Source organism: Panicum virgatum, chromosome 9N, assembly GCF_016808335.1.
Source record: "Panicum virgatum strain AP13 chromosome 9N, P.virgatum_v5, whole genome shotgun sequence".
NCBI classification, from domain to species: Eukaryota; Viridiplantae; Streptophyta; class Magnoliopsida; order Poales; family Poaceae; genus Panicum; species Panicum virgatum.
This window is the reverse complement of record NC_053153.1, coordinates 13,695,272-13,765,704: the sequence shown is the minus strand read 5'-3', so window position 1 is coordinate 13,765,704 and position 70,433 is coordinate 13,695,272. Positions and strand designations below refer to the sequence as shown.

Here is a 70,433-nt window from a genome sequence, read left to right as displayed (position 1 = left end):
GACTGGAGGCGACCCGGACCGTGGGATCCGGATCCCTGGTGCATCCGTGGAACAAGCCGTGCCAGCGCCGCGGGGTCCGGACCCACTGCTAAGGGCAAGCAGGCCGTGGCTGGTAGCGCCACCACGAGCGGCCCCAGCCAGGCCCGGATCAGCTCTGGCGCGTCGTCGAGGGAAACGGGCCGGCACAGGTTGCACCGCGGCGACGGAACCCCTGTTATGGAGCCCGCCACGAAGCCTCGGGAGCAGCAGTAGAAGCAGTCGCCGAGCCTCCGTGGGTGCTGGAGACCCGGCGCTTCGGGGTAAGTGTTCTTCCGTTCACTCCCGTTATTCTCGGTGCTTTGCTTTGTGCTGAAGGCTTCTTTTCTTTGGTTTGCAGGGCCTGTCGCCCAAGCAGTTCTTCCACCACCGCTGGCTCGTCAGCGGGGGTCCAGGTGACTGGGGCCTCGACGGCAACGGCGGGAGCGACGGCGGGTGCGGGGAGCTCGGGTGCGGCGGCTTTCGCTAACCCGATGGCGTCCAACGCGGCGACGGCGGGTGCGCCAGCACCAGGCGAGGCAACTCCCGACGCGATGACGACGGATGCGCCAGTGCCAGGCGCAGCAACGCCCGACGTAGCGATGGTGGATGCACCAGTGCCAGGCGTAGCTGCACCCGACGCGGTGGCCCCCGAAGCCCCAGCTATAGCGGCAGCCGCGTCGACACCGGGCTTGGCGACGGCGAGCACAGCGGGAGCGGGCGCAGCAACGGCGAGCACCTCGGCAGCCGAGGTCCCGACACCTGTGCCAGACGTCCCCACCCCCAGCTCCGAACCTGTAGCAGAGGAAGAGCTGGAGGTGGTCTCTGGTAGGCGGCTTCTGCAGGGTCCCCCGGAGGAGGATGCGGTTCCCCTCCCCCAGGTGCTGGTCCGGGTCCGGCAGTCAATAGAGGAGGCGACCTCTACCGCCGAGGCGACCTTCCGGCGGGAGTGCGCTGCTCTGGAGAGCGAGCGCCAGTGCCTCGGCGACTGGCACACCCGCCTGGAGGGGCGCACGAAGGCCGAAGCCTCCCATGCTGCGCGCGTTCGGTCCGAACTCAAGGCCGACCTTGAGTCCTACCGAGCCAATCTTCGGAAGGTGTTTGACCAGGAGTTTGCGGTGGCGAGTCGGGAGAAGGCCGTGGCGCTGCGGGAGGAGGCTATTGCCAAGGAGGAGGCCAGCCTCGCGGCCCAGCAGTCGGAGTTCGAGTCTCGCAGCCAGGGACTCGAGGTCCGCAAGCTGAAGCTCGACAAGCTCTCCGAGTCCCTACACCAATGGCGTCAGGAGCTGCAGGAGGCTGCCAGCAAGGAGGCTGCTGTCGAGATGGAGCTTGAGGAGGATAGGAAGTCCCTTGCAAGGCGGGAATCCCTCACCACCAACATGGAGCTCCAGCTTGCGCGCCAGCGCGAGGCCCTCAAGTCCCTAAAGGAGTCGGCGGCGGCGAAGGAGGCCAAGCTCTAGGAGAGGACCCGCGAGGTGGAGGCGACCCAGGCAGCACTGGACACCCGGGTGCAGGAGGCGGTCCGAAAGCTGCAGGAGGACCAGCTCAGGGGGCCCAGCGGATCGTCGACTGGGCGAGCGAAGCGAGCTCAGCGCTGGTGCCACTTGGGATGAGTCCAATCCAAGTGGCGGAGCCGCCAGCTTCGATTGCTGACGCCCTCCCAGTGCTGAATTCTACTTCAGACAGGCTCCGGCGTCTGGAGCCGATCCTTGCCGGCCTGCTTGAAGCTGAGGGCCGCGAGCTGATCCGGATGGTGGCGGAGCACATTCTGACCTGCCTACGGAGCCACGACCCAGCCATCTCGCTAGCCCCGGTGGTCGATGGTCCAGTGGCGGAGACATAGGCCTCTGCTCGAGAAGGCGTGCGGGACGTCGTTGACTTCGTCGCCGTCTACTTCAAGCGGGAGCCTGCAGATCCATGAACTGGACAATGTACTTTTGTTTTTTGTATTATGTAACAAACATTGTACTTGTTGAAACTTAATAGAAGAAAATTTCAACTTAGCTATTTGTCAGTTGTTTTGGTCTGCGGTATGCAGCACCCCGGCACCCTGCCCCCCTGGTAGATAGGTTCTGTTGTTAGGACCTATCTGCCATCCGAGCCGTAGAAGACACTCCGGGCCCCCGTATGAGGTTGAGCAAGCGTCCTTGGGCATAGGTGTAGCATAGATTGCAAGTCGAACGAGCGACTTATTCCTTGTATAGTAGAAAAAACTACAGAGAGGAAAATCAAACTCGCTTGTATGGTAGTAATGATACCGCAACTTAGCTGTTTAACGCATGCAGAATCGATCCGTGGTGTGTGGTTCAAAGCGAATGCTCCGAGCCCCCTGGGAGACAGGCTCAGTTGTTCTGAGTCTGTCTACCACCAAGACTGGACCTCGATCTGCATGAAGTCTTTAAAGCGGATGCCGGGACCCCCTAGTAGGTAGGCTCAATGGTTTGAGGCTAGCTACCACCAGTCTAGGCCTAACCTGCATACCACTCAAAGTCATAGCTTAGTAGCAGGCCCGCGGGACCTATTCTGGACCGGCCCCCAGGCTAGTACGAGGTCCGGAGCTCTGGATACACAGGTTCGGGCAGTTCAATGCTTGTTACAGAGTGGTGGAGTGTGTAGGCTTAGGGTGCGGAACCAGGCTAAGGCGATACATACGGCACTGGACCACTCCAGGAAACAACACGACTTTACCGAACCTGGCTCCGACGCTCCAGACCCCTCGTAGCAGTGGGTGAGGTCATTCTGTCGTACTTGATCCTTTGAGATATGGAGCTGGACCTGCCGTGTAGGACTTAGGAAGCCAACCCTTGAGCCAGAACGAGGTCCGGGCCCCCAATTTACCCAGCTCCAGGTACTAGAGCACTCATTACAGGGTGGTGGAGCGTGTAGGCTTTGGGTACGGAACTGGCTAAGTAGCTACACGGGACTCCGGACCACCCCAGGAAACAAGCACCCCCTCTCCAGAGCAGGTCCTTAGGGGTCCGGACCCCTGTCCAAGCAGCGAAGGGGGTCCGGACCTGTACGGTAGTCCAGCAACTCAATACAGATCTTAGCTGTAGCGACAAGAGTGGAAGTCCGCGTGGGGGTTAGAAAGCAAAAAACTCGAGAATCGAAATGTGAAATAAAATTTGACACAAAGACAGAACTGGGAGGAATCTTTCCTTTGCAATTTGATATACATGGCTTGCGCAATGGATGCCAGAGGCCGGGTTTATGAGGGCAGGCCTCTACCGCTCTGGGCCGCGCATTAACGCTAGCCGACGGTATGATGGATGCCAGAGGCCGGGTTTACAGGGACAGACCCCCACCGCTCTGGGCCGCATGCTAATTCTATCTTATTACAGAGGAAAAATTCATTTCCCTGCTCTGCCTAAGTGTAAAACTTACGCAGATGTTCTATATTCCATGGGTTGGGCAGCAGCACTCCATCTTCTGTGGCAAGGCGAACGCATCCGGTCCGGCATACATCTGTAACCTTAAAGGGCCCCTCCCAGCTGGGGGAGAGTTTGTGGAGCCCTGCTCGGTTCAGAATCCGCCTCAGGACGAGGTCGCCAGCCCGGAGCTCCCTACTGTGCACGAACCGTTGATGATAGCGCCTGAGCACCTGGTTGTAGCGTGCATTTCGGATTACTGCTCACCACCTTCATTCGTCAACGAAGTCCACATCGTCACGCCGCAGCTGTTCCTGCATGGATTCATCAAAAGCCTGGACCCGTGGTGAGCCCAGGTGAATTTCCGGGGGAAGGCATGCTTCAGCCCCGTAGACCAGGAAGAATGGAGTCTCCCCGGTGGCTCGGCTGGGTGTGGTCCGGTTGCCCCATAGTACGCACGGAAGCTCATCAACCCATTTGGCACCATGCTTTTTCAAGCAGTTGTAGGTGTGGGTCTTGAGTCCCCTGAGGATCTCTGCATTCGCTCTCTCAACCTGTCCATTGCTGCGGGGATGTGCCACGGACGCAAAGCATAGCTGGATGCCGATGTCCTCACAGTACTCTTGGAAGAGTTTGCTTTTGAATTGGGTCCCGTTGTCCGCAATGATGCGGTTTGGGACGCCAAATCTGCACACAATGGACTTGAGGAATGCGACTGCTCATTTTTTGGTGATGTTCACCACAGGGGTAACCTCCGGCCATTTTGTGAATTTGTCAATGGCGACGTAGAGAAACCGGTATCTGCCGACGGCCCGGGGGAACGGCCCCAGGATATCCACGCTCCATACGGCGAATGGCCATGAGGGCGGGATCATTTGCAGAGCTTGAGCCAATGTGTGTATTTGCTTTTTCATGGAACTGGCATGCTTTGCAGGACTTTACCAGCCCAGCCGCATCCTGGAGTGCTGTCGGCCAGTAGAAGCCATGCCGAAAGGCCTTACCAACAAGCGTGCGAGATGAGGAATGACTTCCACACTCGCCTCCATGGATCTCCGCGAGCAACTCGGCCCTCTCCCTGGGAAATGCACCGCATGAGGATACCATTGGCGCCACGGTGGTAGAGATCCCCTTCTACCACCGTGTAGCGTTTAGCCAATCGTACTATGCGCTCAGCGGACACATCGTCATCAGGAAGGATATTGTCTTTCAGGTAGTCCCAGATCTCAGAGATCCATGCAACGGGAGCTCCCTGAGTAGGTGGGAGTGGCTCTATGAGGTCTCTAGGATCCTCGACAGAGCTCACAACCCAGGGCGGGCACCACAGGTGGAGTGCCGCCGGGACCGCTAGCTTCAAGGTGCTAGCTTGATCCCCTTCACCCAGTTCAGCAGGCTGGGCGGTAGGTCTCAGCAACCGTCTTTCGAAGATGCCCTCGGGCATGGATGACCAGGTAGATGCTCTCGTGGAGAGATCATCTGCTGCTGAGTTGAGTTCGCGGGGAACATGTTGCAGTTCCAAGGCGTCGAAGTCCTTCTCGAGCTTCCTCACGTGGATGAGGTATGCCGCGAGCTGGGGATTGTTGCAGCTGCAATCCCCTCGGACCTGCTTGATGATTAGCTGAGAATCTCCCTTCACCAGAAGCTGCCGGACCCCCAGATACAGGGTTTATGTCAGACCAAAGATCAGAGCTTCGTACTCCGCCATGTTGTTGGTGGCCTTGAACTCAAGGTGCACCATGTACTTCAGTTGATCTCCGCTGGGGTCGATGAGGACCACACCAGCTCCAGCCCACTGCTTGCGGATGGACCCGTCGAAGAAGAGTGTCCAGTGGGGCTCGGTGAAGACTGGTGTCCTGACTTCCGGCTCCGGGGGTCTGGCGTTGAGGTCCGGACCCCCAGAATTGCTTGGGAAAGGAGTCCATTCCGCTATGAAATCAGCTAGGATTTGGCTCTTGACTGCACGGCGAGGCTGGAAGTCCAGCTGGAACTCAGCCAACTCTGCTGCCCACTTGGCGATGTTGCCCGTGGCATTGGAGTTGTGCAGGATCACTCTTAGCAGGTAAGAGGTCACTACGACAACTCGGCGTGTCTAAAAGTAGTGGCGCAGTTTCCTGGACGCAATAAGTATGTCATAGATAAGCTTATGCGTCTCAAAATACCTGGCCTTTGCCTCGTGGAGGACTTCGCTGATGTAGTAGACTGGCTTTTGGATGGTCCGGACCCTGGCGACCGGGTCCGGCTCGCCCTTGTCCACCACGTCAGGTCCTTGGGCCCCCAGCGGTTCTCGGTTCCCACTGGGTCGAGGCTCCTCCGGACCCCCTTGTCCTGGGTCTGGACCTTCAGACAGAGGAGAGGCTGCCGGACCCCCATGTGCGGGGTCCGGCTCACCATCCGTGGCCGGGGAGACCCTAGTGTCCCCCTGGCGAGCTTGCTCCGTCCTCTCGGCCACTAGCACCATGCTGACCGCTTCTGCAGACGCAGCAAGATACAGAAACAACGTCTCACCTGGCTCTGGAGCCACCAATACTGGCAGTGAGTTGAGGTGCTGCTTCAGCTCCTGGAAGGCTTGTTCAGCCTCTTCAGTCCAAGAGAATGGACCGGACCTCCTCAATAGCTTGAAGAAGGGAAGGGCCCTCTCAGCCAGCCTCGATATGAAGCGGCTAAGAGCGGCCAGAGATCCAGTAAGCTTCTGGACGTCCTTGATGCGGCCAGGAGGCCTCATCGCCTCGATCGCCTTGATCTTGGCTGGGTTTGCCTCGATGCCTCGATGCGAGACCAGGAAACCCAGCAGCTTCCCTGCCGAGACGCCGAAGATGCACTTCTCGGGATTCAGCTTCGTGCGCGCGGCGCGCAGCCGGTCGAAGACGAGGGACAGTCCTCCACTAATGTTGACACTACCTTAGTCTTGACCACAATGTCATCAACATACACCTCAACAATATCTCTAATTAGATTACAGAAGGTTTTGTTCATAGCTCGTACAAACGTGGGTAAGGCATTCCTCAGACCATATGGCATGACAATATAGCAATAAAGTCCATCCACTGTTACAAAAGCAGTAAGCTTCCTATCCTCTCTAGACATCTGAATCTGGTGGAAACCAGAGTATGCATCTAGGAAAGACAAAAGGTCACACCTGGAGGTGGAGTCCACGATCTGATCGATACGTGGAAGAGGATAGGGGCCTCTAGGACATGCCTTGTTGAGGCTAGTATAGTCGATGCACATCCGAAGCTTCCCGTTGGCCTTTGGGATGACGACCGGGTTGGCCAACCACTCGGGGTGGTGGACCTCCTTGATGAAGGCAGCGTGTAGCAGGTTGCGGACCTCTTCACGGATGAAGTTCTGCCACTCCACGGACTGCTTCCGAGGCTTCTGGCGTACCGGCGTGGAGTCGGGGTAGATCCTCAGATGGTGCTCAATCACTTCCCTGGGGATCCCGGGCATCTGTGACGGTTCCCAGGCGAACACGTCCACATTTGCCCGGAGGAAAGTGATGAGCGCGTCTTCCTATTTCTCCTCTAGGTTTCCCGCGATGCGGGTGGTCCTGGAGAAGTCCACTCCGATCTGCACCGTCTTCACAGGAACATTGTCTGGATCAGACAGATGAACCTTAGGTGCCTTCGCAGGTGCCCTGGGTTGCGAGGTGGATGGGTCCTCCTCGGAACGTGCAGCCTCTGCCGCCAGAGCATGCAGTCTCTCAACTGCAGCGACGGCAGCGGTGCGGTCACCCCGCACGGTGAGGACACCGGCAGGGGAAGGCATCTTCAAGACCAAATACCCGTAATGGGCAATAGCCATGAAGCGGTAGAGAGCCGGCCGGCCAATGATGGCATTGAACGGGAGGTTCACTTCCGCAACATCGAACTGGACGCTCTCTGTGCGGAAGTTCTTCTCGGTCCCGAATGTGACCGGCACAGTGATGCTCCCCAGAGGGAACACCGGATGTAGGCCCACTCCGGAGAATGGGCGAGAGGGAGTCAGCTTGGACTCCGGGATTTGCAGCTGTTTGAACGCTGCATAGCTGATGACGTTGAGGCCAGCCTCACCGTCTATCAGCACGTGATAGAGCCTGATGTTGGCTATGACAGGGGCTGTGACTAGAGGTAGTACACCAGCCCCAGCCATGTTCTCCGGGCAGTCGGATGGCCCGAAAGAGATGGTGGTGTTCATCCACCTGTGGTGCGGCGCCGCCTTCGGGACCCCCGGCTTCGCCGAAAGGACCTCTCGGCGAAGGGTCTTCACGTCCCGCCGGGAGACAAGCTCCCAGCTTCCGTCGTACATTACGTACAGCTTCTTGCGGCACTCCTCGTTGTCGGAGTCGGAGTTGTCGTGGCGATAAACGCCCTTCAGCTCCTTAGCGGGGGATTGGTATCCCAGCTCCTTTTCCCCTACAGCGGTTTCGCTGTCGGAGGCTTTCTCCTTACCAGACCGCTGGCGAGGAGGGGGTGAGCCATCCTTGGAGGCCTGCTCTCGACGCCCACTGAGCCGCTTCACGAGTTTCTAGATCTCGCGGCAGTCGGCGGCGCTGTGGCGAGCGGTGGGGTGCACTGGGCATGAACCACTGCTGCCATCTTGCGGGCGCGGGCGTTTGCCATGCGCATTCTGGCCCCCAGCCGCTGCCGCAGCAGCTGGTGCCGCCGCTGCAGCGACTGGTCCGCCGGGATGTGGCTCCCCGCGACTCCGGTTTTTGTTCTTGTTTCTCTTGCCACCGCCCTGGGCAGTAGCCCCGGAGCCACCAGCCTTGGCGTCTCCGTCTTGGGGGGCTGAGTGCTATGCACGGCCCTCAGTGGCCTTGGCACACTTGTCTGCCAGGGAGAAAAGCGTGGTAACGCTTTCCACCTCGTGCGTCACCAGCTTCTCGAGCATCTTCTCATCACGTACCCCCTGTCGGAAAGCAGTGATAATAGACGCATCAGAGATATGAGGAATGGTACCACGTACCTTGGTGAAGCGCGAGATGAATGCCCGGAGCGTCTCTCCGGGTTTCTGCCTCACGGCGTGGAGGTGTGCCTCCACACCATGCTGCTGGTATGCACTGGCGAAGTTCGCTGTGAACCTCGCACAGATCTCCTCCCAGGACTGAATCGTCCCAGGAGTAAGGTTCATGAGGCAAGTCCGGGCTGGCCCGGTCTAGGCTACATGAAAGTAGCTCGCCATGACGGCGTCGTTACCACCAGCTGCTGTGATGGCGGTAACGTACACCTGCAGGAATTCCGACGAGTTAGTGGTACCGTCGTACTTCTCCGGCAGGTGCGGGCGGAACTTGGACGGCCATGCCACCGCGCGGAGGTGATCCGCCAGCGCAGCACAGCCCACCCCAGTCACCGGGGTGCCCACCTGTATCCGGGCATTCACCGGAGGCTTGGGTGTCGCCGCATCCAAGTCGGTGTTGAGGTTGCGGCCCTCAATGTTGAGGCGGCGCTCTCGCGCCCTCTCCACGGAGATGCGGGCGTCCTCACCCGCACGCCTGCGGTTGAGCTCCGCTCGTAGGTCTTCTGTTCGTGCACCCCTCACGGTGGGGGAGCGCACTGACGCTGACGCACTGCCCTGGCGCCGGTGGTAGGGTACCACCGCATTGCCAGGGGGAGGTCGTTGCCCAGTCCTTGCAGAACTGGGGGAGGCCTGAGCCAGATGGAGGAGACGGTCAACGTCATCCCGCCACTGCCTCAGGGCGTCTGGCGAGGCCGCAGCAGCCGGAGGGTTGCGAAGCAACTCCCTAGCTGCCGCCAGCGCTCCACCACTTGCAGCTTGTGAGGGGGCCCTTGACAGGCGCCCTGACTCTTGCCGACGTGCAGCGCGCGCCGCCGCCAACGGTGGCTGCTCCGCGGGCACGGTTGCCCCCGGAGCAGGAAGGCGAGAGGCATGTGGCGCGGACGACGCCACACCCTCCGTCATCTCCACATCGTCCACCCAAACCATGGAGACGAGCAGAAGGTGAACTAAAACCAGCTAATGCCCCTACCTGGCGCGCCAAATGTCGTGGTGTGGCAAACCACAGCCGGGTGGCGGAATGCACCCGCCTAAGCCCAGAGGGTGAGTACTCGGGGGTTAGCTAGGACTACTTCGATCTCGCTGGAAGAACACGATGAACACAGCAGGTTTAGAGCGGTTCGGGCCGCCGAAGCGTAATACCCTACGTCCACTGTGTGTTGTATTGCCTTAGTCTCGAGAGAGTCTTGGCGTCTCTGGTGCTGAGTCCAGCGTGAGTCTGTGTGTGCTTGTGTCTGCTTGAGTCTGAATGAGCTTGGTGTGTACAGCGAGCGCCTCCCCTTTATATCTCAAGGGAGGCGCGTACATGGCCGTTGCGTCCCCGACAGGTGGGCCCAAATGATGTAGTATAAAATAATGTACTATTCATACATTATGGCGTTGCAGGCGGATGAGATCTCATTCCTGGATTTTCTTGCCTACCCGCGGGAATCCTCCGTCCAACATACCCATGCGTTGTCTTGTCGAAACGGCGCCAGGCGTAGCTTGCGGCGTCGCCTGCAGCGTAGCTGAACGAGCCGTGTAGCTTGCGGCGTAGGCGGCATGATGCAAAAATGCCGAGCTGTCGTATCCAATTAATGCGGCAGACGTGCTCTGCGCGGCTGCGACGCGGGCGGCGGCACTATGTACCTCGGTTAATATGCGGTCTACAGTGAGGCCTGACAAAGGCTACCCCGCGTGCCGCGGCGGCAGAGCACGCCTCAACCACCCGCATTGAATGCGGTGGGTGGGCGAGTCTTCCAGCGGAAGACCCGCGCCCGCGCCTGCGGGACACGTGGCGGCTCCGGACCCGCCCGGGCAGTATGTTGGTTCTACGCGCGTGGGAGGTCCAGATGGACGCGGGAGGTCCCGGACCCCTATGGGGGGTCCGAAGCCTCGGCTGTTGGCTCGGAGCTTTCTTCTCCTCAGGGACACGTGGCGTCACCGGACCTGTCCCAGAGTGGGGAGCGGGTTTGGGGCCGTTGGCCCGGTGAGGTAAGAGCCTGACTCGTGGGGCCCGGCTGCTCCGCCCCTTATGGCGTAGTTACGAATGACTACACGAGTCCTGCCTTGTTGCAGTAGGAGTAAGTATCCCTGCTATACCGACACTGCCTGCACTCCTCCCTCGTCGAAAGGATCCAGCCCTGTAGTAGCGCACAATAATTGGCAGGTTTTTTTGCCACGCCGTACATGGCAATGCCGCTGTCCTGTGCAGAGTCATCCATCATGCATAATAAAGCTAGGTGGTTCTGGTTTGGTTTGTCAGAGTCATGCGTGATCCTTGGCACAACCTTCTGATCCTACGATCTTGATGGTACATATAATAAAATCTGAGAAGAACTTTTGTGTGTATTATCCTAGCATGGCAATTGGGACAAGAAGGCCATGGCCATGCATGTCAGGAGTGGCAACAAACACCTCACGGGACACCTCATCCCGTGTCCCATCCCAAGGGCGCCTCGATCACCCGGTTGGCGTATGGCTCTGGCCATGACCTTGAGAAGCCAACGCTTGGTCTCCTCGCAAATGCCAAGAGCCTCCCACGGCCTCGTGTCGCGCGGAGTGCTGCTGCCGAAAGAAGGGAAGGTGCAGTGGATGCCGCCGCTGTTGGCGTCGTCAGGCTCGTGGATCACAAAGCGCTCGCAGACAAGCTGCAGGGGCTCTCCATCATACGCATCATGCATGTAGATGGACCATAGATGTGTGTGCTGTGCAGTGAGCAATTGTGCACGCGTCCCTTTCCCTGGATTTATGCGGCCTCCCATGGCGCCATCGCCTCTGTAATTGCCGGGAGCATGCAGCAACGTGACAGGAGAGTAAGAAAGGAACAGCAGAGGAAAGCTCTAGAGACAGATCACAAGTACAGTACATGCCAAGATCCACTTGCACAATTGAGAAAAAATATGGAATCCAACAATTACAGAACAGAAAATAAAAAAATGGTAGAAAAACTGGTTTATGAGTTTTAGCACTTTTTTGTAATAAAAAATACTAGTAGTAAGTAAATAAATAAATGTGGAACACAGTAGTACATCTGGACAGGAGGACAAGGAAAAGGAAGGAGTGCGATGTGGTGCGAGGTGGATTGACGCTGAAGGAAGCAAAAGATACAGAGACCGAACGCTACGGAAACGTTCCTGCTGGCAGAAAGGTGCAGGCGCATGGCTTCACCCGGCAGCAGCATCCGCGGCACGGCAGCAGACACGACCAAAACCGGCCGCGGCCGGCAGCCCCACGCCACGCACGCAGCGATCCTTCCTCCACCACCACCATCATTTCATTCGGATCGGAAGCAGACACAGACAGCACAATGCAGCTCGCACAAGCCACCCCCACGGACGCATATGCCCTCGGCCCGCTGACCGCTGTTAACAGCTACAACCTACAAGACATGCGCAGGAGGAACGGTTAGACGGCCAACGGGCGATTAGGGTAGGGGCAGCGCATTAGGATGCCATCATCACCTTGTTCCACAACAAGCAGTAACAAACACCGAAAGAGCTCATTACCTGATTGTTCACTGCAACTAGATTTTCGCAGGTAGGCTGTTAGTAGACCTTGATGATTTCCCGCCAAAGTTGGCCCATCTTCTGATCCGCGAATAAAGTTGGTTTATCTTTGCCATTGCACTCCATGGTACTGCAGCCGGCACCATCTTTATAGTTTATATAACCTATGATGAATCAGATAAAGCAGCTATTGTCCCAACCAATAAGATAGGAATATGATTGCTCCAGCACCAAAGCCTGTCCCTACAAAATCTGCACGAATTAGAGGAAGGAATAAACTATGCAGCCCGGTGAGTAAGAAGCTATCTGAAATGCTTACCTCAGTGGATGGACCCGGTGGGTTTGGTGGTGAGCTGAAGATAGAATGATTCATCTGCCTCTCCAGATGCTTGGCCTGATGGACATTGGAATAAAATCGCTTTCTTCAGTAATGGGCGAGAAGAAGAATACGCTCATGTCTTTACTTGTCAACATGACGGGGATAAAGAAAGATCACGAAGCTGCCTTCCAAACACCACCAATGGGTTGGGTACAGAGCGACAGATAGACAGACAGACAGCCCGATTGTACGCCCAGATTGTGAAATATGAACCTAATAAATCACGCAAGCCTACACCAGGATGGACCCCTACTCTAAGGATAGATCAACGCACACATTACTTTCTTCAGATGAGACAAGTATAAAAATGACTTGCTGCTGGAGGAGTTGGAAGAAACCAGACTCCAGGATGACGCTGATACACAGTCCAAATTCTTCCGGAAGGACAGATGGCGATGGCTGAGCAGGCACCAATGTTCAAATCAGAGGATTGTTTCACCCGCTAGGCGCCAATTTGCTTATTCAAGCAAGCGAAAGAGAAATGGTTGCACGGCTTCAATGAGGTGCTCTCTCCTCCAAATGGATAGGCACTAGGTGAACAATGACAAACAGTGGCGCTCTGTGCCAGCCAAATGTAATTGCGGACACGGTCTTCAACCGTCGCCATTCACGGGATCAATCAAGTTTCTCTCAAGCTTGAGAAAAGATATTTCTCAAGAACATGAAAAAGATTGGAACCAACAACAAAGATAACGGACGCCCTGCAGAAATCAAGAGCGTAATGAATCGTACAGTGAACTACAAGAAGTCAGAAAACCACCTAATTGAGGACATATATTAGATTTAGGTCTAGATCAGGTGCTAAGTATAGAAATCAAAGTGAAGGGCAAGTAAAGGTGTGGCAGCTTCCTAAAGTCAAGGCAGGGTCCAGGGAAAGGGACACCAAAACCAACCAGGCAAGCCGGTTCTGAAGCAGCGATAACCCTTGTGATTTTGTGGAATTTGCCAACTTCGAATGGCAGGCGCAGGCTTTAGCCACACACAAAAGGTGTTTATCGAACAGGTAATGCAACCCAAGGACAGTGACAGGCAAGCAAAGAATGGTGTACAAGGAAGACGCATCAACATGGAAATCCAGATGGCTCACTCACTAGGGGCTGATGGTGACTGGGGGAGGAAAGTAAAAGCATGTGCTCGTGGTGGCCAATAATAGAGCCAACAAATTTAAGAGGCCAATGCAAGGTTCACAATGTAAGTTGTCGAAGAAACAGCAAATGGAAAGGCTACTTAAGAGGGAGGCATAAATGCTTACCAGAACGAAAAAAAGCAGGATCTGAAAAGGGTGTCTAGTCTCCCTCCATTGTTTGTAAGACTTCAGGATAGGCCTGCCTAAACTATCAGCCACTAACTCCCATCCAAATCTAGCTTTTAGTGCATCTGACCAGTCTTATGACCACTATCATCATGGGTGCCCTCTTGGTGTCTGCAGAATCTGGTCCGGATTGCTGCACCTCCATATATGCTCCTCACTTTCATGGGTTATAATCAGGCAGCAAACTGAGCAGCAGCCAGTTGGCATGATTTCACCTCAATGTGTCCACACCGCCCATAATTTTGTCGGTCGAACTTTTCTTGGCATATGTTCATCTGATTATTCCAACAGATCCCACTGACAGCTCGGTTTAGCGTTGCAGTGAAGTCTGAGAACATCTGTAATGCATCTCCCACCAAGACATTCCATGTGGATTGTGGACATCCACTTCGGTGCTGAGAAATCAAAACATACTCAACATATTGAAGTGGATACGAAAAGGATCCAAACATGTGCCTATTATTAGCCTGTTGCAGGGGTTGGCATAGCCATTGACAAATCTTTTTCATCCTTTTAGATAGCCATTGATAAATCTTTTTCATCCTTTTAGAATCTGGTCCCAGAGCAACAACTCTGAGTGAGTACCCCCAATTTCATTGATCATTATTCAGCAGCAAGCAACCATGTAACCGACAGGCTTTCAGAGGATGGCATTAGCCTGTCAGAGCACTCAGTTGGAGACTCTCTTTATTTGACAACTGCAGAATGTATCAATTCTGACACAAAGCAGTACCTTCACCAAAAAGAAACATTATTACAATATACCTGCCACAAAGTAACCTGACAAGTGATACCATCAGGCACACAATACATAAGATCTTAACTATTGGGGTTCTAAATTTTCATAGACAATTGTGATATACATTCAAGTATTCAACTATAATGATTTGATTGCTATGCTAACTTCTAAAACATTGCATGCCTATCCTGATGGATATAGATCACATAATAATTCATAAGCCAGCATTGCTTACAGTTGATCCTACTGTTAGTTCCCTGGCCAGCTATTACAAGCACATCACAAAGAAGAGGGGCTAATAATCCCATGTGCACAAGTCTTGGTAGACAGAAAAGGGGCAATCAGCAACATGAAGTGTGATGATTGTATAGGATGCAAATGATACAGGACAAAATTTTGAGTGAGCACTGCAAACCTTAGTGGGTCAATGATAGGGAAAACTAGATATGTACGAAGGTGCAATGTTATACAGTCGTCTAGTCGAACCTAGTCGCCATGGCACCGATAAGGCGACTAGTCGTCGATCAGGTCGATTAGTCGACCCTAGTCGTCGCTATAGTCGTCCTATATATCCCATGACATATATGTACATGTATATGTACTTATATACTATATAGCAAGCAGGAACACCACAATGATAGTCAGTTTGGTGACACTTACTTGTGAGATTTGATGTTTGAACTGTCCAAAACTCCATATTGTCCCACACAGTACAGGCTAATGGCTAATGGCTAATGGTGCAAGTTATATAGTTAACCTAACCCTAATGGCTAATGGCTAATGGTGCAAGTTATATAGTTAACCTAACCCTAATGGCTAATGGCTAATGGCTAATGGCTAATGGTGCAAGTTATATAGTTAACCTAACCCTAATGGCTAATGGGCCTAATTGAGCCCAGTACAGGCGGCGGGCTGGAGTGCTGGTCTGCTGGACATCTTTTGGTTTTGGCCTGATCGTCCAAGTAGCTAGTCGAATGACTAATCGCGATTAGGTGATGATTAGTCGGACGATCAGACATCTGATCGACAAAAGCTAGTCGTTTCACTTATCGAAGCCAGCGGAGCGATAAGGTCGACTAATCGCGACTAATCGCGATTAGTCGGACGACTGTATAACATGGCGAAGGTGAAGCATATTACTGGCATCTACGTCAGAATAGATGAGGCAACTAGAATTTCCAACATAATATCTGAAGTTAAGACTAAACCTAGCACTATATGAGGCAATAAAATTAGTTAAGATAAAGCCACTACCAAGTCAAAAAAACGTGGAACTATACAAGAATGTGCTTCTGCAATTCAGTGAACGGATCCTGCTTTACAAAAATAAGTGAATGGGTTGTGGGAGTGATTATCCAACGGACAGGAGACATAACAGAAGTAACTAAATAACATAAGCATGAATAAATCGTGAGATATCATCAACATAGAACATTGAAAAGCTTGGTCTGTCAACAAATTCAGATCCTCGCAAAAGAAGAATAAAGAAGCTTGCATATAGTTTGATGTGCTAGATGGAAGCAAAACTTCAGCTACTGCAAATGTCCGGAGCATTTATAGGTGCTTTATTGCCATGTATGGATGAAGATATGGACATAAGAAAGAATAGATTGAGAATTAGTACTGGCCTAGATTATTACCAATTTACCATTATATCCGAAGTTAAATCCAAAACAAACAACACAGGAGGATACAAAATTTGTGTTGTAAAGTTCCCTGGAAGTACTGCTGAAGTCTCCACATAATGAATAATATCATTACCAGCACTAAATTTATTTATATTGCTAAAAAACTTTCTCATAACCTTTAATTGGATTGCAAGTAAATGGTATTACTAAATTGTGCAAGTTGCATGCGAAGCTATTTCTTATCCTTAGGCATCTCAAATGGCATGCAACTGTAAGGGATGTACTGCTAGCTATTCATCAGCCAGATCCTAAAAATACAAAAGTAGGTGGATGGTTGTGAGAGATAACCACGAAGCAAACATCAGATATCATGATTCATGAATATATAAAACCTTGGCACTCTGAACAAATTCAGCTACTGACGACATCTGTAGCATTTTATATGTGCTTTCTGCCTGTGTATGGATGCAGAAATAATCATAAGAAAGAACCGACTAAGAAACAATACCTGACTGAGTTAATACCATTAATCATAGGGTCAAGTGATTGATCGACACAGCAGATAAGCAATGGCTGTTTACTAGTGAGACACATTCTTAGATGTAGAAAGATATCAAGTACACTAAGAAGAATCACAAGATAGTATGATACAGTTCAAAACACTGAGCATCTGGCTATTATTTATCAGAAAGAAAGGTTCAGGCCAAGATAAGCAAACTAAAAGTATATAATAACTTGAATGCTATAGTTTTGATTCTGTTCAGCAGTGATTTTTCACCAGCACAGCTATACAGCAGTGGCAACTTGCACTCCAGGGCCCAATTTCAGTAGCAGATTGCTGGGCAGCTGCAGCAGCATCATTACCGAACAGGCTTGGTTTTGGATTATAAGCTGCATAACATGAGCAAATCCTTTCTAGAAAATTCCTAGGCCAACCATATCGCCCCTAAGATCCAAACCTACAATGGTGGGTATAAATATGTGACTTCTGGTACAGCCATTATTTTGTCTAATCTGCAGAGCTGCCACTTGATTTCTCAGATGGATTTACATTTGAAAATGGGTCACTGCTCTTCTCAGTTCTTTAGTTCTCTCTTTACTTACTGAGCTGACAGAAACGCACACTGTACTAAGGACTTAAACTGTAGTGACATGTTCAAATTCGAAGCCAAGATGGCCTCACGGTAGCAGTGTAGCACAGATTGCTCACGCACAGAACACACACATACACAGGTCATTGGTGCTGCAATTGCTTGCTGCTTTTCTGAATGTTTTTTCTTGCAATGTATAGCTGGATACATGCTACAATAAGGACTCACTTAACCACCTGGTTACTGCCGCCATTACTGCTGTGGTTGCCTATTATCCTCCCTAATCTGCTAGCTGAAAATCTTATTACACTAAAGGCTGCACCTGGACACTCTGAAGTCTGAACCTGGACAGGTACATGCACACACAGGATTATTGCTAACACAAATGTGCTTGATAAGCTGTCTCCTGACCAGTAAATCAACCACCAATTATATTGCTACCAGATTATCTGAGTTCGAGCATGGTCGGCCAATCAAAGATGCAAACCGCTCATGGAATTTCAATAAAGGACACTTATCAATGAGATTACTGTTCTCATAAGCCTCCTTGAGGAAGACAGTGCTTCTTGCTCCCTTGTTAGTGATGTAGAAGATGCCATGATTTTTCACCAAACAAAGAAGTAACTTGCATGGAAGCCTGTACTCATTGTGAAATACGTCTAGCTTATCAGATGTCAATCGCCTCTCCATTGTCAGGCTCAAAATCTCATGCAGGACAGCAACAGCTCGCTTTCGAGCCTGAGGCGTTGCAGACTCAACTCGCCTAGCGTTCAAATAAGGTGAAGGAAATGCCATCTTTTGCCACCTGACAACCTCCTCAAGGTACTTCCGATTTGGCCTAAATCCTGCTGGGTACTTCAACTTGAAAGCAAAAGGACCCGAGATATTTCCATCTTTAGGAATCCCTCTACAGCCTATTTGGAAACCCTCAAAATCCAATTTTTCCTCTCGCGCTGTGACTGCTAGTGAAGAGTCCCAATTCTCCAGACACAAATGGTCCAATCCCTTCACATCACGGATTGAGAAAAAATCAGGATACCTTGGAAGCAAGTTGTTCTTGAAGTTCTTAGGTAATCCCAGTTCAGATTGGATTAACTCAATCTTCTCCAGGGGGATCTGGCAGTCCATCGACATCATCAGTAACTTCCTTAGGTTTTTCACCAAGATTGGCTCCATTACCTCTCGTGCTTGATCCTCTTCACTGGATATCTTTTTGGCCTTCTCTGTAAGTGTGACAGCAATGGGCTCTCGGGAAACGCTTCCGCCAGAGACATGGAAGATATTGGGATGACGCTCGATAAGTGAAAGAAAGTTCCATTTTTGGACAAAGCCAACCTCCTTTTCAAGGTCACGTACAAGTAATGAGCCTATCCTTTGTGCCAAAATGAGGTCACGGAGACGAATGAGGAGGGCAGGCTTCTTTTGGAGGTCCATGGCTTTGTCAAGACCAGGCTCACGGTGATATAGCTTCTTCTTGGGTCGGCGTCCATGGCCGGCTGAGAATGATGACATAGCCTGCCATCGTATGAAGTAAAGGGTTCTGGGAATCAAATATCCATGCCCTGCCAATCTTCTTCCCGTCATTTATATGATGAATACCAAGTTATGTAATCACTCCAGGTTCAAGCATTCAGGAGTGCATGTAAAGAACCAGCACGTTGCATATAAAATCCTGCAAAGAAGTAAAACTTATACTTTCAGCATGGTTGAATGGCCTACTATTTGCATCTCAGGAATCAAACTGCATAGGGGATATGTAATGTACAAGAGGTCGCTGCTTGCTGCTGCCACATTCACTGTAATAAGATATATTTGAGTTGAGTGGGAGTAGTGCGTTAGCGTGTTACGGTGCGGGTTGATGTCCTAATCCAACCGGCCATTGTTATTTTTCATTTTGCCCAGTCATTTTGCCCCGTTGTTATTCCTGCCTGGTTCGTTCAAAAAAAAATCACTGTAATGAGAGGCAAACTCCTCTCCTCTCCAAGTACTTCCTCCATTCTGTTTGATAGTCCTATTTCACCTTAACACAAAGACCAAGGAAAACAACCTTACTTATCAAATAATAAATGCAACACAGACTTTTTAGTTGGTCCTCCAATGCTTTAACTGGGAGCTTCTCGTTATTAGTGCTGTTTATTGCTATAGCTCATGCCAATAGTAATTAGGACTATCATTTCCGAACATTTGAGTTTTCGAAATAGGACTATCAAAAGAGAATGGAGGGAGTACAGCATAAAATGAAGAATTGACAAAATAATTAACAAAATGAGGCTCAGGTTTGAGAATCCTCATTTAACATGGGACGTTTGAGCCTATGTGGTGGCAAGACTTGAGAATTTCAATGTGACTTTTTTAACGGGATTAGTCCAAAACTTTTATTTCAGTGTGAAGTGTGCAAGTAGGTGTCCTATTGAACTCAATATTGAATCATTAGAGCTGTTTAGAGATGATCCAGCCAAGCCATAATGCATCATACAAATAGAGCGATGACGCATCCCCGAAATTCGTGGAATTTAACCCGTTTCAGTAAATCGTTCCTAAGTCAACTGCTAAGGTGCAAGGACCAGTCGCGGACCCAGGATTTAAAACTAGGGTAGGCCTGACCAAAAATTTAAAAACACAATCCAGTATAATAATAGCACTTCGATAGCAATACAGTATCTAATAACCAAATTTACAATAACATAATTAAAAAGGTCACATAATTTTTTTAGACCGAAGACCACTTTGGCCCTGCTTTACTGAAAGCATAAAAGTTGTTCAGGCTTGGTTACCAGCTTACAATCCATTCCATGGCATAAACCAGGATTTCAACTTAAGAACTACAGAGTTCTAAGCAGAAGAACTAAAAAAAGGTCTCATAGTACGTTATGTTCGACAAATTAGTTCGGAATTCAATAAATTACTATATAAAGAGTCGCACCAATTATTCCATTAATCACTCAATGTTTGAATTCAGAAGTGAGACTGAGATGGAAGCATGGAATAGAGTGAGAGAGATTGAGAGAAAGCAGCACACAACAGTGAGGGGATTGCAATGGGTCCGGTGCAGTACCCGGTGCACGCGGCGGGGACGAGCCTGCAGCGCGTCGGGGCCGCAGGCCGGTGGCCACCGGCACCGGGTGCGGGGCTGCGGGCGGAGGTGCGTCGCAACGGCGGGGTCAGGGGCTTAGGGCGCGGGCGCGCGGAGCGCCGGCAACCAGCGGGAGGCGCGCGCTCCACCTAAAGGCCACCAGAGCAGGCCAGCAGGGGCCGCGGGAGTCGAAGGCCGAAGGGGGCGGGCGGCGGCGCGACGTGGGGCGGAGGCACACGGGGGCGGGCGGCGGAGCCTCGTGGAGTCACTGGACTGCCCCTGAGATGGAGTTCCCTGGGCCGCGAACCCACGGGCCGGCCATCTGCATGCCCATAAAGCGCCACAGTACCATAATTTTTTTATTTTTCATTTTACGGATTTATAAAAATATACATCCAACCAAAAAAAATGCAGATCTATATAACTACCCCCAAATGAATTGACTGCCAAATAAATTGACTATAGGTAGATGAAACGGCGGTAGGTGCACTATAACAACGTTACAGCCGTTTCATCCTTAGGAATTTCCCTGGTGTGATAAGTTTATTTTCAAAAAATCATAACTAATTCATATAAACTTGGATAGAGATAAATTATATTTAAAAATTATATATCTCGACGAGATCTATAAAATTGTAGTTTAAACATTTTTCATTCGAAGTCATCTTGGGGCTCAAATAATCGATAATTTTTCAGATCTAAAATTCAATTTTGGATCTGAAGCTTGTGTCAATTATTTGAGCACCAAGATGGCTCCGAATGAAAATATATTACATATAAAAAATATTTTACATATAAAATTTATCTCCATACGAGTTCATATAAGTTAATTATAATTTTTTAAAGTTGTGTTGTCCAGTGTTTAGATCAAAATTTAAATTTTAGATTTGAAATTTGTATCGATTATTTGAGCCCCAAGATGGCTCCTAATAAAAAAAAATTGACCTACAAAGTTGCAGATCTCATCAAGATCTACAATTTTCACATAAAGTTTATCTTCAACTGAGGTCATATGAATTAGTTGTGATTTTTTAAAAATAAGCCATCCAACCTAGGGAAATTCTGCAGGATGACCTGCGGTAAGGTTGCTACAGTGCACCTACCTCCGTTTCATCTGGCTATAGCCAGTTCATTTGACGGTAGGATCTGCAATTTTTTTTGGTTGGATGTATATTTTTAAAAATTTGTAAAAAAATAGAAGATAAAAAAACTTCCATTTCACGGACCACACGACTTGCTACATGTGGGGAGAGAGATCATTTATCAGAGAAGGGAAGGCTGCAGGGACGACGGTCCCCGGACCAACGTTGTTATAGCCGATAACCGGCATAGATTAGTGTGCACAAATCATTGATCAAGCCAACGCCAGAATGGTGATGAGCTGTTTCTCTTTTAAAAAATAGTTATTGAATTGACCCCTCCTTACTTGCACCGATGGGGTGAAAGCCTACTCCGGATCATCCGGATAGGCGACAATATAAGGACATGTATAACAGTTCAGACAACTGTTGTCTATTTGATATATATAGGTAGTTAAATAGACAGCTCGTACAACGGATCGTTTACTTGGCTGTCTGCAAGATATTTAATTCATCCTTTGACACATAAATCATAGTGATCTAATACATAATTTGATCTTGTAGCCATTGTGTTGCATACATAAGAGACACAGAATATATTTACATAATTTGATCTTGTACACACGGGCATTGCAACAGTTCACACGGAAATTGCAACAGCACGCAAACTGTAACAGTTCACACTCAAACTGTAACAGTCTACACGGGTCCAGAGCAGCATCTTTAGCTAAAAAAATTCAGAGTACCATGGAGGCCAGGAGCAAACATACAGCAAATTGACCTTCTATAGAGTAAACATATAGCAAATTGACAAGGCCTGACAAGAAGAAAATAAGAGATGTGTCATTCAAACAGACAAGTCTATTTTCATTAGCATAGAAATAGCTCAGTGTATGCATGTGGGGCGAGCTGAATCGCTGGCAGAATATATATCTTCAGTGCCTAAGTTCTAACTCTTCAAAGCAACTGGTTCTTTAGAGCTCAGGCCATTATAGCCAATTTACCTGAAATATTCAGGTTACACTGCCATCAGTTATTCATGCTTATGGAACAGTAAAGTTAACTGAAATATAAACCAATACTGACTGAAATATATGCTGAACCAATTCTGACAGTTAACTGAAATGAGAAGGTTGCTAACTGAACCAATTCATAGTTAACTGAAATATGAAGGCTGCTAACTGAAATAAGAAGAAAGCAAACCATTATCTAGCATCAGCTTCTTACCTTAGATTGCCTACTGCTGACTGAAGTTCTCTCAGCTTATGTAATGGCATCAAATCCAACCTGCATACCAACAAAGCCATAAATAATCTAAAATTTTGATAGTTAAATGAATCAGTAACTTTGAAATTTCATGCATTGTCCCCAGCGGCTTGAATGAGAGAGCAATTCAGGGCTGACTGACTAACAGACAGTTCACAGGAAGTTCAACTGAAACTAAGCAGGTTCAGAGCCAATGAAGCATGGTTAACTGAAACTGAGAAGGTCTAAACAAAACATATAGTTAACTGAGACTATTTAGATGGTTAACTGAACAAGACTAATGGTATAGTTAAGTGAAACTATGACTGGCTAACTATAGCATGTGCATCAACTGAACAAGATACTCAAAGTTGTGCCCAACAGAGCTTGTCCAGTAGCATTAAAAAAAACTTGTTGAACAGCAGCATGTGTGCATGAGTTTGTGTTCCATTACTGTCCAATTGAACAAGCAGCACCATATTGCAAGACAAAATCGTGTCATTGAACAAGCGGTACTGAATAATCAAGGAGAAAATTATGTGATTGAACAAGCACTTGTCATACTGCAACCTTTACTGTCTAATCTATTAAAGAAAAAAATCACCAGTACCATGTCGCAGAATCTGAAGATGAGGTTGCATCCATGGTTTAGCGATGGGGCTCCGTTATACATGGCCATTCGGGCCGCCCGGACCGGCCCACGCCTGGGCCCGCCTTGGCCCGTTTTTTACGGGCCGTGCCTAGCCCGGCCCAGTTGCTCTGTGGGCCGGGTCGGGCTTGCACACGGGCTCCCCTGGTGGCCCAGGCACGAGCCCACGGGCCACTTTCATGCCGGGCCAGCCCGACTTAGCCCGGCCCAGCAACAGAGATCGGGCCGCCCGAGCCCATCAACAGAGATCGACAGTGGAGTGTGGAGGCGGTAGCCGGTGGCCGGCGGCGTCGAGGACGCGGCGGTCGGCAGGGCGGTGACGAAGAGGCGGTGACCGGCGGCGCGGAGAGCCGGAGACGAGGAGGCGGCGACCGGCGGGGCGAAGCCAAGGGCGGCGCTTCCTCCGCGGGCGGCCGGGCGGAGACGAGGAGCGGCGGCCGGCCAGCGGGGCGGAGCCGAGGCGAGGAGGCGGCGGCCGGCGGGGCGGACACGACGAGGCGGCGACCGGCGAGGCGAGACGAGGAGCGGCGGCCGACGGAGACGGCGTTCGCGGCGGGGAGGCGTGGGGCCGGGGGCGCTACGCCGGCAGCGCCGCCTGCGTGGGGGCCGGGGGCGGTGGGCGGGGGCGCTGAGCGCCGAGCGCCTGAGCCGCTGCCCGCTGGCGGCCTGAGGGCTGAGGCTCGGCCGTTCGGGGCGGGTAGGCTCGGGGTGGGTGTCTAGGGATTGGAGTTTGTGTGGGGAGGGGTGGCGTTGTGGGCTGGCGGCTGGGCTGTGGAGTTAACGGGCCGCCTACGGGGCAGCCTACTACATCCGTGCCGGCCCGCGGGCGGGGGGTGCGGCCCAAGCCCGGTCACGGGATGCGGGCCGTGCTAGCCCGAGCACGGATTGGACCAGGCCATGCCGTGCTTGGGCCGGGCCTTTGGGCCTCGGGCCGCATGGCCATCTATAGGCTCCGTCCAGCACTGTTGAAGAAGCTGCCATCTGCCTTGAGCAGCTCTCGCGCCACGGCCGCCGCCGGCTTCTCTGCTTGCCGCGGCATGGTGACCTCCGACTAGGTTCTGGCGGACACCAACTCACCAAGGGAAGTGGCGAAGGGGATTTATCAGGGAGGATTGGCGCCAACTCTGCTGCAAACAAATCCCCCCACGCGCGCACTGGATCCCCGCAGTCGTCGTCGACCCGCAGGCCGCAGCAGCTCGTCCAACGCGGCTACTCCGTCGTCACCTCGCATCGGAGAACGGGCGTGTGCCGTACACGAACGAGACGCCGGTTCTCCTCTCTTTCCTCATTTAATATGCGCCGCGGAGGACAATTTTGCCTATTCTGGTGCATGTCGACGGCAGGGGGCTCTGCGTTGTACATGCCCTAAGCCTAGCGTGTTGTGTCCATCCAGAGAAAGGGTTATATTGAGCATTCCTCTACACTATTTTTGTAGTGTTATCTTGATGAATTACACTATTCTTGTAGCGTTATCTTGATGAATTACACTATTCTTGTAGCGTTATCTTGATGAATTACTGGTTGTATGTGAATCTGCTTGTAATCAAACAAAGAGATATTTATCGGTAGGGCTCCACAGAAAAAACAAGCTCATACAACAAATCACCACTACTTGAAGATTGAAGGTACTTACAATAATACCAAAGTTAGAAAAAGAAAGAACAAAATTGATGTATGGTTCAATCACCTTTTATTTAATAATTACCAACATATATACTAACTTGTGACATATATGGCCTAACTATCCAAATCATTTTTCTCTACTGGGACCCATGATCCAAGAGGGTGTGTATGGGAAACAACGTTCTATGAACTCTTCATTACTTAGGAATCCATCATATCCTGTTGGGTACAAATTACCCAAATCTTGAACCTTTGTGCTATTTAAATGGTACGCCAATCCCCTCCTTATCCATTCACCCAAGAAAATAATCTCTTTGTATGGATGAAATCCTAGGATGTTGATGTATCCATTGTAACACCTCTCGCCCGCGTCTTCACTCTTAGTGTAGGATTCAAGTTCCTCGTCTCCTGAGTCCCATTCAAAGATTTCTTCAACTGGTACTTCTCTGTCATCATCTTCCTTGTAACACCGCCTCATCGCTCTATTAGTGATCGTTAATGTCGTGTAAGGTCCATGACCCACCAACTTCTTGTTGATCAATGTCGTGCTTCAATAACCATCCAATGAGATCAGCTTCATGCTTCAATACCCACTCCATCTGGCAACATGATTCATCAAGGAACCATATTTTAAGCTCGCATCATTCGCGGACTAATGCAAAATAAACCCCTTTTTCTGACTTTCCAAGATGAAGTTTGAAACATCCGTCCTCTTGGAAATGGATCAGAGGTTTCACCACTTGGAGCTTATTATCTGACAGGGATATTCTGAAGATCGCCTAAGGTTGTTAGCCCGAGTGGTGCGAAGCAACCGGCGGCACTCCACAGGTGGGGGGTTCGAACCCCCACCGGGGCGAATTTCCCCGCCTGTGGGAAAAAAACCCCCTCGCTGTGCTCCTGATAGCTTGGGCTGTGTAGTCAGCCTGGCCCGGTCTGGCGTCATGGTTTCCCGGCCCAGTGGGTAACGGTCCCGGCCTGGGTAACGGTTCCAGGAAATGACACCAGACCCAAGGTCAGAAAGAACCAGGGTTCGGGGGGTTTCTCAGCCTGCGTTAGAAGGCCTCCTTCTTATAAGAATGCTCGGGGGGCGGCTAGCCCCTCGTAGGTCGAGTTTTTTTTTATTCTGAAGATCAAATTTTTGATATGAAAATGGTTAGTAGACCGCCAAATCGATAATCTTGCTATGGAGAGAAAAGTCCAAATTATAAACTACGTTGCTTAATGATAGTGAATTTACCTCATAACGAAGTCAGTTTGACAGTGTACGTAAAGTGCTTCTCGCCAGTAGACTGCATTGCGCTGCTCAGGCCAATCTAATCTCATGTCAGCAATGGTCCCTGCAGCATTCCCCTCTCTAATGAATGACCTCTCTTCCCACCGCTCCGTCTTCAAAGAAAATACATGAAGAACGCATGGTGATGGTGGCCATTCAGATTGCTCTATCATGGGATTGTATCCAGCCCAATAACTTGTTGGAAACCAGCAGTCCTCGTAGTGTGGGGAGATCGTGGGATCATAGACAAGGTGCCCAACATCGCACTATGTAAGAAAGTAACAAAAAAGACACTTTATCAGAGACACGAAATTAATACACGTCTGTAATTTATTATTAGAGACGTGTTTCAACAACACGCGTCTCTGATATGATGGCTGTCCTCAACCATACACTTTGATATCGAACAATAAAGACGCGTGTCAAGAAAACGTGGCTGTGATTTAGGGATCGGAGTTATGATAGACGCAGCTATCACCCACGTCTCTGATAACACAGGCCAAACGGACCCGAAAATTTCATTAACTTCAGCGGAGACTTCGTGTCCGCCTCTACTGCTCCCGTACTTAGATCACATCTCAATGATCTCATCCAGTCATCCTCACTCCGGTCTCGTCTCTCTCCACCCCTCCGCTCCCTCAGATCGCATCTCCCCACCCCACCATCACCACCTGGCCTCGATCTCTACCTCTGGTCACAACGCCATCGCCGCCGCCAAGTCCTCCCCTGCCGCCGTCTGCCTCGTCCGTTTAGGCACCACCACATGCGACTCTCTCTCACCTCCCTCCCTCCTCTTTCTGCTCTGACGGGCACCGTCGGCCGGCACGCCCCCACCGGTGGCCACCCGCAGGTGCCCCTCCGCCGCCTCCCTCGAGCTCCTCCACCTCCGCCTCCCTCGTGCTCCGCTGCCTCTCCTAAATCGGTAAGTCCCCAAATGTTCAGTTCCTCTCCCAACCCTAACCCTAGGCGCCGCCTCCTCACCGTCGCTGTGTGCTGGCCAGATCCACACCGCACCGCCTTCTCCAATCTCGGTGCTGGCTGGATCTGCCCCGACGCCGGTGCATCCTCCTCCCTGACCTCGGGCCGGCGCTGCTCCACTTTTACTTCTCGCTTCTACCATTGCCTCCGGAGAAGGAAGTTTCACTAACTTATTGATTGCTACGCCAAAGAATCTAGCATTATAGATGAGCCAAATGTTAATTACATCAGTATACACACAGCTGATTTCCATAAGAAATTTTTAATGATCATGACAATTCTGTATTTGTAGATCAAATTGAGAATACGGATCTATACAAAGCAATTAATTGATTAACTTATTATGAACACTACAGGAAGAAAATAACTTGATTCAAGCTACAATCCTGCATCTTGGTAAGTTCTCTTATACATCCTAACTACTGTTTGTTACTTGATCATCAGACATGTCAGCAATATTACTTATCCCTGGTTGTTGCTTGCTTTTAGAAAACTTCAATATATGATATAGATTTCTGGATGTGGATTCGATTTGTCTCTACTTAATTATACCCATACTTAACCAGGCTGCACATTAATGATATTACCTACTACTAATTAGCTCCTTTGTTAATAGAGTCCTATGTAGTATCTCCTGCTATAGTATGCACATCGAAACCTTATATTGTTATTTATTCAGATACTTGGAACTTCCTAATGATGATCAGCATGACTAGCAAGCCAATGATTCCTTTCTAACAAACAAATTCTTTTACACTATCTGCTGCTATTTGAGAATTGAGTATTCTTGAGATAGCTTTGATGACAAAAATCCCAACATTGACTATTACACTATTGGTACAAACAAATAATGAGACTCCATATATTTCTTCATTCAGTTTTCCTTTTTTTCCCTTAAAATAACTCAATGTGCCTATACTCTATTATACCTGGTCATAAAGAAGCAGGGGATAGCAAGAAGTTCAAGGCATCTACCTTTTAAGATTTAGTAGCAACCACCAACTCTAAAGGTATTGTTGGAGTTCCCTTCCATGTTAAGCTTCATTGTTTATGGTAGTGTACTCAGAACATCTTGAAGTTCTGCCATCTCATCCAAATCCTTTGATATACAATATCATGTCTTAAACTGTTGACCACCTCTGAGCAGCAGTAAGCAAGGGTGAGTACACTTATGGTTGGTACTCAGCAAGGCTACAAGAAATAACCAGAATATGATTTATATCCATCTTTAAGTTTATTAATCATGTGAGGGTCCAAGCCGCTCGTGACCGTGAGCACGGCTGATATATCAGTTTTACACTCTACAGAGGTTGTACACTTTCACCACAATTCGCGTAAAAGTTCCGAAGAACTTTGAACCCAACCACGCAATGTGCTAGCTAGGCACAGTATCACACTTCCGAGGTGTGATTGCATAGGGACGCTACGAGGCCTTTACAAAGATTACCTAACCCGTGACAATCCGCTAAGGTTTCAAGCCAAAGCGGTCATAACACTGTCCTAATGAGGTGGTACCTTGCCAAAGGACCATTAAACAATACCAATTGCCCCAAGAGGACCGAGCTATACCCCGTCGATGCATCTCCTCTTGCCCTTTCGGTAAGATTGTCACAAGCTAGAGTTTCTAATTAATCAGTCAAGACCAGAGCCATGTAGTATTGTGGTTGTATAGTTTTCTTGGGTGGTTCTCCATGTTCCAATTAAATAAGTATTCTTGTAAATAAAGCATAGATAGATGTGTGGTTAGGGTCACTTGCCTTTCTTCAACGAAAAGCTACTCTTACTGCTCTTCAGCTCTTGCTCACTTGGAAATCTTGATTCTTCAATCTTCGAACAATGATCTTTCTACTCGAAGCAATCATCGGGCAACATACAAAGCAAACAAGTACAACTAAGAACAATACACCAAAACAAAAGAAAAACTTTAAAAGAGTGTACTAAAGGATAAAGCTCGCTGCTACGGTTACAAGAGTAAGAAACGCGGAAAACAGAACTAAAACGGCGATTCTATAGATTAAACGGTGCTTTAGGGATCTAGTCGCGATTAACTAAAGGGTTAAGGTCTAACAGAAAAGATTTGTGAAACACAACAAAGTGTGCTCACATAGGATAACATGGTGATAAAGCTATTGCACATGTTGCAAGGATCACGTGAGCGCAAGAATTGATGAAAACAGAGCTAAAACAGAGAAGTTATGGCTAAAACAGTGCACCAGGGACTTGTTTGTGAGAGTTTTGAACTTCTAGGGGCTAGCATCAATGAAATCAGGGCTAAAAACCTAATTCAACTCTAAACTTGGGGGTTAGCGTGCAAAACTCCAGCTCAAGGACAGCGGGTTCTATTTTACAAAAAGGTAGGGGCTAAACTGAAAAGAAAAGGGCTTGTACATAATTATTTTTGAACTAACGTTGACCGCGGGTTGATTCTAACAAAACTCAGGGTCTCTTTTGCAAGAGTGTCATGGTTGACCGGTATTTGGGTTGGTTGACTTGGATTAGATTGATTCTGGGCCGACGGATCGCGATTGTACGGCCAGAACAGATTAGGGCGGAAAGAGTGGCGGCGCACAGCACCAGTGATCCGCGACGCGCGGCTGCGAGTCACCGGAGTTGCCGATTCGGTGCTCCGGGGCTCGGGTACGGGAGCGGGTTGGCCGGGAAGCAAGAGGGCAGCGTGGCGAACGCGATGACAGGGCTCGCGCGCGCTGCAGAGGTGGCGGACGGCGAGTGCGGCGGCGCAGCGGCGAGGTAGAGCTCTGGTGTGCTAAACCCGGTGAAGGAGATCGAGATGGAGGGGGAAAATGGATGGCGAGCTTCCTTACCACAAGGCAAAACTCCTGAGCAGCTCGAAGTCCACGCGGAAGCAGTGGAGCGGCGGCGCGGCGGTGAGCTCCGAGTGCTCGATCAAGGCGGCGGCTAGGGCTAGGGTTTCGCGAAGCGAGGGTGACAGCTGCGGTTTGGGGCTCTAGGAGGTCTTTGGGGGCGCTATTTGTAGGGCGGAGCGGACCGCCTTGGCGTGCGGGCCAAGGGCAGGCCGGGCGAGGCGGGCCGCAGCCGGACTCTGCAAGAGTCCGAGCTCGTCCCGAGCTCGGGGACGACCCCGACAGGTGGGCCCCACCTGTCAGTGGGCTGCGGGAGAGGACGCCGGGACGGGCTGGGCCGGAGGGAGAAGGTGGGCCGGCGGAAGAGGTTTAGCCCGCGAGGGAGAAAGGAAAAAGAAAAGGAGAGGTTGGGCTGGGCTGGAATCAAGGGAGTAAAAGGGAGAGAGAAAGGCTTTGTATTTTTTTGAAATCGATTCAAACAATTCAATTCAAATTCAAATTCAGAGAATTCAAATTCAAATTGAACAACAAGCAATAAAACAATGCAGTTTAGCATGAATGCAACACAATCAAAACAACCTCAATTATTTTAGAGGACAACCAATTATTTTGTTTTTTTACTAAATTCCCTGTAAATAAAAATAAATGTTGAGAAATTTTTAAAACTATGAGAAAATTATTTATTTATTTTTAATTTTAATCACATCCTGTAATCCAAAAATTTTAGGGTGTGACAGAACTACCCCCCTTAAAAGGAATCTCGTCCCGAGATTCACAAGGTTAGCAAGAGACAAAGGTTTAGGTGGGTAACATCCAACATTTATTAACTTTCTTCCAGGTCGTTCATTCTTACAATGTCTCCTCAAACATAATCCTTGATTCCTGGTAACTCACAAATCACTTTATGGATACTCAGTCTAACTCCTTTTGTAACTACCCATTCTTTTCTCGACTTCGTTGACCCATCTGTTGAAGAAATTCCTTTGTACCCTAGTAGAGTGATTTGAATAGAGTTAGATTGCGCTCTCTCTGGCTTGGGTGTTTTGCATCATCTCTCAAGTCCTCATAAACATCCCTTAACCTCCAAGTAAAGTGACGAAATTAAGCCACCCATAAAATTCCAATCTTCCCAAATATCCTTAGGCATCCGCTGTTTTGTAGAAACATGCTTGTCTTGCTTTAGTATCTTGTCGACTCGAGGTGGCATGAGAATTGAGCATTGGGGAATGATGTCATCCTTATCTGGCTGAAGTATCTTGATCATCCGTCCTGGCAAGGGGGCCATCTGATGATGTCTGACCGAGTGCGAAGCTATTGGGACACCAACTAGCAAGATGTCCGTCTTCTCCACACTTGAGGCAATATAATCGAGCATCACGGGACCTGGTTTTCTTATGCTTCGTTGGATAGCTATCGGCATAATGCCCTTCTTTACCACATCCAAAACACACTCTTTTAGCATACCCATCCCGACTTTCTCGTTTTGTGGGACATCTATTGGCATAGTAGCCTTTTTCACCACATTTATAGCACAATACTCTTTTAATACGGCCATCCTGACTACTTTTCTGCTCCTCCACAACTCTTGGTGGAATGGATTGTACAACAGGATCCTTCTTGACAGAGTTGTCACATAGAGGTTGAACCACTTCAGGCTGGGATTGGTTGGAACTGGGTTGAACACTTCTATCTGCCAATAGTTGTGGTAACTTCACCTTCTCTTGGCTTGCTTTACTAATTTGTTTCTTAGGTTGCTTGCTTCTTTTAGGCTGAAATTCTTTGAAAGAGATAGTCCAATCCTCAAGGTTTATAGTCTGAGTACTGTCTTCATCTTAGGTGACTCCTTCTAGGACTGGATCTGGGGGTGCTAACCTCCAGTTGATATCTGAATGGTAACATCGTCTTGCTTCCGCTATCCTTAAACTATCTTCTTGGCGACATAGACGACCATAATGCTTGCATCACTGACATGTTCCTGGACTCTTAATATCTTTATATTGTCTCTCCATCTCTAGCTCTGCTGTTTCACGACTTCTCTTATTGCTTTGGCGGTTCCATGCTTCGGCGACTTGCCTCTTCACTGGCCCAGTGGGGACTTCTGCCTTGGTCATCTCCATGTTACCTGAGGTTAGCGTTTTAGACTGCAACCTTCCTTGTAAGATACGAGCTTGCATAACTAATAGCTTCTCTTCATCCATCGATGGCAGAGTTGTTGAGATCTGATGGTTGTCACTAGTGATATGGTTGGGGTTCTCTGGGAATAAGGCTTGCTCTGTAACATGTTCTTGGGTATCGAATATAGTTGGAACCATTCCTTGTAGTCCTTGAGTTTGTGCTAGGATATTGAGGTCTCCTTTATTGGCCCTATCTTCTCGATTTCTGTTGGGACTCACCATCTTCAGCTTCTTGCATTTGTTGATCATTGTAGATGCTTGGAGGTTTCTACTATTGCTATTAGTGTTGCCTTGAACTTCCTTCGTGACATCCTCTAAAGGATTAGGTAGAAAGATAGAGGATATCAAGGAGGTGGGAGATACATGAGAAGAACTCATCTAGGCAACTGATGTCATCATAGGTAGAAGACCCACAATACACCAACAATCATTACAAAGAAATGAAACAGATAAGGTCATAAAGTCAAGCATCATCATGCAAACACTGAATTCCACCCGTCAACACGGTCAAGAAACGATGCTATACGTTGTTAATAGTTAGAAGGAATACTCCTGAGCATGGTTATATCTTCCAGCTTCGTCATTGACGACATGTACCTCCTTCAACTTGTCTGGCGTTGACTCCACCTTCGTGATTGTAGTGGTAGTGAGAGTGTCATAACCTTGCTCAGGCTTCAGACTTGATTCTTTGGTGGCGCTCTGAATCCTTCATCCAACTTGAGCAGGATTGTGGGCAAGTGGTACGATTCCAATTGGTTCGACTTGACTCCTCATGATGAACTAGTAGCTTCATTCTTCAGATGGCTTGCACAGGCATTAGGGTACGTGGCATGAAATATCTAAACAATTTTGAATCAGAAAAGATACTTTGGAATTCAAGTCATGAGATGAATCCAAAGCGATATTTATTTGGGAAGAAAGGGAAGGAGAGGGTGTCGAGAATTAGAAAAAAGGAGTAATTGACCTAGGGTTGAGCATCAATAAGAAAATTATAAAGGAGAGAGTAGGTCAAGATACAAAGATTGCGGATTTTGTTTTACATTTGCAATTAAGAAAGTGCAAATGAAATAAAGGGTCATGTGAGAAACATGAGTTATCAAGTTTCATTGAGAAAGGAAAAAAATAGTTAAGGAGAGAGAATATTGGGGTCAAAGAATAAGCAGGGATAGATTTTATATCAGAAGAAACCTTAAAAAAACGACCATTGCTACCTAGACTTACGTCCTACAGTCGATACAGCTCTGATACAGCTTCTGTCACACCCGGTTTTAAGAAGAAAACCGAATACATAACTATATGTATGCCAGAATCAAGTTTCATACATATAGAGACATTATAAGTGAATAATCAGTAACAGTATCACGTAAAAGAGAAAATAAAACAATTAAAAGACTATCAGAGTTATACAGCTTATCCTATAAACGAAGGCTTCAAACTTCACAGGCAATCGACTGGGGGTTGCGTATGCCTAGAACTCAGCATCATCTTCAAAAGACTTCACAGCAACTTTCCCTTCTGAGCAGCAGTAAGCAAGGGTGAGTACACTTATGGTTGGTACTCAGCAAGGCTACAAGAAATAACCAGAATATGATTTATATCCATCTTTAAGTTTATTAATCATGTGAGGGTCCAAGCCGCTCATGACCGTGAGCACGGCTGATATATCAGTTTTACACTCTACAGAGGTTGTACACTTTCACCACAATTCGCGTAAAAGTTCCGAAGAACTTTGAACCCAACCACGCAATGTGCTAGCTAGGCACAGTATCACACTTCCGAGGTGTGATTGCATAGGGACGCTACGAGGCCTTTACAAAGATTACCTAACCCGTGACAATCCGCTAAGGTTTCAAGCCAAAGCAGTCATAACACTGTCCTAATGAGGTGGTACCTTGCCAAAGGACCATTAAACAATACCGATTGCCCCAAGAGGACCGAGCTATACCCCGTCGATGCATCTCCTCTTGCCCTTTCGGTAAGATTGTCACAAGCTAGAGTTTCTAATTAATCAGCCAAGACCAGAGCCATGTAGTATTGTGGTTGTACGGTTTTCTTGGGTGGTTCTCCATGTTCCAATTAAATAAGTATTCTTGTAAATAAAGCATAGATAAAAGTGTGGTTAGGGTCACTTGCCTTTCTCCAACGAAAAGCTACTCTTACTGCTCTTCAGCTCTTGCTCACTTGGAAATCTTGATTCTTCAATCTTCGAACAATGATCTTTCTACTCGAAGCAATCATCGGGCAACATACAAAGCAAACAAGTACAACTAAGAACAATACACCAAAACAAAAGAAAAACTTTAAAAGAGCGTACTAAAGGATAAAGCTCGCTGCTACGGTTACGAGAGTAAGAAACGCGGAAAACAGAACTAAAACGGCGATTCTATAGATTAAACGGTGCTTTAGGGATCTAGTCGCGATTAACTAAAGGGTTAAGGTCTAACAGAAAAAATTTGTGAGACACAACAAAGTGTGCTCACATAGGATAACATGGTGATAAAGCTATTGCACACGTTGCAAGGATCACGTGAGCGCAAGAATTGATGAAAACAGAGCTAAAACAGAGAAGTTATGGCTAAAACAGTGCACCAGGGACTTGTTTGTGAGAGTTTTGAACTTCCAGGGGCTAGCATCAATGAAATCAGGGCTAAAAACCTAATTCAACTCTAAACTTGGGGGTTAGCGTGCAAAACTCTAGCTCAAGGACAGCGGGTTCTATTTTACAAAAAGGTAGGGGCTAAACTGAAAAGAAAAGGGCTTGTACGTAATTATTTTTGAACTAACGTTGACCGCGGGTTGATTCTGACAAAACTCAGGGTCTCTTTTGCAAAAGCGTCATGGTTGACCGGTATTTGGGTTGGTTGACTTGGATTAGATTGATTCTGGGCCGACGGATCGCGATTGGACGGCCAGAACAAATTGGGGCAGAAAGAGCGGCGGCGCACAGTGCCGGTGAGCGGCGGCGCGCGGCTGCGGGTCACCGGAGTTGCCGATTCGGCGCTCCGGGGCTCGGATATGGGCGGGGTTGGCCGGGAAGCAAGAGCGCTGCGTGGCGAACGCGATGACAGGGCTCGCGCGCTGCAGAGGCGGCGGACGGCGAGTGCAGCGGCGCAGCGGCGAGGCGGAGCTCTAGTGTGCTAAACCCGGTGAAGGAGATTGAGAGGGAGGGGGAAAAACGGACGGCGAGCTTCCTTACCACAAGGCGAAACTCCTGAGCAGCTCGAAGTCCACGCGGAAGCGGTGGAGCGGCGGCGCGGCGGTGAGCTCCGAGTGCTCGAGCAAGGCGGCGGCTAGGGCTAGGGTTTCGCGAAGCGAGGGCGACAGCTGCGGTTTGGGGCTCAAGGAGGTCTAGGGGGCGCTATTTGTAGGGCGGAGTGGACCGCCTTGGCGTGCGGGCCAAGGATAGGCCGGGCGAGGCGGGGAGCAGCCGGACTCTGCAAGAGTCCGAGCTCGTCCCGAGCTCGGGGACGACCCCGACAGGCGGGCCCCGCCTGTCGGTGGGCTGCGGGAGAGGAGGCCGGGACGGGCTGGGCCGGAGGGAGAAGGTGGGCTGGCGGAAGAGGTTTGGCCCGCGAGGGAGGAAGGAAAAAGAAAAGGAGAGGTTGGGCTGGGCTGGAATCAAGGGAGAAAAAGGGAGAGAGAAAGGCTTTGTATTTTTTTTTGAAATTGATTCAAACAATTCATTTCAAATTCAAATTTAGAGAATTCAAATTCAAATTGAACAACAAGCAATAAAACAATGCAGTTTATCATGAATGCAACACAAACAAAACAACCTCAATTATTTTAGAAGACAACCAATTATTTTGTTTTTTTCCCTAAATTCCCTGTAAAGAAAAATAAATGTTGAGAAAATTTAAAACTATGAGAAAATTGTTTATTTATTTTTATTTTTAATCAATTTCAGGGTGTGACACATTGTGGTATCAACTTCATCATTATTCATTACAAAAGTTGCCCTGCATTTTCTTTTAGGATAAATGAAGCCCTTGTTTAAAAAAAAGGATAAATTGAAAAAAGTGATTTCTTAACGATAGGGAAGAGATGCCTTGGGGTATGCTTGTTTTGCATTTTTGTTAGTGTTATATTATATATGTGAATATCCTTTGTACTAAATCTGATGGAAAAGGGCCTCCAACAACTTGTTGCCAGTCTTTTCCCCCACTTCAATTGTTCTTTCAATTTGTTTATAAGTATTACTGTTCCCTCTTGTAAATATGCAGGCCACACCTGGCATTTGTATATTCATGGATAGAACTGGGAGTCCAGTAGTATTTAGCTGCATGTGTGCAGCTCATTGTCTTACTTTGTCCTACGGTATAGCAAATTGGGTTTCTCAAATTTCAGTTTATTGGTAATATGTTATTAGGACAAAACTTATGTGTGGTCATTGCATATATTGTCCAACTACCTTATCTTTCCCATATTGCATATTGCTAATCTTTGTTCTTCCTTATTTGCGGCTTGTGAATCGATTGTCACAGTAAAACCTCATGGCTCATTCCTGCAGTTCTGAATGCTTGAAAACCACAGCCCATATGTCCGCAAGGTTGTTACCACTCCCACTTTGTTCTATAGATTTTTTTTTGTTCTGCAGATGTCGTCTTTAATCACATGGTCTTCAGTATATTTAATCCGTTATTAGCTTTATTTGGTGTATAGACAATGTTATGTGGGAAAAAATAACTACACATTATGTAAAAAATTGTAATCATCAATGCTAGCATTTATATTGCCACTAGCTGCAGTTCACTATATCTGTCCTTTGATTAAGTTTTGTCCAAAATTTTCAGAGTTTCCGCTGCTTCAGTTTAGTTCATTTTAGTGCAGCATAGCCTTATTTAAGCACTGATGAACTATGCTGGTGCCATTGGACTAATCTCTTATATCTCCTAGTTAACAGCATGGCTGCATCTACAGTGTAAGTCTTGCCTTTTGTTTTTGATGGTGTACCTGCCTTCCCTATATGTAATAGATACCACAAATCAAAATTTAGTGATTTTGATGAAACAGTATTTGGAATTACTTGCCAAGAATCGGACTGAACTTCAGTTCTCATTTGCATAGCTGATGTACAAAAAAGATGATAGCTCATAATGATAGCTGTGGTGTCTAAAATAGTTGTATACAATAGATGATAGCTCTATTTTCATCCTGCATTTTTCTTCTTTAAATCATTTTGTAATCTCATTGAGCAGGACGACTATGAAGTTGTCAGGAAAGTCTTTGGGGGCATCATCAAAATCAAGCCTATGAAGAAAAGAAGGTAGCCTATGAGGACTATGAAGCTGAACCTGCTGCTCAGCGACTAGTACCACGAGGTCACCCTCTCCTCCAGGCCCTTCTGGTGGAATGGCAAGCCGCAGGTACGACACAGTCCATGATCTCATTGCCATGGTAAATTCAGAGGCTTGTAGTGTTTAACTTTACCACTTTACATCTTTAACTATATGGTATATTTCCCATGATAATGATTACTTCACTTCTTATCAAACTTCTTCCGCCACCTGTTGTGTTTGCCAAATCATATTTTAATTGCCTGCTTCTGAGTCACTTTAATTGTCATTGCCTGTGAATCATCTTGTTTCTGCTTTGCATGTTTTCTAGTATGCCTTTTTATGCAGTCACATACTGTCTTTCAGTACTACTGTCTATATGCTATGACATATCCTCTATTTTCCCACTTCGGCCAGATGATAACATACTTGTTCTTTTTTTCTAGAAAATTATGTTGGGATCCCAAAGATAAGTCACCTGGATGCATTGCTTAAATGAGTGCTTAAGTTTGCTACCAGAGCAATCATTAAGGTATTTAATTAAACATGTGATAATTTTTTCCATTAACTGATCACTAGATATTGTCCATTAACTAAACATATCTGAATTTCGTGCAGGTAAGCAGCATAAGAGCAGCATGCCCTGGTCACCAGATATTGACAACTTTTAGTGAACCTTGGTCACCAGGTTAGTAGTACAAGAGCAGCATCCATTTTAACTAAGCATGTATTATATTTCTCCTTTGTGGTCTTATAGGTTAGGTTATTTCATGCCTTTTCAGTTGCAGCTAACTAATCATCTACAAAATGATTATTCTTTTGGCTACCAGTTCAATAATTATTGAAGCTCATTTGAAGTTCATGATGTTCATCAATAGTCATTTAAGCAGAAGTCCCTGGCTGGAAATAAGGATGCAGATTAGATAATTATGGTGACTTTAGAGATAGTTGTTGATTGATATGAATGACTTCAAAAGATTGTGTATGTGTATCTGTAATGTATATATGGATAGATCCTATGTATTTGTGATGTAAATAAGACCTATTCCATGTCCTATTTTTCTATTTTTTTTTGTTTTTTAACTCATCATCACAGACGCGTTTTCTTGTAGCCACGTCTCTGATGTGGGTCATCATAGACGTGTTTTAACCAGTCGCGTCTCTGATATGCATCATCAGAGACGCGTATTTACTAGACGCGCCTCTGATGTGGTCACATCACAGACGCGGAAATTTGCGTCTGTGATGCGTTGTTATCACAGACGTGAATTTACAGACGTGCGATTTCTGAGTCTGTGATGAGATTTAAAAAGTATCTCTAATAAGGTGTTCTTACATAGTGTCGAAGGAATCAGCATCCACAAGCAAGGGCGGGCTCGGGGGCAGGTGAGCGCACCATCCCGTGGCAGGGTTCGCTACCAAGTGCGCGCCAATCAGGAGGAGGCTGTTGCAATGATCCCTGACGACGGCGGACGGCGACGAATGATACCCGGCGTCCTCGCCGTGCTTGACGAAGACGTAGGAGTCGGAGTCCGAGTCCGAGGTGGGGCGGGAGAAGAACTCCGTGACGTACAGGCCGTGGAAGTTGACGAGGATGCCGGCCAGCGAGCGCGGGAGGAGCTCCGGGCGCAGCAGGCTGTGGGCGTCGACGACGCCGCGCCACGCCTTGCAGACGCACCTGGACGTGGCGAGGCCGAGCGGCGCCAGGCGCCGGAGGACGCCCGCGAGCACGTCCTCGGGAAGCAGCGCCGACAGGTCGTCCCTCGCCATGGCTTCCTGCCTCTGCCTCTTACTGCTCGCGTTGGGTTGGGGACACACGGGCGCACGGCGATCTGTTCTGAACAGCCGAGGCGAGGCGACGCAACACCTCGATCTGCGGCTGGCCCCAAATTTGCGACCTCGCGAGGCGGAACAATGGAGGGTCCTCCTCTGAATTTGCGGCTGCCAAGCATGCTTCAATTAACTAAAAAATAGAACCCTGAAGATCGTTCATGCTTCGTGAACATATTCAACGAGTAATAAGAAGAACCATGATTCGCCATAAACACCTGCTGGCTGCTGCTACATCTTCCATTCGGACAGGAACACAAATGCAGAACAATGCTGATGTGTAGTGAATTGCTCAGGAGGTGGAACAAACAACGATGAACGAATTTCTGTATCTTCCACGATAGGCATCCTGCGGCTACACCATACTCAGTGGCCTAGCTCGATTCATCATCTCCCGGTATATGCCTAGAAGAATATATTGTGCATTTGTGCTACTTTAGCTGAAATTAAGATGAAAGTCCATGTGGACTGGAGAGAAAACTGATGTGCAATAGTCATTCTTTGTGGAAATTCTGTCCGTCCCTGCCACAGCACTTCTGTAAAGAGCAGGCTGACGTCTACTCTCCCTTGCTTGTGCAAGACTCCGACATTCCTATGAGCCATCCACACCCTTACTTTCTAGACTTTCAAGGTGTTTTCCATATATGTTTTTCACATAAACGCTATCGATTCTTGAATTCCTTCTTATTCATTTTCTATTCTTGTTCCAGTTGGGATTCACAGTAGAAGTATGATTCGTTTTTTTTTTTGCTTCTGTCACTAGTGTTAGTGTTGATCTCCACCGTTTGGGCCCAACGGACCAAACGGGCCTTGACTCGCGTCCTGATCGGGGGCGCCCAGCCCCTGTCGCGCAGCACAAGATGGGGGTTAGTGGCACTGTGTCCAAAGTTCGCCTTTGCCCCACCGACAGAAACCCTAACCAATCGGGGATGTGCTGAAGCGGCGGGAAGTTCCACCGGCGCCGCCCCTGCATCATGCCACCGGCATCGGCTACTGCACCACGCCACCGTCATGCGCCTCTGCGTCGTCAACGGCTTCATGGAAGATGGTGGCGGGTATTAGCAAGGTTTTTCCTCTGTTTAAGTTTACCCAAATCGATCTACTCCTAGGGATACAAAAGTTATTCTAACAATGGTATCAAGAGCCGATCGGGAGAGTAGATCGAGTGTGGGAAAGAAGATTCGTCCTCGAATCAAAAGAAACGGAGGAATAGAAAAAGAAATCGATCATGAATCGAAAAAGAAAAGAACATAAGGGATTCGGTTTGACGAACCTTAACCCTAATCGCAAGAACAGTCCTAATCTGGTCTTGAATCGGAAGGAGAACAGAAAAGAATGAAAACATCGATCTTGAATCGACAAAGTAAAAGTCAACCCTAACCCTAGCAAAGAAAGAGGCGACGGGACTCCCCTGGGTCTCGACGCCGCCCCTCACCGTCGGCCGTAGCCGCGCGCGACAGCACCCCGAGACGCCGGCTCGCCGGCGCGACACCGTTTTCACACGGACAGATCCGAGCCGCCGCGCTCTTGGGGAGCTCCGCTTCTGTGCGCGCGCGGGCTCAGGGCACCACTGCCAGGTCGCTCGACGGCAGCGCGCTCCCGCACGGGCGAGCGCACACGCCGGCGAGTGGTCCGACGGCGGTGCCAGCCACCTCCTCCGGCCGCTAGTAGTGGGAAGCTGCCGCTCGGAGCCGAGAGAATGGGGAGGAAAGGAAAAGAAGGCTCGGGATTGCTGGCCTGGCAATGGCCGGCGGTCAGAGCTCGCGACGCGCCGGCGAGAGAGCCGCCGGCGGCGCCATGGCCAGCCGCCGCTCGGTGGCTACACAGAGAAGAGAGGGAAAGAATGATCTAGGGTTTTTGGGAGGAGCCGGTCGCCTGGACGGTTTTGATCCAGCGACAAACGTGGAGGACCATCTGATCAGTTTCAATGGACACGATCGGCCGGCCGTGGCTCGGGCTGGATTCGGCTCAGGTGGGCGTAGCGCGCAGGCCGAATTCTCGGTCCAGGCCCAGGTTGTGGCCTGGGTGCGCGAGGGGCACGCACACGTGCGAGCGCGAGCAGGCCGGGCCACGGGGCAAAGCTGGTTTCGGCCCACAGAGAGAAGGAAAAAAAGGGAGAGAAAAGAGTCACTGGCTGCTAGGCTGCGCATAGGCGAGCGACGCCAGTGGCTCGAGCGTCTGGTTTTTTGGGCCGCTGCCGTGCTGCTGGGCCGGCTGCAAGCACAGTAATAAAGTTTCTTGTTTTTTCTATTTTCAGAAGCATTTTGAATGATGTTTTGATGAATTTGATCTCTATTCGATTTTGCACCAACGTGTATTTTGATTAGATAGATTGATTAGAGATAAAAATGTATAGTAATGCTTCTGAATGTAGAATAGAATTTTACTTGTGTCCGCTGCAAAGTTTTAAAGTTGTTGCTCTTAGCTTTAATTCAAACCAACGGGAGAATTATTTTTAAGAGCATGATTAAAGAGCTTACTTTGAGTAAGTTTTGTACAATTTTATCTCTATTCAATTTTGAACCAACGGGATAAATTGTTTAGAGAGAAAATGTGTACAAAGTATTATTTCTGACAAGAAAGAAAAGTTTTCCGCTGGCATAAAGAAAGGAAAAGATTTCTGGTGTTATATTGTTGCTATCTTTCAATTAAGTCGGAACCAACGAGCAGATTTAATTGGAAGAATAGTCTTAAAGTCTTAAATAAGTTTTTTTCGTGTGGGTAAAAGACACATTTAAAGTTTAATATAGAAAAGTTTCCACTGTTTAAAGTCAAAGTTGAGTTTGGCATTATTGTGCCATTTGAACTCTCAAAGTTGAGCATCACTGGAATCATAAAGATAATTCTCAAAGAAGAAGAAATTTAAAGTTAATTATGGTATTGTTATTTTCTGACCAACATTGATGATAACAATATTAGAATTTTATAAGTCATAGCTTAAAGTTTAAAGTCTCTGGTAAATGTTTCATCAAAGTGACCATTTATTTTCAGAGAATAGATAAAGAATTGCTCTTAAACTAGAGAAATGTATGTTCTAGTTTCCGCTGCAATAAAGTTGATTATCCTCTAATTAAATTCAAACCAACGGGAGGATTTAATTTTGAGGAGCACATATATGATTTAAAAGTTTATTGAGTTTTCCAACGTTAATACCGTTTTCTGCCCAACGGTGATATGGAGTTAATGTAAACGATTATTCTATTTCTGCCCAACGGTGATATAAAATAGAACTTAAAGTTTTAATTATTGTCTTTTCTGACAAAGTTTTGCATGTAGTCCTTCTTGAAGGGACAAAAGAAAATGAATTGAGTACCTATGACTTAGAAAGAAAGAAGACCATCACATGAGAAAGTGTATTCTCTTTAAAGAATGGCTTGAAAAGAAAAGTACTTGTGGATGTTGATCCAAGAAAAGAAGATAGATCAATAAGAGTTTGTTTTTGAGAAATGCCTCTTATGTACTATCTATCAAGAAAAATTCATTTTGAGTTCAATCAAAGTTGTGATAAGTCATACATATTTAATTTGACCAACGTCGGATTAAGCATGTGTGTCATGTAATGTTCAGATTTATTTCTGAATTTGATATGAACCAAAAGTATGAAATAACCCGCATGACGGGGTAAAGTTGGCATAGTACTAATCCTGCATGGCGGGAGAAAGTTGTGATGACTCATATGCTGGTTTATCCCACACTGGAAGAAAAGTTTGGAGTAGCTTTTGCTATTCTAGAATTGATCGGCTCTTCTATTGTGTCATAGTGATTAAGCACTCAATGAGTTTAAGAAGAATGATATGCGAGCGTGACATGCAAAAGGTATGAAATAAAGGACTATGTTGAGTCCTTAAAGTGAAATGAGGAAAAAGAACTGTCATATGAAAGAAAGGACTCTGTTGAGTTCTTAAAGTTAAAATAAAATGAGTAAAAGACACTCCCATACGAATTAAGAAATCTACATGACGTAATCATGTGGATGAAGTAAGTAATAAAAGTTTTCTCATTAACAAACATTGTGAATAGTTTTCGAAATTGTGGCAGAAAAGTTCAAGCCACATTTCGAGGGGGAGAAATATGAGACAGTTAAGAAAGATACTCCCTTGTAATTTGCATTGAAAGAAAGAGATGATCTATTAAAGAATGAATGTGACCGTCAGGGGGAGTACAACGGTCACTATACTGATACCCCTATGTAAAGAAATGGCTAAATTCCAGTATTTATGCTGGGCGTCCCTCAAAGATAGTAAGATGGTGCTTACAGAGCACATATAAAATTTTTAACAGATGGAACCCAAATAAAGAGATTTACTGATACGCCATATTTACAAAAGATGGCAAAATCTGGGGGAGCATGGTATGTAGAGACCTAAGACTTGAAGAGAAGTAGGAATGCATGTCCACTTCGATGATTCAAGAATAAAAAGTTTCTCATACATGTTGATGTTGTATATAACACATGTTGTTAGCTCTCAAAGAAAATGAATAAAGTAAAGAAGAATCTTGTTATGCAGGATCTCATTAGTCCATTGCCTTTTGGCAAAAAGGAGCAAGAACAGCCCTATACAAAGTAAAGAAAATCAAATGGAGGTTGATTCCACCTCGTTTGAACAAGTCATAAGAATTTCTTGTGTTAAATCCATGGAAAAAGGAATGATTCCTAAAGGAGCCATCACAGTAGGTTGTAATGGACTTACAAAGCGAAATGTGACTCCAGAGGGAATGTTGAAAGATATAAAGTTAGACTTGTGTCAAAAGATACAAAGAGAAGAAAGTTTGGGTTTAAAGAGATTGGGGAGGACAATAGTTTTAAGCAAAGTAAAAGAATAGGAAATATGATTTCCACATCTTAAATGAAAATATCATTCTACTTTCTTGTGGTGGTGTTAATATGCTGTTATAGATAAAGAATTCTTGTCCTCAAGTTTTGATCTCGGTGATGAGTTTTTCATTCTACGAATTGAGACTCATCGAGATAAAAGAAAGGGGTATTATGGTTACTGCAAAGGCATACTCAGAAAAGCTTCTAAAGAAATGAAGTATGCGAATGAGTAAACATGCACCTGTTCCTATCGTCAAGGGTAATAGTTTTGGGAACCTTAGTGTTCCAGAAACCAATGTGAAACAGAAATAGTCTCATATGTTTCAGCTGTTGGAAGCTTTATAAGTGCGGAAGTAAAGAACTTACCCTGACATAGTTTGTGTATCCGGGTTATTTTGGCAAAAGTACAATCCAGAGATAGATCACTGGAATTGAAATTGAGAATGTTGGCCTCATACTAAGTTGGAAAGATCAAGTACTCTCAAAAGGTTGTGAGTACAAAAGTAGAACTTGTGAAATGTGTAGCGAAATCCACAATTGTCGCTAACTTTCACACTTGGAGGTTTTGTGTGGAAAAGCTCCAAAATGAAACAATTATCATCAATGTGACGCAAAGACATGGTATAGCATGATACGAGGTTGAGGGACAGGCAAAATGGTTAAGAGATTCTGTACCCGGAGTTGATAATTGTTGATAATAGCGATAACCATTTAAGTAGTTTGCTCCTATGACAACGAGTCAAGTGTGGTGCCAAACACACTGACACAAAGTTATAAGTTGCAAAGGAGAAAGTCCGGAATCATATTGAAATGGATTGTGAGTTTAAATGACAGAAAGTGTTTGTGGATCCGCTCACTAAAGGCTTGCCGCCCAGTGTGTACAGAGAACACACAATCGACATGGGTTTATGGTATAGCCTATGTTTTCCGGACGATAAAGGGCCCAAAGTTAAAGTATCTATTTCAGAACCGAGAGGTGTGTTGTAGCTGTTAAGTCCATCGGCTATTGACCGTGATGATGAGGCATGCTCATATGCACTGATCCGTGATGGAGTAGGTAGATAAAGAATCAAGAATGAAGAAAGTAAAGATTGAAATAAGTTAAAAAGATGAGATGAGATCAAGGGGGAGAATGTTAGCATTGATCTCCACCGTTTGGGCCCAACGGACCAAATGGGCCTTGACTCGCGCCCTGATCGGTCATTGTCATCATTACGCGCATCAGCCATGCCTTCATTCTGAATATTATCATCATTGTCACTGAATTCCAATGGAAAATCTACTTGCACGGTTTCTTCTTCCTCGTCGTTATATTCACTTGCACGATGATAATAATTGGTATCATGCAAGATCCATGGTCCCTCATTTTGCGCGACGTATTTGTGACGTGTCAACAGAAGCTGAAGGTCGGTTTGATGCTTCAACACCCACTCCATCCGGCCACAAACTTCTTGGAGGATCCAAACCCGAAGCCGGCACATATCATCCGAATAATCAACTAATCCATAGCACACTCCCTTTTCTGATTTTCCTAGACAAAAGCCCTGGTACTCTTCAGTGGCAATTGGCGGCTAGATTTTTTTTCTCGAATACACAGGAGAGCTGCGCATCATTGTATTAAGAAGTAGAAAGTTTTGAGAAATACAACCACGCACGGCAAGCCGTGCCCATCGGCGTGCCAGGACGCCAACCCGATTCTAAGAGCTATATTACACAAAGCAAAACAACATAGGAGAGAGAGACCCAAGGCTACTCCTCGCAAAAGAGACGACCGAGGTTCTTGGCTCCAGCCGCAATCCAGTTCTCTCCCTCAAGCTGGATGAGCCGAAGGACCATATATGGACGGCTGCAGGGCAACGCCACGGAAGGTCCGTGCAGTGCAATCCTTCCACAGCTGCCAAGCGCGATCAAGGCAAAGAGAGAGTCAAAACCTTTCCGCTTGTCCTTCCGAAGCCGTAGGCGAAAGTGCAGCCACCAGTCCGAGAGCGACATGCCCGCTTGTGGTGTGATGTCTTGGAAACCAACCTTCTGCAAGATCTCCCACTAGATTTGCCCCGAAAAGGAGCAGCGGAAAAGAAGATGATCACAAGTTTCATCAGAACTTGCAAGTCGCGTCGACCTGCAACCCGTGCCTAAACCGTCGTGCCGCGGTCCAAAGCCAGCCCAGAAATGCTAGCCAGAGGAAGAACATCACCTTGGATAGGGCCCAGGACTTCCAGATGAGCTTGGTTCCTTTGATGGATGCAGCACCGAGGTGGAGGGCGCTGTACGCCGAGGAAGATCCATGGTCCCTCATTTTGCGCGACGTATTTGTGACGTGTCGTCAACAGAAGCTGAAGGTCGGTTTGATGCTTCAACACCCACTCCATCCCGCCACAAAGTTCTTGGAGGATCCAAAACCGAAGCCGGCACATATTATCCGAATAATCAACCAATCCATAACACACTCCCTTTTCTGATTTTCCTAGACAAAAGCCCTGATACTCTTCAGTGCCAATTGGCGGTTTGATCAATTGGTATTTGTTGCTAGACAAATATATTCTGCAAAGAGTTACAGAGTCATGGTAAAAAGGTTAGCAAAGCATACGACGACCAAACTATGTTTTCAATAGGATTGGAACTAATTAGGATGCTTAAGCAGCAGTGAGTATTTGTGTACCTCATAACAAAGATACTCTCACATTGCACGTAGAGTTCTCCTTTCCAAAGCACGGCGTAGCCCTTCCCGACTACGGAGCAAATAATGGACCGCACGTCGGCGAGAGTCCCCGCAGCCTCTCCTTCCCGGAGGAATGACCTCTCCTCCCACCGCCAAGTCCTAGACGACAAGACTAGCATGGTGCACGGCGATGGTGGCCACTCCGATGCCGCCGGAAGAGGCAGAACAGCCGCAGGCTGATCAGGCATGTACGACAAGCGATCAATCGAGACCACCTCGAAGTGCATCGACGCCGCCGGGTCGAACACCAGGTACTTGTCCCTGTAGAACAAGTCATCGGCCGATTCCGTCGACGGAGGGAGTGGCGGCAAGGCGGCCCACTTCCCCGTGGCGGGGTTGACCACGACATCGTCGAGCAGGAGCAGGCCGTTGCAGTGGTCGAAGCTGCCGCCGTACGGGAAGCCGTCGACGTCGCATCACTTGTACGGCCCGCGCTCGCCCGGCAAGTGGCCGAGCCCGCCGGGGATCTCGGGGCCGTCGTCGGCCGCGGGGCGGGCGAGGAGCTGCAGGGTGTACAAGCCGCAAAAGCGGAGGAAGATGCCGCCCAGCGAGTGCGGCAGGAGGTGCGGGAGCATGAGCCGGCGGGCGTCGACGGCCGCGCGCCACGCCGTGCACACGCACCGGGAGACGGCGAGGCCGCGGCGAGGGAGGCGGCGGAGCACCTCGGCGAGCGCGTCGGCCGGTAGCAGCCAATTCGGGTCCTCCTGCTGTCCCGTCTCCTCTTCGCGATCTCTCCCCTCCTCCTTGCTCGCCAGTTGATGCTTCCATTGGTGATCGATTGGGTGGGATGCACCACGCACGCCGGCTGGGGTTTCTTTTTAGAAATTTAGGTAATTTCAGTGGCGATTTAATCTAAAAAATATAATTAATATATTTGTGATATCAGATATATGTATGATGATCTAAATATGATTAATATATAGATGATACTGATTATCATAAGAGAAAAGGTTAATTGGAACCATACCATTGCAACTCTTAAGAATTGGAGAAATACTACTACAATTTCTAATATTAGAGATATACTACTCCCATACGTCTAAGATACTTTGGGCCCACCAGCAGGGTACGTATCCCTTTTACTTTTCTGTATAGCCTGTATTGCTCTTCATCCCGTTGTCGCGCTCCATCATCAGCTGCCCTACCGCTCGGTCGACTGAACAGCAGGGCGCCGCCGGCCCAGAGGCATGCTAGGGCGCCACCCTTCATCCCGTCATCGCACTGGATCATTACCTGTACATCTCTGCCCTCCCGAACAGTTCGGCTCCTTGGATCACGAAACCGAACCGAAGTCAGTTCAACAAATGCATGGAGGGCGCGAACAGAGAATGGGCACGGCACAGGTCATGTGCCGTGTCCCTGGAAGTGAAGTGGCAGGTGAATTAGAGTACCTAGGATCATGGCGGCGCAGCCCCATCCGCCGGTGGTGGCGCGGCTGGCCGGCCGGCCCTTGTAGTCCCAGGCGTCCGTCAGAGCCTTGCCATCCGACGCTGTCTCGGGCAGAACAAAGGCTATGGCGCACTCGAGATCGACAGAGCAGGGAACCAAGGCCGGGCAGGTGGGGCGCGGTTGGGTGGTGGTGAGGGTAGGGGCTCGCGATCGGCGCGCGATGCTGCCTGATTGCTTGTGGATGCCTGATTAGATTATTGTAAACCAGAGTGCTATTTGGGGGAATCGGCATCTCCGTCCCATGACTGTGGAAATGGATCGAGCGCCCTCCTATTCAGTCGACCGAGCGGGAGGGCAGAGAAGTGCAGGTGATGATCGAGCACAACGACGGGATGAAGGGCGGCGCCCTAGCGTGCCTCTGGCCGGCGGCGCCCTGCTGTGACGACGGGATGAAGGGTAATACAGGCCATACGGAAAAGTAAAATGGATATGTAGGTGTTCAAAGACGTATAGAAGTAGCATATCTCCAATATTAGAAATTGTAATAGCATTTCTCTAACTATGAAGAGTTGCAATGGTATGGTTTTAATTAACCCTAAGAGAAATATACCCAGCGGCAGAGCCGGATGCACTAATCAACATAATGCCTGTTGATGTAGTCGTCCCGCTCGATGCAGTGCAGAAAGGAAACAGTACCGATCAACAACGAGACGCCGGGAAGAAGATGATCGTTGCCGAAACCACTAGGAAGGAGAGGACGAAGCGAGTAGTCGTGCCGCTTACGGACACTCCCCAAAAACGTGGTTGTCAGCCTTCACCCGAGTAGGTGAATTCACGGACAGCAGCGTTTCGGAGGCCTAATCTTCCAATGCTTGTGCGCGCAAGAACTGGAACGGGGCAACTTGGCTAGCATCAGAAGGTGTGGATTTGAACCAAAGTATTCTCTCCAGTGCAAAGCAGAAGACTACTTTTATATTGCAGCTAGTGGCAACCGAGAGGACATAGGAGATAAGAGACAGAAGAATTCATCCACGGAAGAAACTTCCATCATCATACTCCAAAAACTCCTGTAACTCCAGAATTTAGGAATAGAAACTCCCGCATGCAATTGGCTAGGAATAGGGTAATTTTGCTGATGGACATTATTTAATGTTGATATTTGCTTATGGACACTACTTAATTTTATTTTTGCTAATAGACATTCTTCATATTTATATATTTGCTGTAAGACACTACAAGTATTATAATATTCATTTTGTGGTAAAAGAAGTAAGAGAATTAAAAGAAAGACCAAAATGCCCTTGACATCTTATCCTCTCCATCTAATTCCAAGCCACGTCCATTCCCATCCTCTCGTTCACCACCAGTGACAGGCAGGAGGTGCCGCCGGCCACCATCTGCAGCCCAAGCAGCGGCGCCGCCAGCCCCAAATCCCACCAAAATTACCCTGCTCGTGTAGCTCCGCCCCAACCCCACACAAATCATTGCTGCGCTCCACCCCAGCCCATGAATCGGGCGTCGTCGACCCCCTGAACCACTGGCGCAAGGCGATGCTCCGGGGGCAGCGTCATCCGCCACATGCTCAAGATGATAAGGCCTGCAGCGGGGGGGGGGGGGGGTACGGCGACATGGGCGACGACGGTGTCCCCGCCGGCTCCGGCTCCTTCGACACCCTCCGTGGCTGGTGGAAGAACGACGGCGGCCGTCTCCGCGGTGGCGGCGCTGCTCGACTCCGCCGGCGGCGACCTCCTTCCGTCCTCCCGCGAGCGGGCCGTCGCCGTGCTGGCCGCCTTCGCGTCCTCAGGCGCCGCATGCCGGTTCCTGGCGGAGGAGGCCGGCGCCGTGGTGCCCCACCTCTGCCGCGCGCTGGAGTCCGGCGGCGCGGGCGTGGAGCACGCGTGCGCGGCGCTGCTCCCGCTGACGGCGGCCTCGCGCGACGCGTCGGCCGCCGTGGCCGCGCGCGGTGGGGTGGCCGCCGTGGCCGCGCGCGGTCGGCTGCCACCGCGCGCGCGCCGCGAGGACCGTGGCCGGGCAGCAGCCGAAGGTGCCGTTGTTGACGCGGGCCACGGCGCCGTCGTGGTGCGCGAACTCGGCGCGGATCTCGGCCTCCGTGATCGGCGCGCGGGGGCGCTGCACCCCGGCACAGGAGACGACGTCGCCGCCGCCTACAGGCTACAGAAGGCCCCCGACCGGCACCGCCTCCCGCAGGCCAGAAGACCCCGCGACCGCCGCCGCCAGGAGACCGCCGCGGTGCGTGGCATGCGGGTGCTGGGCGAGCGCTGGCGTGCAGGGGAGGAGGAGCACGGCGCAGCACGCCCTATCGGCGAGCTCTGCTGCGGGGAAAAAGAAACAGGGGAGAGTGAGGAGAGAGAGAGTGAGGGAAGTCAAATAGCACTGCAGGGGTATTTTGGTCATTTTACTTGTTTTCTCTCTTCTCTAAACCATGAAATCATTATTTTATTGACTAAAGTGTCTCATAGCAAATATACATATTTAAAAAGTGTCCATAAGCAAAGACAAAATTAAGTAGTGTCCACCAGCAAAAATCAATATTGTAGAGTGTCCAGGAGCAAAATTACCCCTAGGAATAATAACTCCCATGCAATTGGCTAGGAATAAAAACTCCATCATGTGGCTGCTTTAATTCCACCTTCGTTACTAGTGAGTTACTCTCAAGCCATAAATGCCAGCCACAAAATCAATTCGTGCATGCACCACGTCATGCATGCTTTAGCCTTGGGTTTGCCACATGCACCCCAAATATTGCACATTAATATTTAAACGGATCTTAGGATTTATTTGATTTAATTGTCAAATAAAATATGGGCCATGCCCACATTAAATCTAGTATTTCTATCTTTATGTTTCTCTCTATAATTTTAGTCAAACTTTGAGATAGTTTGACTCTCTAACATTCTTGTAATGACTTATAATTTGAAACGGAGGGAGTAGGTACTGTACTGAATAACTACTAGTATAAAAAATCTTGGTATATCTTGAATTTCGGAACAGAGTATCAAAAAGCATTTGCTTGAAAAAAAAAACTGAAGTGGCAAAAATCTTGCTATGTCTTGAATTTCGGAACAGAGTATAAAAAGCGTAAGCTTGGAAAAAGAAAAGAGAGAGGTGGCAGTTTTTTTTAAAAAAAAAACACGACAGGTAGGGGTCGAACCTACGGTCTTCTGCTTAGGAAGCAGACGCTCTATCCACTGAGCTACAGGCGCTGCTTGTGAAAGAAAAAGTAGCAGTACCTAGCAAAGGTAGAGGGGTCTCTGCCCAGCCATTAGTGGTGGAGTTTGTGGGAGCATCTCCATGCTATGCTATGAGTATGGCTCGAATGAATGGCTTTGAACGAATTGTGTCGACGATGGCATTGCAACAAATCCAACCTAGATCATTTAGCTTGAGGATGAGATTTGAAGTGACGGTCTAAGCCAACTTGAAGCGGTGATTACCAATTCGAGGTAGTGGGCAAATGATTTTGGGGTAGGTCACATTGAGGAATGATTATTGATTATGGATGGTCGCTTTGCTTAGGTTCCAAGGATACATCGTGCTTCTCGTAGATGGCAAAATCAAGCCTTGCGACATCTTATGGGCACGGTATCATCTGTCCTATACTGTCTTATAAAGCCTGAAAAAATAATTATTTTCTTCACTGAACGTAGAACTCAACTATATCTTATAAAGCTTAAAATGATGCTCCTTTTGCACTGGCCGCACAACGCGATAAGAAGGTATTTTAGATAAAACTATATAAATAAATCCAGTAACCCGAGTTCAAATCTCGGTGGGACCTTTTTTTTCTTTTGTTCATTTCACATATTATCTTTCAAACCAATTTTATAGCCCCCATTTCACTTCTTCTATAAAGAAGATGTTCCAGCCCCCATTTCACTTCTATACAGAAGATGGGCATTTTTTTTGTTTCATTTCACATGTTTTCTTTCAAACCATTGTTCCAGCTCTCATTTCACGTATTCTCTACAAAAGAGACGAATTTACAATTACCATCAATTCCTGTTACCTTCACGGCATTAGTGTTTCTCCTCTTTATAATCAAGGATTTATTAAAAGAGGCAAACATATCTCAACGGCAACATCGATAATTTTGGAATGCCCAACCTATGCTAAATCCTTTTTGCAACATTCTACATTTGAGGTGCAAAAATCTTCGGTCAATAATTAAGCAATGTCTTAAGGAGCCTAATGATGTAGGTAGACGACTTGGTTGAAGGAGAGACGTATATGGCTCAACATCAAACTTCAAACCGCTGCATTGTACTTGTACCTTACGAAGGCTTTTGCACTGGACTCTTGGATTGGCATTGTTCTTCCATATTGCTTCAGTCCCACATGGTCGAATCGCGTTGTAATTGGTGAAGGATTATGATTAGGAGATCTTCAGAAAATCATGCCAAAGATTGTTCCATATGATTAGGAGACAATGGGAGGCCATGGATACTGTTTAGCATGAGGTAGTTTGGAGATAATCACCCTGTTCTGCTGTTCTGCTCCAGCACCAGCCAACAGTGTTTTCCTCTCACACCACTCCAGTAGCAGCCTCCAGCCACCAGCCAGCCAGCAGTATTTTTTTCTCACACCACTCCAACAGCAGCCTCCAGCACCAGCACAGCGAACAGGGTTAATGCACAATGGAGAAACAATGCGACAATAGTGGTAGACCCCCTAGGGCAAGTACTTCTACTTAACCAGGCTTGATTTTTCTGAAAGGCTAACTTGGCATGATTAACAATGGCCCAAAAGTAAATTTTTTTTTGAAAAGTTAATGGTAAAAATTTTCGTCAGAAGATCCTGACCGTTTGTTTAAAAAAATGGAGCTCCGTTGTTGTCACAACAACAGAATCCAACAGGTTGGGCCAACCCGATTGGCCCAGTCTGGCACTGCGCTAGGTCGGCAGGCCCGACCAGAGGACCCATATGAGCAGCATTCAGCCCCGGTCGGCTTGCAGGCCCATGACGCCATCGGCAAAAATATCTCGCCCTCGAGAACCCTCCCGTGGCCCCACGTCGGGATCCTTATCTTCAGCCGGGACCGCGCCTCCCCCGGCTCGCCGTCCGATCCGATCACGACGGCGCGCGTTGCGCCTCTCGCGCTATAAATCCGCGGGGTAGGGCAGCCGTGTTCACCCGTGCTCTCTCAGAGGTGGGTTGGCTTCTCCTCCCCCTCTTACCAAGTCCTCGGCTCTAGGGTTTTAGTGGGAAGGGAGATGGCGGCGGCGGATGTGGAGTACCGCTGCTTCGTCGGCGGCCTCGCCTGGGCCACCGACAACGCGTCCCTCCAGCAGGCCTTCGCCTCCTACGGTGACGTCCTCGACTCCAAGGTCCGTTTGCTTCGAGTTCCGTCTCGCCTGAGGGCGTTCTGTGATTGGGTTCCTGCAGATGCCGGTCTAGCTAGATCTGCGCCGTGGTTCGCCAGATCTGCCATGTTTTGGCCCGGATCTGATCTCACCCGAATCGAACGCCCGCGCTGATCCTGTGGTTTTTTCTTCCATCTGTTTGCAGGTCATCACCGACCGTGAGACGGGGAGGTCCCGCGGGTTCGGCTTCGTCACCTTCTCCTCCGAGCAGTCGATGCTGGACGCCATCGAAGCCATGAACGGCAAGGATCTCGACGGCCGCAACATCACCGTCAACCAGGCTCAGTCCCGCGGCGGCGGCGGCGGCTACGGCGGCGGTCGTCAGGGTGGCTACGGCGGCGGCGGCGGCGGCTACGGAGGCGGTGGTGGCTACGGCGGTGGTCGCCGTGAGGGCGGCTACGGCGGAGGCGGTGGCGGCGGTCGCCGCGAGGGCGGCTACGGTGGTGGTGGCTACGGCAGCCGCGGTGACTCCGGTGGTAACTGGAGGAACTGATGGGGTGGCCCTCCCGTGCTGGCAGCCAAGTTATCCTATATATCTATTAGTGTTCGTGTCACTGTTTGATCCGAGTTACCCCTGAGTTTTGTCCGTGTGTTACCGTTCGATTAGGTGTTGGTTCCCATGTTTACCGTTCCCGAGTTGTTTCCGCAATGAAATGAGAAGAAAAGAGTGTCCGCAATGAAATGAGATTTGATCTGCGCGCATGCTGACGGATTCACAATAATTTCATCCATTGGAGCCAGCGTTCTTAAATACAAGACAAAGATTGTACGCGCTTCGAAGATTTATCACAAGATAAAAGGCATAATATCAGGGTCGGAGTAGCAGAGGGGTGGTCTAAGTTGTACCAGAGCTAAGTCTCGGGTTCGAAACCCACCGGCGGTTGTGCGAGTTGTGCGATTTCCCCTGCGGGGTTCGCTGAGACCAGTAGTCACAGGTGCAGCTCGCTCGTCGTAGGAGGAATGTTGGTTCAGTGATAAAGCCCCTCGGCTCGCTCGCCGTAGGAGGAATGTTGGTCCAGTGATAAAGCCCCCTCTCTCCTATTGTAACACCTGGGTTTTAGGGTCGGAGTGGCCCCCTCTCCCCTATTGTAACACCTGGGTTTTAGGGTCGGAGTGGCTAGAAGGGTGATCTAAATGAAATCAAAATTTAAGGCAGTGTAACCCTATGATGAAATCAATATTCACAGGACCAGTATCTTAAGGCAAATGACCGGAAAACACCATCACTAGGTGTCAACATTAGCTAAATGCAGAGTAAAGCAAGCAAAGATATTACTTCCCCAATTATGCCACTCTATTGCTTGCGAGTAGCGACCCTACTTCCATCGGACACCTGCTTCAGTGCTTCTTCTACAGCGTTTTGCATGCAAATTTTGCCTTTTGACACGAGTGCTTCAAAACAATCTGAGAACTACACAGCAATTTCAATCTAATCAAGAAAAATGATGGGGGTGCGGGAGTCCTGGTTCCCAAGGGGAGCTAAGTACCGTTGACCAAATCTAGTTTACAGGTTCATACTTTTGAGAGAACAAAATGCAGAACAGAATAACAGATCACAAATGAGAGATGACTGGATAGCGGATATACAACTATGGCAGCATGCACTGAAATTGGACGCGAAATGCTTTAGAACGATTGGAGCGCATAGCTGGTGATAACTACATTCAATTTAGCATATACCCTTTTGGGTCCACTTCAAAGCAGAATCATGTCAAACATGAGTATAGCACATGGTAACAATGACGCCACTGACAGTAAATGTGCATATTAAGATCAGCATAGCTCAACATAACTGGTCTATGGAATCCGTTTGATGTCTGCAGCCTTTGTCTAACAAAAGCATACAAGAGGCAGCTAAATAAACATAAGTCCCTAATGCATACGTAGGAACTAAAGTTTGCCTACCTTGGCAATTTCAGCTGGTTTTAGAGCTCCTTGTAACAATGAAGCTCCGGCTAGTCTATGTTAAATTCAATATTCAAGGATCATTCAATTGGAATACGGTCTGAATACATATAGTTTTTAGCCTAGGGTGGCGAAGAAACAGTATCCCTCAATGTTTGAAATGCTATTTCATTACCATTTCAAGCTAAGACAAAGGGATTCACATAAGCTCAATAGCACATTAAATGTGATGCACACTGGGATGGGGGGAAAAAAATCAAGCTTCCAGTTCACTTACCGAGGAGACCCCTATCTTCCAGTTCGAAGATTTATGACAGCTTTTATCATGACAAGGCATGACAAAATATCAGTCTAGGACGTAGATCCGAGAAGCGATGTCCTGCACGAGCCAATCGAATCCGTCGAGGAGCCCCTCGCCGGTGTAGGCGCTGCAGCCAACGATCTTCCAGTGCCTGCTCCTGTCCATCACCTCCAGATTCAGAACCTGCAAGGACAGGAGTGTCAGTGGGCCATTTGATGTGGAGAACTGGAGTGGACACAGCCAGACCTGCGCCTGGACGAGCCTTTGCAAGCACTAATTACAAGGGGGCTACCAGGGTCTCTGTAGATGGATGAAACTAACAATGTAAACTTTCTTATCCCTTTTTTTTTAAAAAAACTTTCTTATCCCTTGTGGTGATACATGTCGCTAGTAAACTTACAATTGAAGCTACCTTGTCTATGTGGTGATAAAGGCCGGGAAGCTCACAGGACAGTAAGGCAGTAACTGGAATTACTGGAAAACACTATCACTTCGAGTCAACAACTCAACATTTGCTAAATGCAGAGTAAAGCAAATTTTCCATCTAATCAATGAAAATGGTTGGGGAGTTGTGGTTCGCAAGCAGATCTACATGCCGTTGACCAAATCTAGTTAGTTTACAGGTTCATACTATGGCTGCAAAATTGGATGCTGACACGCTATAGAACTATTCAAGAGCATACCTGTTGATAAGTGATAACTACATTCAATTGAGCATATCCTTTTGGGTCTACATCAAAGCAGAACCTTGTCAAACATGAGTGTGGCACATGGTAACAATAACCCTACTGACAGTAAATGAGCATATGAAGATCAGTATAGCTAAACATAACTGGCCTATGGAATCTGTTTGATTTCTGCAGCCTTTGTCTAACAAGCAGCCAAATGAACATAAGTCTCTCTAATGCATATGTAGGAACTGAGGTTTGCTTACCTTAGCAATTTCAGCTGGTTTGAGAGCTCCCTGTATGTCTTGTTTATTTGCAAAAACTAACAACGAAGCTCCGGCTAGTCTCTGTTAAAATCAATAATTCAAGGACAATTCAATTGGAACACTGAGTACATAAAATTCTTAGCCTAGGCTGGCAAAGAGACATTATTCTTTACTGCCAAACACATGGCATAGTTCTTCACTAGTATCACCCTCAATGTTTGAAATGCTATTTCAATACCATTACAAGCCAAGACAAAGGGATTCATGGATATAAGCTCAATAGCACATTAAAATTTGATGCCCAATGGTAGGCGGGGAGGGTATCAAGTTTCACGTTCACTTAACCAGGAGACCCCTATCATTAACTAAACGGGCTATCATACTAATCATTAGGATTATACAATTATTGGTGGTCCAAATGAAACGAAATATACTTAAGAGCAGACGTTTCAGTCATCTTCCCACGGCATTGAAGGACAACAATGTTTTTATGTACCAGATTTTATAGAACTACAGCTAAATATTCGGTTCATCACTATTGCTTAGAGGTCTGGTAATAGTATACCTCTTCTTTCAAGAGATTGTGGAGTTCAGCACGGCAATCATCAAGCCTTCGTACGTCTGAACTATCAACCACCCAAACTAGGCCATCTGTCTGCTCAAAGTAATTTCTCCAATAAGATCGGATAGTCTTCTGTCCTCCAACATCCCATATATTCAACGAGTATCTGAGACAATCACCAAATTAAAATAATTAACCAGACCCACTGCAGTAACATGAAAAAAAAGAATGATTGTCACATGAATGAGGGTTTGCAGCCTGTAGACTATAGTGCTCGAAAATAGAGCCTACTCTTCTGATGAACTGAACGTTCATAAAGCTCAACAGTGCACTAAAATTTGCATCTAGAGTTATACTGAACAGAATATTACAAAAGTTCAACAGTGCACAAAAACTTATAGTTCTTTGAAACTACAAGTAATGAAAATGCACCTTCATGCAGAACTTTTAGGTAGCGTGACCTGGAAGCCTAAAAAATGCCAAACAGTATCAATTTCCTATGAACCAACATGCAACATTGGAGTATCAAATTGCTAGCCAGCACAGTTTTTGTTTCACAATTCAACAAACACAGAATTAAAGTGTTAAACTGTTTATTTGATGGCCAAACATGTCTTGGCTATAAAAAAAGAAATAATGTTTTTTGTCCTCCCATCTTCAATAGACCCTATTATCACGCAGTTTACTTCACAGAGTGATCTACTGTAATATTCTACTTAACAAATTAACAGCAGCTAATCAGTAGACCAGGAGGAGAAAGCATTACGGCTTCTCACTGCATGATATCGGATGAACATGCCCCCAGTAAACAAGTCCAACAGCTTATTTCAATTAAGGTGAAAAAATATCAATTAATTCACTGAACCGTTTTTCATGTAACATATCAGATGAATGTGTACCTGCAGGAAAACGTTTTGGTAACTTGACTGGGACACCTAAGCATGGCAACTGATCCCCATTTGTATGAACAAACATGCAAAACTAGTCTGTCAAATTGCTGGGCTATGCAGTTTTTCATTTCAGTTCTACAAATGCAGAACGCCAGAAGTAAAACATTGAACTATTTCTCCGATGGCAGAATATGTACAGAAGCACTATTGAACTTTGTCCTTAACATCATCAACAGACCCTACTGTAGTAATTACTTTGCAGAGCAGCCTACTCTGTAATATACAAATTATTAGGCAATTAACCACAATGTAATCCTCAGGGCGAGAAAAAGAATGTGATGGCAGGGTTCTCACCTCATTGTATCAGAGAAACGTGGAGCCCACAAAAAAACGAGTCCACCAAATTATCACAACTAAGGTGAAAGCTTCTTGATGTTCTAAATTGCAACAGTGGCACTAAACCATATCAACTGAATCAATGTATTGCCGTTTTAATTTAAAAGCAAAGAATTCCTTTTGGTACTCAAGCCTAACATAACGCTCCGCTCCACTCTAAAGCAAGCAACCTTAAGTCAGAAATGCAAATGCACAGGAGCGATTCGCACAGGAGCTGTAGTGGACTGGGAGAGGAAGGAAGGGGCACTTACTTGTGGTACTTGATGGTCTTGATGTTGAAGCCGAGGGTGGGGCTGATGACACTGGTGTCCTCCCCGTTGATCTTGAGCACGATGGTCGTCTTCCCCGAGTTGTCCAGACCCCTGAGGCGAACCCACATCGCATCACATCAGCCGCCACGAAGCAATGCCAAATCCAACCGAAAGATTGAGGAGATCGGCGGCACGGAGCACCGGATCCGAACGAATCTAAGAACCGTGGGGAACGGACGCATCGGGCATCGAAAAGGAAATGGAGGGCGGAGGGAACCTACACCATGAGGATGCGCATCTCCTTCTCCTTGCGCTTGATCTTCCTGATGATGCTGAGTAGCCCCATGATCTCGGAGGGAGGGAAAGCGGCCGAACAGAGGCGCGGGCAGGGGGAGAGGAACGGCCGAACAGGGGAGTCCAAGGCCGCCGCAAGCAGAGCAGAGCAAGACAGACAGCAGAGTGATGGCGACTTCTCTCACTCCAGTTTTTTCCTTTGCAGCAATTGTTTTGGTCTCCTCCTCCTGGGCCGCAAGCCCGCAACCACCCAGGCCGTTTTGCATCCTTGGACCTGTCTTCTTGTACCCATTGGGTAAAATACAAGATCTGGGCCTAGCGTGCAATATTTTTGTCCAAGAAGTCGAAACTTTGCTGGATCAGGGCCAGACTAAACCGAGCTAAGCCCAATCATGAAAGTGGTAGACTTTTCTTAATAATTATCTCTGTTATCTAAGGAAGCTATAAATCTCAAAGGCCAAACGATTCAGTGTAATATATATGGAATTATCCAAAACATGAACCGAACAACTCAAATATAACTAGATGTTTTGGGAGTCATCAAAAGTAAAGAAGAAAATACAACATCGCTTTGTTGGTCATATTTCCTATCATTCGAACTGAATCTATGTTGCATAAGTTTTAGTTTAACTCACATCAACTTATTTTAGATGTTGTATACTTTGCATTGTGGCATAGAACAAAGCTATGGAAGCCAATATAAGACCGATGCATTCACATTTGCTCATGCTTCACTATTGGCCTTAGTACAAGAGCAAGATGGTCCTTGGGCTAGTTTTAAAAAGGGTGACTTGTTTAGAGTATATGATCGTTTACTTGCATTTAGCTTGTTTGGTTGCGTAGATTACCTGAATTAGTTATGTTTTTTTTAAGATGTCGTATGAGTCAATTACCATTAAGTAAAGAAGAAGAAGAACACAACTAGACAGATGGCGTGAACTGAAGACAACAACATTCTTGGCATGGCTATTATTGAGCTTCTCTCCAACAAGGGGATAATATGAGCTTGCACACCAAAATAAACTACAAACACATAAAGTATGCGTCTGTGCGACCAGTCTACTGTATGATTAGCAAGTGTAAGTAGCACCATAGGAATCATCTATTTTAACATAAAAATTTTCTAGGGCGAAGAGCTAGCCAATACCAAACATTGCTTTAAAAAAAAAATCCCCCCAACACCGTACCTACATGCTTACTAGTTAAGCATATGAACGACAAATTATGTTGATCTTGGTCGCCTAAGTACATCACAATCCCGAAATATCTTCTAGTTGTTGTAACCAAAAAGACCTGTAAAGATAATCCATATTTACAAATATAAATAACATTATCTAGAAAACATATTGAAATAAGTTGTATGTGGGCGGTGCCCATTCTCAATCGAAGATTGATTATAGCAGGATATTAGAAGCAACGTCACAAATAAATACTATCATCACCAGCCTCTCGCATCATCCTTAAAAAAAAGACAATATGACATGTCCTTGGCAACAATGTCTCCCCCTCTCAAAACTGTTGCGTAGAAATGTCATTACATGCAATTCCCTTAGCTCCACCATCAGGCCTCCTGCAATAATAGCTAGCTTTTAGCCAACTCATAGAATTTTTTAATCGATAAATAGTGCCAAAAGTGAAGAGCTATCTTTTGTTCAAGAGATAGTCTCGTACACAAACTTCAAGATTGCAAGGGGATGAGGTGTGGGATTATTCATGTTATGAGCATTCTGAAGTTTTTAGGATAGATTATGGATGCGTAAAAAAGACTCTCATACTCCTAATTATTAAGCATTGGGATTCTATTTGGGTCACTAAATATGTGCTAATTAAAGTAGCATGCTCTTTCCCGTGCATCTCCCCGTCTTTCAGTGGGAAAGACCCGAAAATGATGCACAATTAAGATGAATGGATCCACTCTCAACCTAGAATATTTTATATTTGTGGACAAATTTTAAACTCTAGAAAGCACTATATTTTAGGACGGAGGAAGTAAGAGTCAGTTATTGAAGGGTTATCTCGTAGAGTGCTTTGAGCTAGCTAGGTACATATTTTTGGAGGAGGCCTCACACGCAGGTTGGCTTGATTTGTCTATTCAGTTCCCCACAAATCAAGGGATAATAATGCTTATTTATTGCCGACCTAATCTAGCCTGAATCCGTACATATTCACTTTGACCCTGTTTAGTTCACTTTGCATTTTTGGATTTTTGGAAGGGAGTCTTTCACATTTGAAGTATTAAATGTAGACTAATCACAAAGCTAATTATAAATCTCGTCTGTAAACTACAAGACGAATCTAATGTGTCTAATTAATCCATCATTAGAGCATGTTACTGTAGATTTACTGTAGCAATTTAGTGTCTAATCACGCCCTAATTAGGCTCATTAGATTCGTCTCGCGATTTACAGTCCATTTGTGTAATGCGATTTATTTTTTGACTATATTTAATACACCATGCAGATGATTTACAAAAAAATTGTGTTTTGGTATTGGATCTAAATAGGGCCTTTACACAAATGCTAGAGTATCTGCAAGAGAGCAGTAGTTGTCACTGTATTTTTTTTTCAAAAAAATATGTGTACTGTATGTGTTGAAGAAAACAAGTTTTAAAAAAGTGTTCTGGAAAGTGTCACGATCTCAGCTCAGCCCGCGTGATTTAGTTATTTTATCTAGCAGATCCACCAAATATTTTTTTAATTTGGTAACAGTTTTTTTTGCAAAAAATAATAATTTTTTAGAGAACGTGCCTGATGAGCATGTATATACGTATATTTATTAAGAGGAAAAAGAGTTTTACAAGCAAGAGTTAGAGCGTTTAAGCGCCCAAGGTAACCGAAGCCAAAAAAAAATTTTTGTTACCAATGGAATCGTGGGCCAGTATTTCGACCAAAAGCCATAGCTAGCCACTAGACTCCACCTGTTAGTAGCCTAGTACCCACTGCGCGGCTTCATCAGCGACCAAAGCGAGGACTAGTGACCAGTGTTGCGAAATTTTCTGATTTCGGCCCCCTCCAAAATTTGAAAATTTCGAAAATGATAATTTAAATATATTTAAAAGTATTTTTAAAAATAGTCTAAAAATAAATTTCGGCTGAAATTTCGCGAAATTCGTTGATTTCAGCCATGTCCGAAATTTTTTCTCAAACGAATTTCAAAACCCTGCTAGTGGCTCGTTTGGACCTGGTGATAAAATAAAAACCCTCCTGTTACGTTCGATCCCGAGTATTCACGTTTCACGAGATGAGAATTACAGTGGAATCTAAGCACCTCCGTTAGGATTTGGAGACCATAAGACCACCAGTCAGCGAGACAAAATGCCTGGCTGCATTGCTTGGGGTCAGCCGCTGCTGCCAATGCAATGCAAGCGAAATAACGAGTCTCTCTTGCGAACGAACAGAACAGCCCACCAAAAGACTAGTGATTGTCTCTGACTCCTGCCAACCGAAAGCATAACTATCAGGTCGCAGCTGTCCAACAGCGGTCATGGAGCTGCACGAGCCACCCGAAGAACTTGCACTTTCCGGGCGCGCTCTCGGCCGGGTCTTCCTGAGAATTTTTGCTCCAAGAAGAAAGCTTTGTGCCGAAGCCTCGGAGAAAACCTGGTTACTCGTCTATTTACAACCGGGTCCCAGATCAGCAAGTAATCAAGGATTACTTGCACTGTTAGCGCTCCAGAGATGTCTCTGAATCTCCCTGCAATCCTACCTTGTAATTCGCTTGATTAATCATCGATTCCGCCAATCGATACTATACGTGTCATATATATGTATGGCATCAGCTCGAGCTCGATCGAGAGTGAACTTTTATTAGTTGTATTTTAATGGCCTTAATAGCATTTACGGATGCTGCAATGCACAGACAATGCAAGGAGTAGTAGGTCTCATGGGACTTGAAGATAGAGAGATCTCTAAGCAACCGACGAGGCGCGCGTCACGTACCAAAAGCTTCAAAAATATACAACTAAACTCATCTATTATACTCCACAAATGTTAGCAAACACACGCCAATAGCATCAATCAGCTTCTTGTGAGAGTATGTAGGCCTCAATGCAGATTTAGCAAGATTTTGTGCGTGAACAACATTTCTTGTGCGCTTACCTGTATCCTGTCCCACTGTGATGTTGCCACATGCATCTAGACAAATTAAACTGACCTTCTTTTTTTCTTTTTCTTTTTGTGCAGAGAGTGGCTCTGTGCCTCTGTGACTAGTCATAAAAAAGACATCAAACCTTGACAGGAAAATTAAAATGGAACGTGGAATTAACGAATTCGAAACCTCTCTCTGATCTGGATGAATCTTGAGCCGTGCATAATTTACAGACCTGCGCTAATTAAGCGGATATGGATTCTCTATGCAGTACGGAGTAGTACGGATGTGTAACAGGTAACACTACTGCATTTGCATGGAAGCCCTGCAATTAATTCTCTCTGATGGAACACCCCTGGTGCGTGCAGCACTACTGTAGCATCTTATAAATGTTGACTCTGATTCGGGTGGCTCTAGCTTAGGGTGTGTTTAGTTCTCCCGTTTTGGAATTCTGAAAGGAAACCTTTTCATGTTTGAAGTATCAAACATACACTAGTCACAAAACTAATTACAGAATTCATCTGTAAATTATGAGACGAATCTAATGAGTCTAATTAATCTGTCATTATAATATGTTTACTGTACCTTTATTGTAGTAATTTAGTGTCTAATCACAATCTAAGTAGGTTCATTAGATTTGTCTTGCGATTTACAGTCCATTTACGTAATGTAATTTTTTAAACTACATTTAATACACCATACAGACGATTTACAAAAAAAATGGAATTTTAAAATTTGGATCTAAACAAGGCCTTCTTGCAGATCGTTTGGTGATGAAGCAACCTATATGGTGCAAATTAAATTAAGAGTAAATTCCTTCTATGCCGTTGAAAATTATACTCATCCCATATGTGCCATTGGCGCCACATGTTATAGACATAAAAAGTCCCCTATATGCCATGAGTTATATTTTTCAATGGCAAGGAGTGAATTTACTCTTAAATTAAAGGTGCACTAAGCTGCTATGGAAGATATGCTGCACCATCAATAGAAAGTAGCGCATATATGTAATCATGTGCACTAACCTAGCTATATGTAATCAAATTAAATTAACAGATCGGTGTCGATGTAGCCGAGATACATGCATGCACTTGGCAATACAATAGACACTATGGGTATTAAAAGGTTGCACAAAAGTGTAATCATGTATATATCATGCCTTTCACACACCACAAAAATCATTTAAAATAGCCTAGTCGATTAAAATTTAGATTTTTAGAAGCACAACTTGAATATACAGTAAGGTAATAATAAGATATTAAAGTTTTAAAAATAGAAATGGATTTTAATAGGATAGTTGACAGCTAGAGGATGGCCCATTAGTACCGGTCATATGGTTGAGTTGAGGATCCTTTAGTATCGGTCGCAGCAACCGGTACTAAAAGGAATAATAGAGAAGAAAAAATGCATGCAATTTTGAAATCAAACCCACAACCTCATGCGAAGCTTCGTTTACCATCCCACCTATGTATCACATTTGACTATATGCGACATGCTTTCCTTCTGAAGTACCCGTGGAGGCCTATTTAGTACCGGGCCAAAATCGCTGACCGGTATTAAATGTCACTCTTTAGTACCGGTCGGTGTTATTGGCTGGTACTAAATGGCCACACCATTTTAGTACCGAACAAAAACACCGACCGGTACTAAAAGACACCTTTTAGTACCGGGTGGTATTATGACCCGGTACTAAAATGGCACCGGATGCTCTTAAATTTTGATCCGATACTAAAATAGCTCCGTGCCTATACTTTAGTACCAGATCAAATTATGACGGATACTAACGTGCAAAAATGAATGACTATTTTTCTTGTAGTGGTTGCCAACGATAAACCACCATTAAGACCTAATATCTGCCGCTAGATCAACCTTACAAAAGCGTTGTAGCGGCAGTTTAGTTCCAATATATGCTTCCTTGAGGCGTTAGCAGCTATACCCTGCTATAGCTATTGCAGGTGCTACCTACGCTTTTTGTTACCTTGCCTCATCTGCAATGAGCAAAGTAATAAATAAGCAAAAGTTCAGGCAAATTAAAGTGAGCTGCACATTGTTTTACCAGGTGAAACTAATGATTGTCTGGAAAACCAATGGTACGATCGAGCAGTCGGGCAGGGGTGATGGTTACCACCACAATAATAATGATCTAAATGAAGCTTCTCCACAGTAAAAGTTTCCGTTCGAGACACAGGTCATACTCCATCTTCTCTAAAAAAGTCATACTCCATCGTCATAAGCCAAATCAAATTGGAAGAGGACACTTATTAGTTCGTTCTCCATGGTCCTTTTCTCCAACCCTGCATCCACCGGCTTCCATTGGCCTCTGCTTATTTTGGTGTGTATCCCCTATTTTCAATGTGGGCTACTCTCTGATGCACCAATTCGGAACACATGTCAATGTGAAGATTTCAAGCACCCGGGCCTACAATGAATATATTTAGAGCCTCTTTGTGCAGCTTTTGCGAAAAACTGCTGCCGGTCTTTTCTTCTGAAAAGCCAATAATAATTTTTAGATAATGCTTTTAACTTTCTAGATTCAAAAGCTAAGAAAGCTTAGAAAACTGAGCTTTTCAGCTTTACATATAAACTCGTCTTCTCAGAGCTTTTGACATTCTAGAAACTACACGAGAAGTTCACTTCTTTTCACGCTGAAAAGCTGCTCGGAATATCAAACAAACAAGATCTTAGTTGTCTATAATCATGGGGGAGGGGGAAAGCATGTTGTTCTTGAAACCGACTGTCTCTTAGGAGTATATCATAATTATGACATAATCTAATTAATCCATGTTTTTATTAAATCCCATGGCGAGAACAAATTCAATTGGTGCACACCTTCAGTGGTAGGCGACGATCCCGTCGGCAGCGAAGCGCCAGTGGTGACTTCATCAATCTTGAGGATTTGTCGGCTCGGTCTTCAAAGATACTCATAGAGATAGGATTTGCGTACGTGTGTTCATAGGGGTATGAGTGTGCTTTCATTGTGAGTGTCTGAGTTGTACCATATAATCTCAATATCATGGATGCCGGATGACATAAAATCCACAGTTCTTTGTCAGCCACTAACTTACTACGGCAACCATGAGGGTTTCCTTTGAAAGATGTGGACCGCCCCTAAATGCAAGTTCTCCGCAGACTTTCCATAGCATCGTTCGTTGACAGGTTAATTGTAAGTAGCACTATAAAAAACAATTTGCAAGAGCACTTTTTTTTTCTAGGGGCAGCCCAAAAGGTAACTCGCTCCTATAAAAAGAGATGGGGTATACTATAGCATTCGATCCATCCCTACATTTTTAGGGGCGGGTGACACCATGACCCGCACCCGAAAATAGCATTTTCAGAGAGGGAAAATTGGTCTCATACCACCAAAAGATTATCGTATCTTGAAAATACCATTAAAGATTTACCGTTCCGTAAAATACCATCAAAAGAAAGAACGTTACATTCATCTAGCATTCTATCAGCTTACCTGTTAACGTCGTGAGTTGCATCTTCCTCCTCCCTTCTTGCTGTCCTCACCATGGCTGTGCCGCGCAGCTCCTGTTGTCTCGATGGTTTCCCGGCCACCCGCACGCACCCACGCCACGCGGCTCTTGCTTATTCCGGCCATTGCGTGCTTGCCACCACCTCGCCTCAACACCCTCGCATGGCTCGGTCGTTCCTTCATAGGCCCCGGATCAGTTCATCCCCATCACGATCAGTTTAACCCCTTCATAGCCGAGCTCTCCTTTGCCACCAAATTCGCCACCATCCCTTCATCCCAGTTCAATTCCTTGGAACCATAGCACCACCGAGCTCCCAACATTCAATTTGAGCCCTTTCCAAGTTGAATGCACCACCAGAGCTCCGAATTCACGGTTGTCTTCTTCCTCGGGCCGCCGTCGAGCAGGAAGATCGGGCCGTCAGTGAGCGAAGTCCTTCCGATCCTTTGGGTCTGTTCTGGGTTGCCTGGAAGGGTGAGAGCGGTTGGTAGATCGTGGTTGAGTGGTTTTCTGGCCTGTTCCGAGCATCGGGCGCCCAGAACGCGCGGCGTTGCATGGCCGGGCCGTGGCTATGGGTGTCACCGTCGATATGTGCTCCGGTTGCCCCAAGGCCTAGCTGGAGGACGTGACCCACCCGTGGGGTGGGAGTGGTGCTCCCTGAGCAATAGGCCGGCGAGGGGGAGCGTTGCCGTGACCGGCCGTCGATGGCCGTGGTGCGCGCTGCCACCGGAGATGGTGTTCGTCGCCGGGGCGTGGTGGCGCGTGGAGAGGAACCATTGGCGGAGCCATGGGCAGGCGAGGAGGAGCGCTGCCGGAGCTGGCCGTTGATGGCCGTGGTGCGCACCGCCACCGAAGATGGTGTTTGTCGCCGGGGCGTGGTGGCGCGTGCAGAGGAACACTTGGCAGGCGAGCGCGAGCCCCGGGGCGGCGTGGAGATGACGAGCTTGGCAAAGCAAGGTCGTCGACGAGCTGGGCGAGAGCGCTCGGGCTGGCAGCAGGTGCACGGTGAGGCCGCAACTGAGCGGCTGGGTGGGGGAGGTCGGGCCAGCGGCCGCCGCTGCGCGCGCCGTCGGAGGATGAAGGAGTGAAGGACACTAACGGACGAGTTAGCGGAAACGTGACGGAGTGCTACTTTTCGGTAACGTTTGCAAGTTTCGATGGTATTTTGCGGGGCTGAAGAATTTTGATGGTATTTTACAGAAGTCATCATCTTTCAATGCTACACAACCAATTTTCCCTTTCAGAGATGGATGCCGCCATCACCTGCACGCCATTTTAGTGGAGGATCGTCCCATCACCCGCCCCTAAAAATAGTAGTAGTGTAACAGCTAGCTTAAGGGAGTAGCTTAAGTCTTCTCTAACAGTTCGTTAGAACCGTCACGTGGATGGAATGCAGGAGTTTACACTACTATAGATCAGGTTATTGCAATATGAACAAGCGACGATGTAAGGATCACCGGGGTGTCCGACCCTAGAGGGGGAGGGGGTGAATAGGGTCGCTAATCGCTTTTCTATCCTAGGGCTCAATCTAATTGCATAAGATAAACCTAACACGTCCTACACATGCTAGTTATGACTAAGGTTTATCTATGCTACCCTCTACTTACCCCAAAAGACTTGCAACCTATAGTCAATCCTAATCAAACTAACTAGGAAAGTAAAGGTAAGCAAGAAAGAGTAAATGCGGAAACGTAATGCGGTAAGTAAAGCGGTAAGGGAGAGGATATGCAAACTCCCGTGAAGACACCAAGACACACGATTTAACGTGGTTCGGTTAGGACACCAAAGTCCCTCCCTACGTCCACGGCCACTTGCTCACAAAGAACAAGTGTGATACCGAGTCTCTTCGCTTGATCACCGTCTTGCCACGCCTCCAAGGCTCCCGACAAGCAAAGGCTAAGTGACACCAAGTCACAAAGACGAGGTCACCGCCACCGTCTATCTCGAAGCGTCACCACGGCACCGTCTTCACTATCTTGGAGCTTTAACACCAAGTAGGGGCCTCCTTCCCCGCACAAAGTGTCGTTGCCACTCCACACCAAGTCGGAGGGTCACACGACGAGTACAAGTGTTTGCTTGCCGCAGCAAGACTTCTCTCAAGGGAGCTCTCGCAAGAACTAATCCCTAATCAAGCACTAAGCACTCTAACAAGTGTGCTTAAGCCTATATGATGTACAATGAAGCTCTATGGTGGTTGGAGATGATCTTTAGCTCTAGTATACTTCTTTGAACTCCAGCACACTCAAATGGTGCGGCCTTGGGGGTATATATAGGCAGCACAAGCAAATATAGCCGTTGGAGAAAAGCTGCCAGAAATGTGCTTAACACCGGTTAATCCGATGCTCCCCAAATTGCCATCGTCGGTTTAACCGGTGATACTAAACTGCCCACTGAAAACTAGCCGTTACGTGTACGGGCAATCAACCGACGCAATCGACCGGTGTATGTAATGTTAGCGTCGGTTTAACCGGTGAGTGCAACTGTCCTCTGATCCTTGAAAAACAAACTCTCTGGACAACTGCACCGACGCCATTAACCGGTGCATCATCGGTTCATCCGATGTATGCATTTTCCTTGGTCTGCTTCTGCCATTGCACCGACGTATTCAAACTTCCTATCGTCGGTTCATCCGGTGCCAAACCCTAGCCCGCAGGCCATCTCTGTCATTGCACCGATGAGTACATTTTGCCTTACGTCGGTTCATCCGGTGATACTAAAACTCCCAGACGTGCTCAAGTCAATGCACCGACGTGTGTAATTTGCTTGGCGTCGGTTCAACCGGTGACTTGATTTGGCGTCGGTTCAGCGGAACCCCCGTAGGGGCGGCCCTTCGGGCCTAGCTTCGCCTCTCTTCTCTTTGTCATCACTTGAACCTAAAAGCCTGAGTATATCATCTAAGCAAACACATTAGTTCAAGTGTTGCGTGTGTCATCAATCGCCAAAACATTATATTGAAATATGGCATGAGAGGCCATTTTCGCTACAGACGATGGTTATAACGGGCATCACCACCGAATCGTAATACGAACCAGTGGTGATAATATGCGGTGATAGGGCACTATATCACCACCGGTTTGTTTTACATCGGCTGGTGAGTTCTCTCTCTCCACTATACTTATCTCCCTCATCCGTCTGCTTGCTGGCGAGTTCTCTCTCCCCACTGCCCCTCACCTCCCTCCTATCCTTGCGACCCTGCCGCCCGGTGGATACCTCCCTCCCTCTCCCTGGCGCCTCCCTCATCCCCTCCCGTCCCCTCCCTCCTCTCCCCAACGGCCGGCGTGGATCCACGTGCCGACCCCTCCCTCCCCCCATTGAGGCGAGGGGCCACGCAGCCACGGCAACAACGCGAGGGGCCATGGCCACCCTCCCCTCTCCTCCCAACCTCGCCTCCTCCCATCCCCTCCCCTCCTTTCCCCACAAGCGCGAGCGGGATGGGCCGGCACAGCGCGAGCGGACAGGGATGGGCGGCACAGTGTGAGCGGCCGGGGAGGTGTGGAGCGTTGCAGGGCTACACGACCGCGACTGAGATGCGCGGGCGAGGTGTGGAGGCGGTGTGTGGCAGGAACCGCCTCGCAATTGGCTATTTTTCTTTTCTTTTTGTTTTTCTCCACAGCCAGCATTGCCGGTTTGAGATCTATTGGTGATGGTCCCTAGCTCCCATCAGCATTGAGTTGAATCCAATTGAGTTGAATCTAACAGCCCCAAAAACCGGTGGTGATAGCTTTTGAATTGACGGTGATGGGGTGCTAGAGTAGTGTTAATTTTCGCGTAGAAACAAATAACCGTGATGTTCCCAACTCCTCATGCATATAAGCAAAATTAAGAAGATATATGTCATTTGTTTAGATTTCTTCACCTTTTAATAAATTTAGCTATGTTTAGGCTTCTGCCTCTTTGTTCACTACCATAGAAAATAACTTTGCAAATGGACTATGATCATTCACTACCGATTTGTAAATAGATGGGTGTAGTGGCCGCTGAAACCGACGGTGGAAACAACTG

General features: G+C 47.4%; 3 protein-coding genes, 2 long non-coding RNA genes, 1 other non-coding gene and 1 pseudogene across 20 annotated transcripts; 2 read left to right on the top strand and 5 right to left on the bottom strand.

The window, feature by feature from the left end:
• Positions 1–11,273: 11,273 nt before the first annotated feature.
• On the bottom strand, positions 11,274–20,373 carry LOC120690302 (protein WHAT'S THIS FACTOR 1 homolog, chloroplastic-like). Of its 2 annotated transcripts, XR_005681699.1 has the most exons (5): positions 20,065–20,373; positions 13,492–18,681; positions 12,180–12,940; positions 11,861–12,103; positions 11,274–11,733 (listed from the first exon to the last, which is right to left on the bottom strand). XR_005681699.1 is itself a non-coding variant. In XM_039972900.1 (2 exons), exon 2 carries the CDS (start codon positions 18,591–18,593, stop codon positions 17,439–17,441), a length of 1,155 nt encoding a protein of 384 aa, XP_039828834.1. In that variant the 5' UTR covers positions 18,594–18,681; positions 20,065–20,357; the 3' UTR covers positions 16,432–17,438. The 2 variants fall into 2 exon arrangements, 1 of the variants encoding a protein (XP_039828834.1); XM_039972900.1 differs by lacking the exons at positions 11,274–11,733; positions 11,861–12,103; positions 12,180–12,940 and having other exon boundaries at positions 16,432–18,681; positions 20,065–20,357.
• Positions 20,374–21,870: 1,497 nt separating this feature from the next.
• LOC120687731 lies at positions 21,871–23,240 on the bottom strand. Its single transcript, XR_005680818.1, has 3 exons — positions 23,017–23,240; positions 22,389–22,448; positions 21,871–22,165 (listed from the first exon to the last, which is right to left on the bottom strand). It is a non-coding gene; the product is annotated as an uncharacterized LOC120687731 (long non-coding RNA).
• A 3,657-nt stretch (positions 23,241–26,897) lies between these two features.
• On the top strand, positions 26,898–38,819 carry LOC120692758. Of its 13 annotated transcripts, none has more exons than XR_005682732.1 (6): positions 26,898–27,325; positions 27,871–27,939; positions 36,410–37,291; positions 37,648–37,733; positions 37,820–37,889; positions 38,032–38,258. It is a non-coding gene; the product is annotated as an uncharacterized LOC120692758 (long non-coding RNA). The 13 variants fall into 13 exon arrangements; XR_005682733.1 differs by lacking the exon at positions 26,898–27,325 and having other exon boundaries at positions 27,397–27,939; positions 36,410–36,474; positions 36,719–37,291; XR_005682734.1 differs by lacking the exons at positions 26,898–27,325; positions 27,871–27,939 and adding an exon at positions 35,843–36,242 and having other exon boundaries at positions 36,410–36,474; positions 36,719–37,291.
• Positions 38,820–45,154: 6,335 nt separating this feature from the next.
• On the bottom strand, positions 45,155–47,967 carry LOC120688731 (annotated as a pseudogene).
• Positions 47,968–51,106: 3,139 nt separating this feature from the next.
• On the bottom strand, positions 51,107–51,179 carry TRNAR-CCU. The gene has a single exon. It is a non-coding gene; the product is annotated as a tRNA-Arg (tRNA).
• Positions 51,180–52,936: 1,757 nt separating this feature from the next.
• On the top strand, positions 52,937–54,038 carry LOC120687901 (glycine-rich RNA-binding protein 2-like). The gene is made up of 2 exons (XM_039969990.1): positions 52,937–53,300; positions 53,482–54,038. Exons 1-2 carry the CDS (start codon positions 53,187–53,189, stop codon positions 53,827–53,829), a joined length of 462 nt encoding a protein of 153 aa, XP_039825924.1. The 5' UTR covers positions 52,937–53,186; the 3' UTR covers positions 53,830–54,038.
• A 1,263-nt stretch (positions 54,039–55,301) lies between these two features.
• On the bottom strand, positions 55,302–59,059 carry LOC120687900 (ADP-ribosylation factor-like protein 2). Of its 2 annotated transcripts, XM_039969987.1 has the most exons (5): positions 58,857–59,058; positions 58,576–58,686; positions 57,042–57,204; positions 56,477–56,557; positions 55,302–55,725 (listed from the first exon to the last, which is right to left on the bottom strand). In XM_039969987.1, the coding sequence occupies exons 1-5, from the start codon at positions 58,919–58,921 to the stop codon at positions 55,588–55,590; spliced, it is 558 nt and encodes a 185-aa protein (XP_039825921.1). In that variant the 5' UTR covers positions 58,922–59,058; the 3' UTR covers positions 55,302–55,587. The 2 variants fall into 2 exon arrangements, with proteins under 2 accessions (XP_039825921.1, XP_039825923.1); XM_039969989.1 differs by lacking the exon at positions 56,477–56,557 and having other exon boundaries at positions 58,857–59,059.
• Positions 59,060–70,433: the final 11,374 nt, after the last annotated feature.

Excerpts from the sequence above, each read along its gene's own strand:
- LOC120690302 (XM_039972900.1), bottom strand. The coding sequence starts at position 18,593 with ATGACGGGAAGAAGATTGGCAGGGCATGGATATTTGATTCCCAGAACC.
- LOC120687901 (XM_039969990.1), top strand. The coding sequence starts at position 53,187 with ATGGCGGCGGCGGATGTGGAGTACCGCTGCTTCGTCGGCGGCCTCGCC. Across the intron at positions 53,301-53,481 it reads GTGACGTCCTCGACTCCAAG|GTCATCACCGACCGTGAGAC; the intron begins GTCCGTTTGCTT and ends ATCTGTTTGCAG.
- LOC120687900 (XM_039969987.1), bottom strand. The coding sequence starts at position 58,921 with ATGGGGCTACTCAGCATCATCAGGAAGATCAAGCGCAAGGAGAAGGAG. Across the intron at positions 58,687-58,856 it reads GAGATGCGCATCCTCATGGT|GGGTCTGGACAACTCGGGGA; the intron begins GTAGGTTCCCTC and ends GGTTCGCCTCAG. Across the intron at positions 56,558-57,041 it reads ACAATCTCTTGAAAGAAGAG|AGACTAGCCGGAGCTTCGTT; the intron begins GTATACTATTAC and ends TGATTTTAACAG.